Genomic DNA, 72089 nt, shown 5'->3' with positions numbered 1-72089 from the left:
GGCTGGGAGGTGAGAATGAATGGCCTGTGCAAGAAGCAGCAGGTCATCCTGGGAATTAGGAAAGAGGGGACATAGGAAGGGATGGGGATGGGAGGGAGCATGGCTACCCAGTACTTACTCTGCCTTGTATATCTCACCACCTCCTGGGCAAAGTGTTTTATACTGTCTTCTTTAACTGATATGACTGAGGCTCAGAGAAGTTGAGTAAACAGCAAACCATAAAGTGAAGTCCAGAACCCCTGATTTGAAATCACCAGTTCCTTCCACATGTCGTTGGTTCCCAGACTACCCACAAAACCAGTATTAGACTGGCTTCTCAGGATCACCTGGAGAACTTCTTTTAAGGTTTTTTTTTAAGAATTAAATTTATTTATTTTTAATGGAAGGATAATGGCTCTACAATATTGTATTGGTTTCTGCCAAACATCAACATGAATCAGCCATAGGTATACCTATGTCCCCTCCCTCTTGAAACTTCCTCCCACCTCCCTCCCCATCCCATCCCTCTAGGTTGTCACAGAGCCTCCATATGAGTTTCCTGAGTCATACAACAAATTCCCATTGGCTATCTGTTTTACATATGGTAATGCATATGTTTCCATGTTACTCTTTCCATACACTCCACCTTCTCCTTCCTCCCCTACCCCCACCCCATGTCCATAAATCTGTTCTCTATGTTTGTGTCTCCATTGCTGCCCAGCAAATAGGTTCATCAGTGCCATCTTTCTAGATTCCATATGTATGCGTTAATGTATGGTGTTTGTTTTCCTCTTCTGACTTACTTCACTCTGTATAATAGGCTCTAGGCTCATCCACCCATTAGAACTGACTCAAATGTGTTTATTTTTATGGTTATTAGTCCACTGTATATACATACCACAGCTTCTTTATCCATTCATCTGTCGATGGACATCTAGGTTGTTTCCATGTCCTCAGTTCAGTTCTGTTCAGTTCATTCACTCAGTCGTGTCCAACTCTTTGTGACCCCATGGATCACAGAATGCCAGGCCTCTCTGTCCATCACCAACTACCAGAGTTTACTCAGATTCATGTCCATCGAGTCAGTGATGCCATCCAGCCATCTCATCATCTGTTGTCCCCTTCTCCTCCTGCCCCTAATCGCTCCCGGCATCAGGGTCTTTTCCAATGAGTCAACTCTTCGCATGAGGTGGCCAAAGTATTTGAGTTTCAGCTTCAGCATCAGTCCTTCCAATGAACACCCAGGACTGATCTCCTTTAGGTTGGACTGGCTGGATCTCCTTGCAGTCCAAGGGACTCTCAATCTCAAGAGTCTTCTCCAACACTGTCCTAGCTACCGTAAATAGTGCTGCAATGAACTTTGGGGTACATGTGTCTTTTTCAGTTTTGGTTTCCTCAGGGTATATGCCTAGTAGTAGGATTGCTGAGTTATATGGTGATTTTATTTTTAAGGAATTTATTCATTTTTAAGGAATATTTATTTTTAAGGAATCTCCATACTGTCTTCCATAGTGACTGTATAAGATCGTTTTTTAATACATGTAACTCCATGGCTGATTCATGTCAATGTATGACAAAACCCACTGCAATGTTGTGAAGTAATTAGCCTCCAACTAATAAAAATAATTGAAAAAATAAATAAATAAATAAATAAAATCTATTTTGTGATATGAGTATAAAAAAAAAAAATTCTGTTTCTGGCCGCACCACACAACATGCGAGATCTGTTCCCCAATCAGGGACCGAACTTGTGGCCCCCACATTGGAAACATGGAATCTTTTTTTTTTTTTTTTTAGTTGGAGGCTAATTACTTCACAACATTTCAGTGGGTTTTGTCATACATTGACATGAATCAGCCATAGAGTTACACGTATTCCCCATCCCGATCCCCCCTCCCACCTCCCTCTCCACCCGATTCCTCTGGGTCTTCCCAGTGCACCAGGCCCGAGCACTTGTCTCATGCATCCCACCTGGGCTGGTGATCTGTTTCACCATAGATAATATACATGCTGTTCTTTCGAAACATCCCACCCTCACCTTCTCCCACAGAGTTCTGTATATCTGTGTCTCTTTTTCTGTTTTGCATATAGGGTTATCGTTACCATCTTTCTAAATTCCATATATATGGGAAACACGGAATCTTAACCACAGGGCTGCCAGGGAAGTCTCCTTTAGGATTTATAATCCATAATCCCTGGCTTCATCCCAGACCTACTGAGTCAGAATCTCTGGGAGGATCAGGAAATAGGATTTATACGTAAGTTCCTTAGGCAATCCTGTGGTACAGCCAAGTTTGGGGACTTAGATGTGTCACATGACCTCCAACACATCTGCAGGTTGGAGAGGAAATGAAGCTTTATTTTCTGAGCTTCTACCTCACGTTACTTTCTCAGGTGCATCTCCTGGGCACTAAGTATATCATCACCAAGTATATCATCGCATGTTGTCCTTCCTCGACATGCTTATGAGATTGACTATCTCCACACTAGTGAAGAAGCTGGCAACTGTCATGGGATGCTCTGATAGGGTTCTTGGCTTGTACGCAGCAGAGCTGGGATACGATCACAATCTCTAGGACCCCTAGTTCCTAGTCTTCGTACCTTACCACACTGCTAAGGGAGGGAAGACTTTATGAAGACGGGACAAGGTAGAAGAGATCAAGATGCTGCAGATGAACTGGATAATTATGGATCAATTAACAGAGAGTTCTGCAATAGCACCCAGGCTGTGAGAAACCTTGGCTGGGAAAGCAAGTGTGAGGGGGACCAAGGAACAGGTCCAGCCCCTGCTGGTGGATTCATTCAGCTTTTCTCCAGTCCCTGCCCAGCAAAGACCATGCGGCTTTAGAAGACTTTATTCCGAGAGGCTGGCTCCCTCTTGTGGCAGCTGTCACTCATTACTGAATGATCTGTGACCGGACAGCCTTGAAGAGCAGAGGTGAAAGCCTGGCTGCACACTGGAATCATTTGGGAGCTTTTAAAGCTCATGCCCCAGGTCAATGAAATAAGATTATCTGGGGAGATCTGGACTTGAGATGTCCACCACAAAGGCACAAGCCACATGCACACTTAAGTAAGTAAGTGTTAGTCGCTCAGTCGTGCCGGGCTCTGCAACCGCATGGACTACAGCCCACCAGGCTCCTCTGTCTGTGAGATTTTCCAGGCTAGGATACTGGAGTAGGTTGCCATTTCCTTCACCAGGGGATCTTCTCAACCCAGGGATCAAACCCAGGTCTCCTACGCTACAGGAAGATTCTTTACCAACAGAGCTACAAGGGAAGCCCTTGAAATGTTGCTAATTCAAAATGAGATTTAAGTGTAAAACACACACTGGATTTCAAAAACTTAACACAGAAAGAGAATGAGAAATAGCTTATTAATAATTTTATATTAATTATATGTTGAAATGGTATTTTGGATATATTGGTTAAATAAAGTATATTCTTAAATTAATTCACTTACCTCTTTAAAATGAAGCTCTAGAAAATTTAGTTACATATGTGATTCACATTTGTGACGCAGATCATACATAAGCTTGCCAGGCTTAGGAAATACAAATATTGGATGCCCAGTTTAATTTGAATTTGAGATAAACACAAAATAAATTTTTAGTATATTTAATAAAGATTTAGTATAAATATGTCCTATGTACTATTTAGGGCATTCATATACTAAAAAAAAAGTTCATTGTTTATCTGAAATTCAAATTAAACTGGAAGAAGAATGTGGTCTGAGAACAAGCAATGTAAGTCTTACCTGGATTCTTGTCAGAAATGCTGCATCTTAAGACTCCCCGGTGGCTCAATGGTAAAGAATCCACCTGCAATGCAGAAGATGCAGAAGACCTGGGTTCTATCCCTGGTTCTGGAAGATCCCCTGGAGGAAGGCATGGCAACCCACTTCAGTATTCTTGCCCAGAGAATCCCATGAACAAAAGAGCCTGGCAGGCTACAATCCATAGGGTTGCAAAGAGCAGAACATGACTGAAGCGACTGGGCAAGCAAGCTTCACCCATAGCTACTGAAACAGAATCTTTCATTTAACAAGATTCCCCAGGTGATTCATGCAAACATCAATGTTTGAGAAGCACTTGGCTTGAGAGCCACCAGCAGAGCAGAGGTGTATAGGAGAAGGAAGATGGGTCTGCCCAATGCCCTTGGCCAAAGCAGACAGTCCTGGATTCCAAACTGAACCAATCCACCTTTCTCCACTCTCCCTACAATGACCAAGATGTACAGATCAGTAAAGTAAATAAGTGTGAATGTGGGAGTAAATGAACAAATGAGTAAATAATAGAATGTGTGAATGAATGAATAGGTGAGTAAGTAGCTGAATGGGTGAATCAAGTATGTGCATATTTGAGATAGTAAGTAAATTCAAGAGCAACCAGAAGGAAGATTGAATGGAGAATTTCATAGTCAACCCTGGACTACACAAAGCCCAGCAGAAGGGGGCAGATGGCTCAGAAAGAAAAGAGACCCAAGGGGTTGTCCCTTCCTTTGCCCAGGAGCAGACCACAAAAGGAGGTTCACTCCTCCTGCAAGACCCCCCCACCTGCAGCCTAGAAAGGGTGAGGAGGAAGGTTTCCCTCTCCAGGCCAGCTGACTTGAAATTTCTGTGGGACCTGAACATGTAACCCTGTGCCCACCCAGGGGGCCCACTGATCTGACCTGTCACTAACTAGCTCCCCCTAAGAGCACAGCTGAAAGTGCAAGAGATGTTTTGATTTCCTTTAATTCTGTAAAGTGGGTCAGGTTTTAATTAATCATTTCTTTTCCAAAATAGTCATTTCTTTCTTAATTTTCTTTCACATTATAAATGTAATATGTGACCAGGTAGAAAGCAGAAACTGAAAGCCTTCTATAATCCCTTCCTCCATAGATAAGAACTATTAACATTTTGAGTATATCCTTCTAGACATTTTATGCTTTTATCTATGCAGATATATTTTAATAAATGAAACCATGCCAGACATAATATTTTATGGCCTTCTTTTTCACTGAAAATCTTTCATATCAATCAAAATATATACATCTATCTAATTCTTACGAGTGACTGTATGTTGTACCATCATATGGATGCCCCATGATTTGTTGACAAATCCCCGACTGTTGGACATTTAGATTGTTTCTAAAGTTCATTTCTCCTATAGGCAATGCTGTTCATTCCCAACCACCCACCCCTTGTTATCTAGTGAATTTCTACTCATCTTTCACATTTCAGCTCAATTTCCACTTCCTCAAGAGAAACTTTTCCTGAATTCCTCAGATAAGCCAATCTTCCTATTTAGTGCTATAGCAGCCCTGTGAGCTTCTTCTTCATGCCTCTTATCACTATGATAATTTTAGGTTTATATTAATATTTTCTGTGTGATTTTTTAAATGTCTGTCTTCCTATTATTCTACCAGCTCAATGAAAGCAGATTCTGAGTGTTTTATTCACCATTGTATCCCCTGCATGTAGCATGGTGTCTGGCTCAGAGCAAGTTCTCAATGTATACTGGAAGGAAGGAAGGGAGGGAGGGAGGAAAATAAGGAGGGAAGAAGGGAGGACTAAGTGAGTGGTAGAGTAGAGTAGAGAACGGATCAATTCAAGAGCAAATAGAAGAATGATTCAATGGAGAAGTGCATAATGACTCTTAACTACACAATACCCAGTTGAAGGAGGCAGTGGCTCAGAAAAAAAAAAAAGTGAATGAATGAATAAAAATGATTAAATAAATGTCCCTCTGTCTACCTGCCTAAATTCTGGCTTTACCAGTTCCATCTTCTTAGGAACCTCAATCTCTCAATTATCCCCTCCCTCTTCCGTTCCTTATTCCTCTTCTCTCCTGCTTATCAGCATTTATACATTCTAGCCAGGCTTTCTCACTCATGGGTATATGGCTCAGACAGTAAAGAATCTGCCGGCAAAGAAGGTACAATGGAAAAAAGACAACCTCTTTAACAAGTGGTGCTGGGAAAACTGGTCAACCACTTGTAAAAGAATGAAACTAAAACACTTTCTAACACCATACACAAAAATAAACTCAAAATGGATTAAAGATCTAAATGTAAGACCAGAAACTATAAAACTCCTAGAGGAGAACATAGGCAAAACACTCTCCGACATAAATCACAGCAAGATCCTCTATGACCCATCTCCCAGAATATTGGAAATAAAAGCAAAACTAAACAAATGGGATCTAATGAAACTTAAAAGCTTTTGCACTACAAAGGAAACTATAAGTAAGGTGAAAAGACAGCCCTCAGATTGGGAGAAAATAATAGCAAATGAAGAAACAGACAAAGGATTAATCTAAAAAATATACAAGCAACTCCTGAAGCTCAATTCCAGAAAAATAAATGACCCAATCAAAAAATGGGCCAAAGAACTAAACAGACATTTCTCCAAAGAAGACATACAGATGGCTAACAAACACATGAAAAGATGCTCAACATCACTCATTATCAGAGAAATGCAAATCAAAACCTCAATGAGGTACCATTACATGTCAGTCAGAATGGCTGCTATCCAAAAGTCTACAAGCAATAAATGCTGGAGAGGGTGTGGAGAAAAGGGAACCCCCTTACACTGTTGGTGGGAATGCAAACTAGTACAGCCACTATGGAGAACAGTGTGGAGATTCCTTAAAAAACTGGAAATAGAACTGCCCATATGACCCAGCAATCCCACTTCTGGGCATACACACTGAGGAAACCAGATCTGAAAGAGACATATGCACCCCAATGTTCATCGCAGCACTGTTTATAATAGCCAGGACATGGAAGCAACCTAGATGCCCATCAGCAGATGAATGGATAAGAAAGCTGTGGTACATATACACAATGGAATATTACTCAGCCATTAAAAAGAATACATTTGAATCAGTTCTAATGAGATGGATAAAACTGGAGCCCATTCTACAGAGTGAAGTAAGCCAGAAAGATAAAGACCAATACAGTATACTAATACATATATATGGAATTTAGAAAGATGGTAATGATAACCCTATATGCAAGACAGAAAAAGAGACACAGATGTATAGAACAGACTTTTGGACTCTATGGGAGAAGGTGAGAGTGGGATGATCTGAGAGAACAGCATCGAAACATGTATATTATCAAATGTGAAACAGATCGCCAGTCCAGGTTGGATGCATGAGACAAGTGCTCGGGCTGGTGCACTGGGAAGACCCAGAGGGATGGGATGGGGAGGGAGAAGGGAGGGGGGATCAGGATGGGGAACACATGTAAATCCATGGCTGATTCATGTCAATGTATGGCAAAAACCACTACAATATTGTAAAGTAATTAGCCTCCAACTAATAAAAATAAATGGGAAAAAAAAAAGAATCTCCCTGCAATGTGAGAGACCTGGTTTCAATCCCTGGATCAGGAAGATCCCCTGGAGAAGGGTTGCAACCCACTCCAGTATTGTTACCTAGAGAATTCCCATGGATAGAGGAGCCTGGTGGGTTACATTCCATGGGATAGCAAAGAGTCAGACAGGACTGAGCGACTATACTTTCCTTTTCTTGCCTTCTCACCCACACTCGTATTCCTTCAACCCCATCTCCCTTTCTCATCTCTTTTTATGGTCAAACTTATGGAAAGAGACATATACTGCCATTCTCTCCTCTTCCTCACATCCTATGCACTCCGCCACTCACTACATATGACTTTCTTCCCTCTCACTCAAATTACCCTCAGAAGAGGACAGAAGAGGACCAGTGGCCTCTTTGTCATTCAAACAACTTGACACCACTCGGCCCTCTAGTGGCATTTGCTTAACCTCTAGTGGCATTTGACACTGTCACGCTCTCTCTTCTCCAAATACTATTTTCTCTTACCTTCTATGACTCCATATTCCAACTTCCTTCCACCTCTCTGACCAACCCTTCCCAGTTTCTATGCTGATGCCTCTCACTCTGCCTGTCCTCGAGTACTGATCATGTTCCCAAGATTCTTGTCTTTGACCCTCCGAGCTACAGATTCTACACTTTATTTCTTGTGATCTCATTCCTCTAATGACTGTCTCATCTCTTTCATCAGGTGCCATCCTGTTCAGCGCAGTTCAGTTTCTCAGTCGAGTCCGACTCTGCAACCCCATGGACTGCAGCAAGCCAGGCCTCCCTGTCCATCACCAACTCCTGGAGCTTACTCATACTCATGTCCATCGAGTTGGTGATGCCATCCAACCATCTCATCCTCTGTTGTCCCCTTCTCCTACCGTCTTCAATCTTTCCCAGCATCAGGGTCTTTTCCAATGAGTCAGTTCTTTGCATCAGGTGGCCAAAATATTGGAGTTTCAGCTTCAGCATCAGTCCTTCCAATGAATATTCAGGACTGATCTCCTTTAGGATGGACTGATTGGATCTCCTTGCAGTCCAAGGGACTCTCAAGAGTCTTCTCCAACACCACAGTTCAAAAGCATCAGTTCTTCAGCACTCAGCTTTCTTTATAGTCCAACTCTCACATCCGTACAAGACTACTGGAGAAACCATAGCTTTGACTGGACGGACCTTTGTTGGGAAAGTAATGTCTCTGTTTTTTAATATGCTGTCTAGGTTGGTCATAGCTTTTCTTCCAAGAAGCAAGCATCTTTTGATTTCATGGCTGTAGTCACCATCTGCAGTGATTTTGGAGGACAGGAAAATAAAGTCTGTCACTGTTTCCATTGTTTCCCCATCTATTTGCCATGAAGTGACGGGACTGGATGCCATGATGTTAGTTTTCAGAATGTTGAGTTTTAAAGGTGCCATCCATATAGTGATAATTTCAGAAACCCATACCTCCAGGTCCCTACATCTAACTATTCAGGGGACACCTTTTTATATACGACCCACAGAAATCTCAAAATCAACTCCTACTCAAATGAACTTACATGTCTCCTTTCTCCAGCCTCCAAAGAGGTTCTCCTTCTGGCATGTTTTTAATTTTAATAAAATCTATCATGATACACTGAGCATTTAAACTAGAATAAGGGATCTTTCTTAACACCTTATTCTCTTACTCTCCTCAAAATCATTCACCAATAAAACAGTTTGAAACAGCTGTTTCAGCCCTGCCACCTTTGAAACAGCTACTGCATATTGACCCACTCAATGCCATCCCAGTTACTTTCTAGCATGACTTCTTGTACAGAGATTGTATATTTCTCTTGCTTCCTTGTCACTAGGGGGAACCTATGTAATTAAGGTACTCATTAGATGAAGTTGCATGATACTTTGTTCAGAATAGGGTTATGTAAACGAGTCAGGACATGGGGCATCCATGTTGCCAGTGTGGGTAGCAGCAGAGACACAGTAGTTCTGAATTTGGGTAATAACAGAAGCAGCTGTCTGGCCATAGCAAAGGGATTTCCCTATCATCTCCTCTAGAGGTTTCTCTGGAGTCTCAGCCTAGAGTCTGTTCCATGAGTCTTCCTATAAGTTCTGCAAGCTACCTAATACCTTATAACAAATTCCATCCTACTTAAATCACCTGGAATGTATTCTGTTTGAAGAAACTAAGAGCCCAGACTAATACAACCTTTTAAGTAGAACTCAAATCCATCTACTAGTCTCCACTGGCATTGCCACTCCTTCAATCCCGGACACCATAAGTTCTTCCCTGGCTCTCAAAGGCCTTCTGGATTGTCTGTGATTAGTCGTTGCCCATTAGTTGATCCCATTCTCTATATACAACCAAAGTAAGTAAGTAAGATGTAAATATGAGCATGTCCCGCTACTGTTAAACTCCTTATAAACTCCTCAAAGGCTTGCCATTACACTTGGGATGGAGTTCAAGATCCTTAACAACCCTATTAGACTCTCCATGTTTCCTCTGTGGCCTACAAGGCCTCCATGTCCTGGCTTCTGCCCAATTCCCCAAACACCCTGGCCCCTCTTTCCCATTTACCTCACTTTGTGCTGCAGCCATTCCCAACCTCCAGTACCTGGTCCTCTCATACTCACTCTTTTTAAAAATTATTTATTTGTTTGTTTATTTGGCTTCATCAGGTCTAGCTGCAGCAGGTGGGGTCTTTCACTGCAGTGTGCACTCTAGGTATAGCATGCAGTCTTAGTTGCTCTGAGGCATTTGAGATCTTATTTCCCTGACCAGGGATCGAACCCATGTCCCCTGCATTGCAAGGTGGGTTCTAACCACTGGACCACCAGGGAAATCCCCTCTCATACTTACTCTTCATTCCCAGCCTTTGTGCAAACTTCCCTGTACCAAAAAACACACTTTACCTAGCTCTTCACGCTTCCCTCTTTTATGGCTCACTTTCAACCATCCCACAGTCTCTATTAATTGCCATTTCACTCAGGAAGTTGCCATAAACACAAAGATTAGATGTAATTTTCTGGAGTGTCACTCTGTACTTCATCTATTTTGTGTTTTTGGTAATTTGATAATTGTGTAAATCCTGCCTCTAGACCACGAGCTATCTTCGAGCCAAGACCACATTTGCATGATTTACCAGTGAATCCCTAGCACCTTGCAAAATTATTAGGATGCTCACTAATTTTTAAAATAAGTTAACACTTTGGTAAACATCAAACATAGATTGTACTAATCTTGCAGTGTCTTGGTTTCTTCATCTGTAAAGTTGGAATATTTAAGTTTCTGTCTCATAGGGTTGTGGTGAAGAATAAACTAGGTAATACCTCTGAAGTTCTTATAATGGTGCCTGGTACAGTGTAAGTTCTCAGTAAATGTCAGTGGTCATTATTATTATTTCTCTACATAAAGAGGGTCTATGTGAGTTAGTATCATAGAAATTGAGGAAAAAGCTGAATTTGAGGTTTCAGTATACATGTTATGGGAGCGGAACAGCTGCAAGGGAGAAGGATCCCAGAGGCAAAATTGATATGAGAGCATAAGACTGTAGAGAAATTGCAGAAACTGCAGGTTGGGCTTTGGAGACGTATAAGCTGTAGAATGAGTGACAGAAGTAGTCTTATTTAGAATGCAAGAGGCTGAGTGCTCCAGGTAACCACAGCACACACACACAGGCATATCCATATCCTGGGGAACAACAAGCCTTCAGACAAAAGACAGTTTCATTTTAAAATAAGGAAAAAAGAAACTTTTTTTACTTCATTAACTTCTCCTTACCACAAACAAATTCCAGAAACATCATTCTTACTCAAGCATACACAAAAAAATGTACCTTACCCATCAAGATACTTGGATTCTTAGTCTATAAACACCTATTTTATGGTTGCTGGTGATACCATATCTTCCCCAAGAATAGTAAGTGAATAAGTAATTTAACTTTGTGTGATTATATTGTTAATTCCAGTGGTGCACAGAAAAAATACAGCCTGTCTTGAAGGAGTATTAGAGACTCTATCACTAGTGAAATAGAAAACTGCTTACCATTTAAATGTTAGTTATTTTTTAAGTTCTACCCATCAAAATTTCAAAACTCAGAGATTCTGGTTTTTCAAATATCATATTGCAGATAAAAAGTGAACACTATAAATAAACTAAATACTCAACAGTAGGGGAAAGGTTAAACAAACATGGTTCATCCACATGATAGAGCATTAAAATTCACACTTACTATAAATTTTTGATAAATTATTTTTGAAAGATATAAAGTTAAATTAAAAAGCTTGATTAAAAACTGTATGTGTAATATGATCCCAAAACATATACTCAAGGAAAGAAGACTAGGAGGAAATAAAGCCAAAATGTTAACAATCAAGGCTTCCCTGGTGGCTCAGTGGTAAAGAATTCTCCTGCCAATGCAGGAAACACAGATTTGATCTCTGATCCAGGAAGATCCAATATGCCATGGAGCAGCTAAGCCTTTGTGCCACAACTACTGAGCCTGTGCTCTAGAAGCCGGGAGCCACAACTACTGAGCCCATCTACTGCAACTACTGAAGCCCATGCAACAAGAGAAGCCACCGCAATGAAAAACCCATGCACTGCAATGAACAGTAGCTCCCACTAGCGGCAACTAGAGAAAAGCCCATGCATCAATGAAGATGCAGCATGGCCAAAAATATACAAATAAATGAAACTATTTTTTTAAAGGTTAACAATCATACATTTTAGAGATAGTCACAGTTTATTGTTTTATTCTGTCTGCTTTTCTTGGTTTTTTTTTGAGGGAGGATTTTTTTTTATATTTATTTAATTGGAGGATAACTACTTTACAATATTATGATGGTTTTTGCCATACATCAACATGAATCAACCATAGGTGTACATGCATCCCCTCCTTCCCTAACTCCTCCTCCCTACCCACCCCACCCTTCCAGGTCATTACAGAGCACCACTTTAGGTTCCCTGCATCATACATCGAACTCCCACTGGCTATCTTACATACGGTAATGCTTATGTTTCAAACCTATTCTCTCAAATCATCCCACCCTCATCCTTCTCCCACTGAGTCCAAAAGTCTGTTCTTTATGTCTGTGCTTCCTTTGTTGCCCTGCACATAGGATTGTCAATATCATCTTTCTAGATTCCATATATATGCAATAATAAATAATTGTCTTTCTCTTTCTGACTTACTTCACTCTATATAATAGGCTCTAGGTTCATCCACTTCATTTGAACTGACTCAAACGCATTCCTTTTCTATAGCTGAGTAATATTCCATTGTGTATATGTACCACAGCTTCCTCATCCATTCATCTGCTGGTGGACATCTAGGTTTCTTCCATGTCCTAGCTATTGTAATTAGTGCTGTAATGAACGTTGGGTACATATCTTTTTAAATTCTATTTTCCTCAGGGTACATGCCAGTAGTGGGATTGCTGGGTTGTTTGGTAGCTTTATTCATCATCAAAAAGTTTATTTTTTTATTTTTTCATTTTATTTTTGAAAAGGTTTTATTTTTTTAGAGCAGTCTTAGGTTCACAGAAAGATTGAGGGGAAGGTACAGAGATTCCCCATACAACCTCTTGCCCCCACACAGACAGTCTCCCCCATTATCAACATCCCCCTCAGAGTGTTACATTTGTTACAACTGATGAACCAACATTAACACGTCATTGGGGTTCACCCTTGGCATTTTATGTTCAATGGGTTTAGTCAAATATAAGCCAATACACAGGATCCTACAGATCAGTTTCACTGCCCTAAAAATCCTACGCTTCACCTATTCATCCCTCTTTGCATTTAAAAAAAATTATTCTTTAACATTTTCTACATTTTGCACTACTTTTATGATAAGAAAAAAATACTGTCATTTAAAGAAACTCTTTTGTGAAGGAAATTACAGGTTGGAGCTTTCGTTTTCATGACTCAGAAATATTATGAGAATATTTTCAGCTTCCCTGAATAAAAGCACCAAAAGGTGAACATGCAGTTTCTGTGTAGAGTATCAGGAGGAGTCAGGGAGTCTCTGAACCCAGGCTAATCAAACAGAAACCAGCCCTCCCACTTGTTTGCCCTCTTGCCTCATTCCCTTTCCAAGAGCAGGAAATAGTATCACTGCTTCCTGATTCTGAGTGTCGGATCAGATAAAGTGTGTGCCAGTGGAAATGAAAACTCTCATGACCATATCACTCCAACCACTTGCCATATAGGGCTTTTCTTCTCATCTTATTGCATACATTAACTAAAAGTGACTCACTTTATATTATTTTTTCATTAAAAATTTTCATTTAGATCAAAAGAGGGCGAAGAAATCTGCCTCAATTCATGTACACAACCCTTTTAGTTTGGAAAAGTGAAAGTTAATCAGCTGTGTCCAACTCTTTGAGACCTCGTGAATTACACAGCCCGTGGAATTCTCCAGGCCAGAATACTGAAGTGAAGTTTCCCTTCACCAGGGATCTTCCCAACCCAGGGATTTAATCCAGGTCTCCTGCATTGCAGGTGGATTCTTTACCAGCTGAACCACAAGGGAAGCCCAAGAATACTGGAGTGGGTAGCCTATCCCTTCTCCAGCAGATCTTCCCAATCCAGGAATCGAACCAAGTCTCCTGCATTTCAGGCAGATTCTTTACCAACTGAGCTATCAGGGAAGCCCATAGTATGGAAATCAGTCACTATATCCTTTAATAGGAGTGTTCTTTTTTGGCCATTTTTAGAATATAACATTTGTTGCTCACATAGTTTTATAAATTACAGCTCTTCTTCTCATTTTGAGTTTGGAAATACCATACAACTGAATACAAAGAGGAACCAAAAGTACCAAAACTAACCTTGTGATTCACTGTTCATGTGGCACAAACCAGTTTTGTACATAACATGTAGCAGCAGCTTTTAAATGCACATTTATTATTGTTTCCTACCTAATGCCCATGATGAAATTCCTAGGATCACCTTCCTTCTGGAGGAAACAGAGGAACAGAGGGTGGAAAGAACAGTGAAACTTTTTGAAACTGCCATCTGACTATCACACTTCAGTTCAGTTCAGTCACTCAGTCGTGTCCGATTCTTTGGAATCTCATGGACCACAGCATGTCAGGCCTCCCTGTCCATCACCAACTCCCAGAGTTTATTCAAACTCATGTCCATTGAGTCGGTGATGCCATCCAGCCATCTCATCCTCTCTCATCCCCTTCTCCTCCCGGCTTAATCTTTCCCAGCACCAGGATCATTTCAAATGAGTCAGCTCTTCACATAAGTATTGTGGCCAAAGTATTGGAGTTTCAGCTTCAGCATCAGTCCTTCCAATGAAAACTCAGGACTGATTTCCTTTAGGATGGACTGGTTGGATCTCCTTGCAGTCCAAAGGACTCTCAAGAGTCTTCTCCAATGCCACAGTTCAAAAGTGTCAGTTCTTCGGCACTCAACTTTCTTTATAGTCCGACTCTCATATTTATACATGACTACTGGAAAAACCATAGCCTTAACTAAATGGACCTTTGTTGGGAAAGTAATGTCTCTGCTTTTTAACATGCTGTCTTGGTCATAATTTTTCTTCCAAGGAGTAAGCGTCTTTTAATTTCATGACTGCAGTCACCATCTGCAGCGAATTTGGAGCCCCAAAAAATAAAGTCTGCCATTGTTTCCACTATTTCTCCATCTATTTGCCATGAAGTGGTGGGACCGGATGCCATGATCTTTGTTTTCTGAATGTTGAACTTTAAGCCAACTTTTTCACTCTCCCCTTTCACTTTCATCAAGAGGCTCTTTAGTTCTTCTTCACTTTCTGCCATAAGGGTGGTGTCACCTGCATATCTGAGGTTATTGATATTTCTCCCGGAAATCTTGATTCCAGCCTGAGCTTCATCTAGCCCAGCATTTCTCATGATGTACTATGTGTATAAGTTAAATAAGCATGGTGACAATATACAGCCTTGATGTACTCCTTTTCCTATTTGGAACCAGTCTGTTGTTCCATGTCCAGTTCTAACTGTTGCTTCCTGACCTGCATACAGATTTCTCAGGAGGCAGGTCAGGTGGTCTGGTATTCCCCATCTCTTTCAGAATTTTCCACAGCTTATTGTGATCCACACAGTCAAAGGGTTTGGCATAGTCAATAAAGCAGAAATAGATGTTTTTCTGGAACTCTCTTGCTTTTTTGATGATCCAGCAGATGTTGGCAATTTGATCTCTGGTTCCTCTGCCTTTTCTAAAACCAGCTTGAACATCTGGAAGTTCACGGTTCATGTATTGTTGAAGCCTGGCTTGAAGAATTTTGAGCATTACTTTACTAGCATGTGAGAGAGTGTAACAGTGTAGTAGTTTGAGCATTCTTTGGCATTGCCTTTATTTGGCATTGGAATGAAAACTGACCTTTTCCAGTCCTGTGGCCACTGCTGAGTTTTCCAGATTTGTTGGCATATCGAGTGCAGCACTTTCACAGCATCATCTTTCAGGATTTGAAATAACTCAACTGGAATTCCATCACCTCCACTAGCTTTGTTCATAGTGATGCTTTCTAAGGCCCACTTGACTTCACATTCCAGGATATCTGGCTCTAGGTGAGTGATCACACCATCGTGATTATCTGGGTCATGAAGATCTTTTCTGTACAGTTCTTCTGTGTATTCTTGTCACCTCTTCTTAATATCTTCTGCTTCTGTTAGGTCCATACCATTTCTGTCCTTTATTGAGCCCATCTTTGCATTAAGTGTCCCCTTGGTATCTCTAATTTTCTTGAAGAGATCTCTAGTCTTTCCCATTCTATTGTTTTCCTCTATCTCTTTGCCCTGATCACTGAGGAAGGCTTTCTTATCCCTCCTTGCTATTCTTTGGAACTCTACATTCAAATGGGTATATCTTTCCTTTTCTCCTTTGCTTTTCACTTCTCTTCCTTTCACAGCTGTTTATAATGCCTCCTCAGACAGCCATTTTGCTTTTTTGCACTTCTTTTTCTTGGGGATGGTCTTGCTTCCTGTCTCCTGTACAATGTCATGAACCTCTGTCCATAGTTCATCAGGTACTCTGTCTATCAGATCTAGTCCCTTAAATCTATTTCTCACTTCCACTGTGTAGCTTCCCTGGAGGTGTGGAAAAAACAGCCCTTTGGGTTTTTTAGTTTTGCTTTTTGTCCTTTGTTTTGTTTTTGTTTTCACAGCCAAGAGTTTCGTGTAGTGATTAAATCTCAGCATCATGTCCATAAATCAAAGAGAAAAAAATAAAGAGATAAACTTGCACTTCAGAAAACCTTTCAGAAGATCCGTGTGTGTGTGTGTGTGAGAGAGAGAGAGAGAGAGAGAGAGAGAGTTTGTAAAAGCAGTGAGATAAAGGAGAAAGAGAATCAAACAAAATATATACAAACAAATTAGCTAGACATGCAAACTAAGCTATGATTCACCCAGAGTATAAGCAAATCACAAATTTCACAGTTTAATATTGGAGGAGGGGACAGAACAACAAAGAAAAGAAACATCTCTCAACCTCACAAATAAAATGTGGCAAGACTTTATTGTCTACGAGGGTATAGATGAAAGCTAAGTAAACATCACTGAACTCTCTTCTACTAGAGCTCTCTCCTGGTAGGACTAACAGTATGCTTTGCTTTAGCATATCTCCATTCTTCCAAGTGAAAGATTGATTTCAAATTCTTAAATAAGATGATTTCCCATAGTACCACATTCCACAAGTTCATCTCACTTTCTTGATCATGCCCTTTGATGCACAAAAACTTTATATTTTGATAAAGTCCAATTTCTCTGTTTTCTTTTATTGTGTGTGCTTTTGGTGTCATATCTAAAAAACCATTGCTGACTCCAAGATCGCAAAGATTTATGTCCATGTTTTCTAACAGTGTTATAGCTTTCACACTTACACTAAGGTTTTTGGCCCATGCTGAGTTAATTTTTGTATATAGTGTGAGTAGGGGGTCCAACTTCATTCTTTTCCATCTGAATATCAAGTTGATCAGCATCATTTGTTGAAAAGACAATTCTTTTAAATTGAATTGTCTTGACACACTTGTCCAAAAAAGTTTTCTCACTTATGACATTATGGTGAGGGTTTATTTCTGGATTCTCAATTCCATTCTGTTATTCTGGTACTGTATTGTCTTGATTACTGTAGATTTGTAATAAGTTTTGAAAATGGGAAGTGTGAACTCTTCAATTTTGTCCTTCTCTTTCAAGATTCTTTTGGCTATACTGGATACTTTGAATTTCCGTATGAATTTTAGGATAAGCTTATTATTTTCACAAAGAAGTCAGCTAGGATTTTTTAGCTATTGCATTGAATTTGAAGATCAATTTGAGAAGTATTGTCACCTTTAAGAATATTAAATTTTCCTGTTCACAAACAGGAGATAGTTTTCCATTTATTTCAATCTTTTTAAAATTATTTCAATAATGTTATATAGTTTTTAGAATATAAGTTTTGTATTTCTTTCATTAAATTCATTTTAACCATTTTGGTTTTTTACTCTATTTTTAGATGAAACTGTTTTCTTAATATCTTTTTCAGATTTTTCATTGCAAGAATATAGAAATACAATTAATTATTATATATTGACTTTGTAGCCTGTAACCTGCTCAACTCATTATTAGCTCTATTAGTTCTTTAGTGGATTCCTAAGAATTTTCTGTATATGAGATCATGTCATCTGCAAATACAGTTTCACTTCTTCTTTTTCAATCTGACACCAGTTGAATAAAGTGATGGCAATAGACATGCTTGTCTTGTTCCTGATCTTAGAGGGAAAGAATTCAATCTTTCACCTTTAGATTAAATGTTAGTTTTTAAGAAATACTTCTTTATCAGATTTAGGATATTTGAAATCATTTTCTTTACTGTCTACAAAATTTCTTTACAATTTCCTTAGTTATAGATCTGCTGATGGAGAATTCACTCATTTTTTGTCTGTTTGAATGCTTTTTCTTTATCTTCAGTCCTGAAAGATGTGCTTGCCAAATATAAAATTGTAGGTTGGCAGCTATCTTCTTTCAGCACCTTGGAGGTATAATTCTACTGTCTTCTGTTTCTCCTTGTTGCTGACAGTCTAATTTCTGCTCCTTTTGAATCTCTTATTCACTGACTGCTGTTTAAAACTCTCCTTATTTTTTATTTACAGTGATGTCAAGACATGTTTAAGAATATATTTCTTTTGATTCATCCTTGCTTGAGATTTGGGGGCTTCTTGAATATGTCCACTGGTGTCTTTCATCAGCTCTGAAAAACTCTTAACAATTATCTCTTCACAAGAGATATTGTGCAAAGGAGAACTGGAGTTTGCTTTATGCCAGTTACCTGGGGCTATTTCCAGTCCAAAACCACCTTAAATCAAGTTATCTGGAATGCCTGGGAATTTTTTTAAAGCTTAAGTTCTAAATTTCTGGTTCACCCTTATCTTGAGGGTATAGATTTTTGAATTCCCAGTTAAATAGGGATAGTCCCTTGTCTCCTTACCTTTACCTTTCATGGAACTTTGATTTTTGTCCTCCATATACAACTCACTAGTTCGTCAAAACAAAGGTTCTAATTTTGAAGGGTCAGCAAATGCCTCAATTAAAAGTGACTTCCATGCTCATTTTCTTCCCAGGGTTCTGGTTCACCTTCACTTTTGGCTGGAGATTCCCTTATTTTCAAGTTTTTAAGAACCCTTTTTCCTAATATTTTACTTGACTTTTTAAATAGTTTCCAATAGGATTGATCAAATTCCAGTCCACTCTTTCTAGAAGCAAGAAACCTCTCCATCTAGCATTTCTACTGCCCACTCTGAGGATAGCAGGCCAGTTTTCATACTCCTTTTAAAGCATCCTTTCCTTTCCAGAAGACTCAGAAGTCCAATTTCTTCTCCTCCTCAGTATCTGACACCAGATTCTCTCCAGAGTTGGTTTAGGCTAACAAGGCAGCTGATAGTGGTGGCAGTCTGTATGAGATATTAAGCCATCACTGAATAAATGAGAAATATGATGTCAAGCAACTCATGTTTCCTCACACAACTTTTTACCTTGATGGTGTAAAGTTAAATTGTCCCACTACCTACAAAGTAGAAAATGCCCTTCAGTAAAAGTTTTAAAAGCACATCTCTCCAGCGCCTATATTTTTCTCTTAACTGTTCCAACCCAAAACCAGGCTGCTGATTGCCTCCAAAGATCTCTGTCACAGAGAATTAAAATTATACAACTGAGTCATGCATAGCATGGTGCCATTTACTAAGATTTATTTTTTTAATTTTTAACTTTTTAATAAGCCTACCAAGGAGAGGTCTGCTTTAGTAGATCATAAAATGATAGGGAAGAATGAGAACTACAAAAACATTTTAAAGACTATTTTTAAGACAACCTTAATTAATGGAAAAAATTATTAATAAAAATAAGTTTTTCTTGCCACTTCTAAATAAATGTTAAACAAATACTTACAGATGTCTGGTTGGACAGAGAGTTCTAAATTATTAGTCTGCCTTGATGTTCCTTGATTTCTTCCCCTAGCTTAGCTGCTCCCCAAAAGATGCTTACAAGCTAATTTTTAATATATTTGTTGTATATTTTACTGTTAGTCACTCTGGGCAGGGGAATAAATAAAAATAAATATAATGACATTACAAAAATCTAGAATTTTCTGAATTTATTATGACATTGATCCTGCATTTCTACTCCTGACTATTTTCTGAAATAATAACCAAGTTCCATTAGACATCAGTTCTCCACTTTTATTCCTGTTAAACTCCACACAACTACTGATTATCTCTTTTACTTTAGAGGAAAGCTAATCGCTCTTTGTACCCTTTTCCCAAAGCATCAGGTCGCAGAATGAAAGAGGTCTTCTAGATAGAACAATTTTGTTGTTCAGTCACTCAGTCGCGTCTGGCTCTTTGTAACCCCATGGACTGCAGCACGCCATGCCTCCCTGTCCATCACCACGTCCCAGAGCTTGCTTAAACTCATGTCCATTGAGTCAGTGATGCCCTCCAGCCATCTCATCCTCCATTCTCCCCTTCTTCTCCTGCCTTCAGTCTTTCCCAGCATCAGGGTCTTTTTCAATGAGTCAGTTCTTCGCATCAGGAGGCCAAAGTATTGGAGCTTCAGCTTCAGCATCAGTCCTTCCAATGAATATTCAGGATTGATTTCCTTGAGGCTTGACTGGTTTGATCTCCTTGCAGTCCAAGGGACTCTCAAGAGTCTTCTCCAGCACCACAGTTTGAAAGCATCATTTCTTCAGCACTCAGCCCTCTTTATGATCCAACTCTCAAAGCCATACATGACTACTGGAAAAGCCATAGTTTTGACTAGACAGACCTTTGTTGGCAGAGTAATGTCTCTGCTTTTTACCATGCTAAGTTGGTCATAGCTTTTCTTCCAAGGAGCAAGTGACTTCTAATTTCATGGCTGCAGTCATCATCTGCAGTGATTTTGGAGCCCCCCAAAATAAAGTCTCTCACTGTTTCCATTGTTTCTCCATCTATTTGCCATGAAGTGATGGGACCAGATGCAATGATCTTAGTTTTTGGAATGTTGCATTTTAAGGCAGCTTTCTCACTCTCCTCTTTCACTTTCATCAAGAGGCTCTTTAGCTCCTCTTCACTTTCTGCCCTAAGGGTGGTGTCATCTGCATACTTGAGGTTATTGAAATTTCTCCCAGCAATTTTGAATCCAGCTTGGGCTTCATTTAGCATGATGTACTCTGCATATAAGTTAAATAAGCAGGTTGACAATATACAGCCTTGATGTACTCCTTTCCCAATTTTGAACCAGTCCATTGTTCCATAGAACAATATGCATTTCTTTATCTCTATCTGATCACCACAAGCTGTATTTGTGAAGACTCTCTCAGTTAAAAGTTAGAAAAACCTAATTCAAATTGGCTTAATTGTCAGCCCACAGAGGGTGGGCTGACATGGTGGGGGTAGAGAGATTTATTGGCTTATGTAACTGAAAACTTTAAGTGTAAACTCTCTTTAGACAAGATCTGGTAGAGGGGCTCAGACATAGTCCCGTAGTTCATAGTATCATAGTTCATAGACATAGTTCATCAGTATCTCTCACTACCTCTACTTTTGACTTTTCTCTAAAGTTATGTGTTCAATAATTTATTCAATAATTGGTTCTAGCATCTTCAAGTGTTCATCAGACTCAATGCCAATGGACCCAAGTGAAAACAATCCCTTTGGCCCAACAAAATGCCCCAAATCGAATCTCTGACCTGGTTTGTATTTTATGCCCATCCATGATACAATCATTGCAGTCAAGGAGGTGAAAATTACTGACTGACCAGCTTCAGTCACATGTCCACTTCTAGAGAGGAAACTACTCCACTGGAACCTAATGGATTGAAAGGCGTAAGAAGTTATTCCCCAAAAGTGTGAGCAAGATGCTCTGACTTAGGGAGAACAGCTGTGCCAGTTTACCCAAAACTGTGGGGTTTCCCAAGACCTGGGACTTTCAGTAATACAACTGGACCAGTCCCAAGCAAAATAGGATGACTGGTGACTCCAGTGCTGGTATCAGATGATTCTAAAAGCTAATGTTGAGCCACAGTGCCTTGCAACCCATATAACAGAAGCAGTGCAAGGTCCTCCCTGGAGATTTCTGGATTTTCCCTCTTTCAGGTCTCATGGGAGAACTTCCTGCCCCATCATTTTTGGTTGAACTCAACCATCATCATCACTGTATTACAGTGTGAGTCTGGATGGGTAAATCACACACCCAACCTCACGCTGCTCACTTAGCTGGGTGAGCAGTCAAATAAGCCTGATCAACTCCGTCTAGAATTTCAAGTTCCTTTTCTGTTGATAGGCTCTGTCTCAAAGGTCATTCAACAAATTTCTTGATCACTCTACTTTCCCCCCAGTTCCAAGCTACATTCTCTCTTCTTTTTGCTTCATTTCATTTTTATTCACTCTTTCCCCCTTTTATTTCTTTAATCCTAAAGAACTTGGACTACTCTCTTTTAGCCTTGTGTCTGTTCCTCAGACTTGTAGAAATACTCCTCTCTGCAAAACCATCGTTGCTCTGATCCAACAGTCTCTCTCTCAACTTGCTCACAGCTGATTTGGTCACTAATTTCAAAATAGGAAGACATACAGTGCGGGGACAGACAAAACATTACACTGAGATATAGGAATAGATTATTTCAGATCTTCTGTTTACAATCACTTTGTATTATCCTCCTTTCATTATGTGAGGTTATGTTTTGCAACATAATAAGTAAATATTGTAGCACATATATAATTTATAAGTAATTTTGCACATCTGGGAACAAGAACTGATTCTAATTTATTTCCAGATTCTCAGTGCTTAGTGTACTACCTGATTCAGCAATTGCTTTTTAAGCAAATGTGTCCATGAATGAATCAAATATGTCACATAAAATCAATCAATGTATCAATGATGTTCCTTACTCTTTGTCCATAGAACATTCTAAATAAGTCCTTGTAAGGTCATAGGCACTGTCCTTATAGACTTTTTTCATTGCTTTTCTCTTTTCCACACCTGATGATAATGACTTTTTTTATCAGACACACTGTAGACCTCAGTCCCTGCACCCTCAATCAAATAATCCTGAGACCTCAAGATCTCCCATCTTTGCCCATCTGTATCTCCTCCAAAGCTGGCACCTCCCTTCAGGACCACCAAAACTCCCACTCAAGAATCATGCTTCTGGTCCTTATATTCTGGCATTTCCCACCTCCAACAAGCCTTAACAGTGCACATCTCCCTGGCTATAAGTCAACACCCAGTCCTCTGGCTCTAGGCTTCTACGGCCATGCTGGTCCCTGATGATGGTTTCCCATCTAAAAAGAAACAAAGGGAAAAGTAAGGACAATGTAAAACATATATGCAAATTATATATATATTTTTTTCTAGTTGTCCTTTATTGTCCTTTATATTACTGTCCTTTACTCTGAGATTGTGTTTTTCTGTATTTTTTATATCAAAATATTCTTCTCTTACAAATGTTGATAATCATAATAATTAGTTATTGTCCTTACTGGGAAAAATAAAAATTTGGTGATTTCCTTTGTGTCCTGGTATCCTTTACATGAAAATTTACTCATTCATACAACCCAAAGTCTGGATATCACCAAACTACTAGCAAACACGCAATGTTTTATTTGTTTTTCAGGTGGAGAGAAGTTGATTCATGGGGCAAAATACAGAGAGTCCAGACAAGGTTACAAACTAAGCTTTGCCATTCAATCATCATGTCTTCATACATCTCTTTCCTAACAGCAAATTTTAGAGCCAGGAGTGAGCTTGAGGAACCTGGGGCACTGAGCATCAATGAGAAAGTGAGATGGGTGAGGGCAGGGGGCTCTGAGGATCATCTATGATGTCATCACACTGGCACCAAGGGCTAATTCTGTCCTAGAATCTTGCCTAAAATTGTTTCCTATATTTCAGGAGACTTCTTGATATCAGTGTGTTGCTGCCAACAGGAAAAATATGGTCCTTATGGACATATCCATGTTCCTGCTGCATTTTACTTTATCATCAAAGGAAGCAAGATTTGCGTTTCCCAACTAAAACGCTGCTTGGCAAACTAATAAGGACCTAATTCTTTTTTTTTTTTTTTAATTGGAGGCTAATTACTTTACAATATTGTAGTGGTTTTTGCCATACATCTATGTGAATCAGCCACAGGCATACGTGTGTTCCCCATCCAGAAACCCCCTCCTACCTCCCTCCCCATCCCATTCCCCAGGGTCATCCCAGTGCACCAGACCTGAGCACCCTGTCTCATGCATTGAACCTGAACTGGTGATCCACTTCATATATGATAATATATACATTTCAACGCTACCCTCTCAAATCATCCCACCCTTGCCATCTCCCACAGAATCCAAAAGACTGTTCTTTACATTTGTAACTCTTTTGCTGTCTTGCATATTGTAATATGCTGTCTCGAACATGGTAATCATCATTACCATCTTTCTAAATTCCATATATACACATTAATATACTGTATTGGTGTTTTTCTTTCTGACTTACTTCACTCTGTATAATAGGCTCCAGTTTCATCCACCTCTTTAGAACTGCTTCAAATGCATTCTTTTTAATGGCTTAGTAATATTCCATTGTGTATATGTACCATAGTTTTCTTATCCATTCATCTGCCGATGGACATTTAGGTTGCTTCCATGTCCTGGCTATTGTAAACAGGGCTGTGATGAACATTGGGGTACATGTGTCTCTTTCAATTCTGGTTTCCTCAGTGTGTATGCCCAGCAGTGGGATTGCTGGGTTGTATGGCAGTTCTATTTCCAGTTTTTAAGTAATCTCCACACTGTTCTCCATAGTGGCTGTATTAGTTTTCATTACCACCAACAGTGTAAGAGGGTCCCTTTTTCTCACACCCTCTCCAGCATTTATTGCTTGTAGACTTTTTGATAGCAGCCATTCTGACTGGCAAGAGATGGTACCTCATTGAGGTTTTGATTTGCATTTCTCTGATAATGAGTGATGTTGAGCATCTTTTCATGTGTTTGTTAACCATCTGTATGTCTTCTTTGGAGAAATGTCTGTTTAGTTCTTTGGCCCATTTTTTGATTGGGTCATTTATTTTTCTGGAATTGAGCTGCATGAGTTGCTTGTATATTTTTGAGATTAATTCTTTGTCAGTTGCTTCATTTGCTATCATATTCTCCCATGCTGAAAGCTGTCTTTTCACCTTGCTTATAGCTTCCTTCATTGTGCAAAAGCTTTTAAGTTTAATTAGGTCCCATTTGTTTATTTTTGCTTTTATTTCCATTACTCTGGGAGGTGGGTCATAGAGGATCCTGCTGTGATTTATGTCGGAGAGTGTTTTGCCTATGTTCTCCTCTAGGAGTTTTATAGTTTCTGGTCTTACATTTAGATCTTTAATCCATTTTGAGTTCCTTTTTGTGTATGGTGTTAGAAAGTGTTCTAGTTTCATTGTTTTACAAGTGGTTGACCAGTTTTCTCAGCACCACTTGTTAAAGAGATTGCCTTTTCTCCATTGTATATTCTTGCCTCCTTTGTCAAAGACAAGGTGTCCATAGCTATGTGGATTTATCTCTGGGCTTTCTATTTTGTTCTGTTGATCCATATGTCTGTCATTGTGCCAGTACCATACTGTCTCGATGACTGTTGTTTTGTAGTATAGCTTGAAGTCAGGCAGGTTGATTCCTCCAGTTCCATTCTTCTTTCTCAAGATTGCTTTGGCTATTTGAGGTTTTTTGGTATTTCCAAACAAATTGTGAAATTATTTTTTCTAGTTCTCTGAAGAATACCGTTGGTAGCTTGATAGGGATTGCATTGAATCTATAGATTGCTTTGGGTAGTATACTCATTTTCACTATATTGATTCTTCTGATTCATGAACATGGTATATTTCTCCATCTATTTGTGTCATCTTTGATTTCTTTCTTCAGTGTTTTATAGCTTTCTATATATAGGTCTTTTATTTCTTTAGGTAGCTTTATTCCTAAGTATTTTCTTCCTTTCATTGCAATGGTGAATGGAATTGTTTCCTTAATTTCTCTTCCTGTTTTCTCATTGTTAGTGTATAGGAATGCAAGGGATTTCTGTGTGTTAATTTTATATCCTGAAACTTTACTGTGTTCATTAATTAGCTTTAGTAATTTTCTGGTGGAGTCTTAGTGTTTTCTATGTAGAGGATCATGTCATCTGCAAACAGTGAGAGTTTTACTTCTTCTTTTCCTATCTGGATTCCTTTTATTTCTTTTTCTGCTCTGACTGCTGTGGCTAAAACTTCCAAAACTATGTTGAATAGTAGTGGTGAGAGTAGGCACCCTTGTCTTTTTGCTGACTTTAGGGGAAATGTTTTCAATTTTTCACCATTGAGGATAATGTTTGCTGTGGGTTTATCATATATGGCTTTTATTATGTTGAGGTATGTTCCTTCTATTCCTGCTTTCTGGAGGGTTTTTTTTTTTTATCATAAATGGATGTTGAATTTTGTCAAAGGCTTTCTCTGCATCTATTGAGATAATCATATGATTTTTATTTTTCAATCTGTTAATGTGGTGTATCACATTGAGTGATTTGCGAATATTCAAGATTCCTTGCATCCCTGGGATAAAGCCCACTTGATCATGATGTATGATCTTTTTAATATGTTGTTGGATTCTGTCTGCTAGAATTTTGTTAAGTATTTTTGCATCTATGTTCATCAGTGATATTGGCCTGTAATTTTCTTTTTTTGTGGCATCTCTGTCTGGTTTTGGTATTAGGGTGATGGTGGCCTCATAGAATGCGGTTGGAAGTTTACCTTCCTCTGCAATTTTCTGGAAGCATATGAATAGGATAGGTGTTAGCTCTTCTCTAAATTTTTGGTAGAATTCAGCTGTGAAGCTTTCTGGTCCTGGACTTCTGTTTGCTGGAAGATTTCTGTTTACAGTTTTGATTTCCGTGCTTGTGATGGGTCTGCTAAGATTTTCTATTTCTTCCTGGTTCAGTTTTGGAAAGTTATAATTTTCTAAGAATTTGTCCATTTCTTTTAAGTTGTCCATTTCATTGGCATATGGTTGCTGATAGTAGTCTCTTATGATCCTTTGTATTTCTGTGTTGTCTGTTGTGATTTCTCCATTTTCATTTCTAATTCTGTTGATTTGATTCTTCTCCCCTTTTTTCTTGATGAGTCTGGCTAATGGTTTGTCTATTTTATTTATCTTCCAAAGACCAGCTTTTAGCTTTGTTGATTTTTGCTATGATCTCCTTTGTTTCTTTTTCATTTATTTCTGCTCTAATTTTTATGATTTCTTTCCTTCTACTAACCCTGGGGTTCTTCATTTCTTCCTTTTCTAGTTGCTTTAGGTGTAGAGTTAGGTTATTTGTTTGACTTTTCTCTTGTTTCTTGAGGTAGGCTTGTATTGCTATGAACCTTCCCCTTAGCACCGCTTTTACTGTGTCCCATAGGTTTTGGGTTGTTGTGTTTTCTTATCTAGCCTGAAATGATGCATCCTGTTCAAATTATTTTCCAGATATATGAGATATATTTTTTATTAAAAATCTATATACAATTAGTCACTCCAACTGGGACTCAAAAACATAGCCAGGTCTAGAAAACTGATGAATTCTGGGCAGTATATTGATCAGCCTTGCTTATTGGTTTTAGAATTGACTCTTGAAACTCAAATGGGGTGACGTACTTGAGTTGCTTATTCTGCCTCCTGCCCCCCGCCACAGTCAAGGGAGTATTATCTTGTTACTCCCACAAGCCAAACCAAATGGAAATGAGTCACTGCGTGGCTGAGTCCTGTCCTTTGAACATCCACATGAGGCTGAAACTCAGGCTTCAGTGGTCATTCTGAGTCATAACTAACTCAGGGGCATAAGCTTATGACAAGGAAATGCTAAGTTTCTCCTACAGAATCTGTGGTAGACCTTTCATGTGGAAAGAGCAGGTTGGCTCTCTCACTTTGGAAAATTTGAATTTGTTTTTTCAGAGCTCACATTCAGTGACAAAGATCTCTGGATGTTGTTGTAGTCAGCCTGCTATTTTTCAAAGCATTCCTCTAGTGTGGATAAGAAATGTTCCTCATTTCTCTGGGGAACAGAGGCTCAATTTTGGTAAAATGGTGTAAGCAAAATCCCACAATGTTAAAGTTAGGACATGAGCTTCTTCATACGTTAGCATATATACTGAGATTGCTTTGCTTGCAATTCCTAGATTTGGTGGGGAAAAAAATCCCAGAAGTTTTTTGTTTTTATTTATTTTTTGTTTGAGCTGGTCTTCATTGCTTTGTACAGGCTTTCTCTAGTTACAGAGAGCAGGGACTACTCTTGGTTGCAGTGCACTGGTTTCTCATTGCAGTGGCTTCTCTCGTTGCAGAGCATGGGCTCTAGGCACACGGGCTTCAGTATTTGTGGCACAGGGGCTTAGTTGCTCTGAGGCATGTGGGATCTTCTCTGACCAGGGATCGAACCCATGTACCCTGCATTGGCAGGCGGATTCTTATCCACTGCACTACCAGGGACGTCTCCTACAAATTTTTTAAAAATCCTTGACCACTGACCCCATGGACAGAAATTTGGATATAAGAAGTGTTCTCTTGGTCATAGGGCTTAAGATGTGTATCTGGCAGCCAGAGGGTCAGAGCTAAAAGGAACCAGCCTCGCAGTCACTGATGGACATTTTGAGTCAGAATTCTCTCTGCCCAATTCAAGCCTCACAATCACTCCATTACCAAGAGTTTGAGTGTGTTCTGACTTCTTTCCCCCTCCCTGACTGAGCACATCACTAGGATATGGTCCCTGCTCCTTCTGCTTGTCATGCAAATGAGATCTCCCCTAGGGTCTCCCCTGTCCCTGAAGACCTGCATGAGATTGTTTGGGCTCTTATTCTACACCTTGAGAAAGTCTACTGCTCACTCCAGAATTTTTCAGAATTCCCAGGAATTTTACATTTTCATGGGCGTCTCTCATTCCAGCTCCCTGCCCCTATTGAAGTCTTGTTCTCTGCTCCACCCTTCCAAAGCTGTTCTTTCTCCAGTCAGATATCAACCCAAAGATGGAGCTCAGCCCTTTTATTAAAAATAGATTTTATGTTTTAGAGCAGTTCTAGGCTCACAGCAAGATTGAGAGAGTTCCCATGTAAGCCCTGCCCCACACATGCACAGCCTCCCCAACTGCCAACATTCGGCACTAGAATGGTATATCTTATTATAATCAATGAATCTACACTGACACATCGTTCTCACCCAAAGTCTGTAGTTTACATAGAGTACACTCTTGATGTTGTACATTCTTCACTCTCTGAGCTACCAAGGAAGCACCAAAGTGTCTTCCAAAAATGGCTGTACTACTCTGCATTATCACCAGCAGTAAATGAGAGTACTGTTGCTCCACACCCACATCCTCACTAGAATTTGGTGTTAGGGTTTTGAATTTTAGACAATCTAGCAAGTAGATAGTAGGATCTCACTGTTTTTGATGCTTAAATTTGAGATTGATTTTATTGCCTCGTACATGATCATTATTAGAAATGTTGCAAGATGTGTCATCTCATCACAGTATGTGTAGTTCTACTCATATATTTTTCCTTGTTGTTGTTTTAATTTGTAATTCCCTAATGACATAAGATGTTGAGCATCTTTTCAAATGCTTAATTTCCATTGGTATAATTTCTTTGATGAAGAGCTCTTTGATCTTTTGCTCATTTTTATATCAGGTTTTTCATTTCCTTAATGCCAACTGTCAAAGAGTTCTCTATATATTTGGGATGAGTCTTTGACCCAAAAGTTTTTTGGATAAAATGTAGTTTGGAAGGTATTTTTCTTTGGCAAATACTTTCTCTCCATTTGTGGTCTATCTTCTCATTGTCTTGAGGTTGATAGCTATTTTTATTCTCAACTTTTAAAGATATAATTCTGTTACCTCTGGTTTCTACTGGTGCAGTTGATACAATGGCTGTAATTCTTTTCTTTCAGGTTTTTTAAATGTTTTCCTCTTTTTCTTTGGTGTTTTTTGCAATATACAATACATTCAGATATTGCAGAAAATTCTTAGCCAATAACCTATCTAATAATGTCCTTCTTTCATTCTCTTGATTCTCTTCCTTCAGTACTCCAATTGTATGTTGGAACTTCTCATTCTATCCTCTATGCCTCTTACTGCCATTTCATGCTTTCCATCTCTTTATTTGTGTCTGTATTTTGTGTACTTTTCTCAGGTCTATCTTTTTGTTTATGGATGCTGACTTTAGCTGTATTTAATCTCCTACTTACCCATCATTAGCTTTCTATTTCTGCAATGTTCCAAATCTTTTACTTTATTTTTTTCCTGGTACACAACATATTGATTCAATGTTTCTATACATTACAAACCCTTTACTTTAATAATGGGGGACCTGAGGCAAAGAGGTGTTAGCCAACAATGTATAATATAGTCCTGTGAGTTGGAGAAAGAGTTGAGAATTGAATCCAAGTTCAAAGTATGTGGAAATGATTGTTGGACCAAAAAAAATTTAAACTTCTCTAGAGATACTTTGTGTGGATGACTAGGGTCTAGTTTCTCATCAATGTGAAGAAACACAATGTGAAAGTGACTAGTCAATCACTAAAGCTTTTAATTATGTTGCCATCAGTCTGCCGTACTACTATTTGCTGTTTTCTGAGTTTAGGGTTCCACATTTAAGCTACAATCAACCCAGGGAGATAATCATTATTATTATGTGATTTTACAGATGAACACAATGAGGCTAGGAGAAGTGAAGTGATGTAGCTGTTGCCTCTAACAGCTAGTCAGCAGTGCCATGAGGATGAACCCAGGCTATTGGCTCCAGAGCCCAGTGCCTTCCTGAAACTTTCCTCTGCCATCTTCCCTCCCCTGTGGTCTTTGGGCTGAAGGCAGGGTCAGTGCCACAAAAGCTACAAATAGCTTGACCCCATTCACTACCCAGTTCTATCAAATAACTATATTTGATTCTTTGCAGATTCATACTTGCCCATTCACCTGCTTCCTAAAATGGATTTTAATCAGTGTTCAAGGTGCTTCCTCAGTCATCACTGGACATGTATGTAAGCATAGGGCAGAAAATGTGGGTGGTAGGATGTGTATGCTCCTAGGTGAGGTGGAACAAGACAATGTTTTGCCTTTCTGTTTCAGCTCCTCCCATAAACAAATGCCCTTCTTGCAATATTTTTAGTGCCATTTTATTCATATCTTTGTGCTTTTTATTGGTGATTTCTTTATTTAAAATGGATCTTTGTGCTTTTTGTTGGTGATTTCTTTATTTAAAATGGCCCAAGCATAGTACTGAAGTGCTGGCTAGGGCTCCCAAGCACAAGAAGACTGGGATGTGCTTTACAGAGAAAAGGATATATTAGATGAACTTTGTTTAGGCACGAGTTCTAGTGCTATTGGTCATGAGTTCAATGTTAATGAATCAACAATGTACATTAAATAAGGTGTCTTTAAGCAGAAACCCCCATAAAACAAAGTTATGTATTGACCGATTGATAAAATATGACCTGAGGCTCACAGGAACTGAACTCTGTATTCCTTCAGGGGGCAATGATTCCGTATTCGCTAATTCAGTGTTCCTGGTAACTGTATAGACTGCAATAACAGTGGTTAAGAAGAATCAGCTGTATTTCATGCTGCCCCATAACCTGCCTTACCTAGGTTTTTAAGTAAAGCAGCAGCAGTACCTTGGGAGAGCCACACGGATAAAGCCCTTTCATCTCCAATCACTGTTTTATTTGATGTAGAGCTGATTTACAATGTTGTTAATTATGCTGTGCAGAAAAGTGATTCAGATATAAATCCATTCCTTTGGCATCTCCAAGTATTGTGTGGCTTAGCCACCGGGAGCCCTCCTCAGCCAACCTGCTGGGTCCTAAAGGCAGTGCCCTCTGCTCCTGCTTTATCCTCCACAGAGGGGAGCCTGGCTAATCAGGAAAGAAACTCCCTCAAAAGGTAAACAGTGAGTAGAGTGTACATATGGTGGAAAACAAATGGCTCTTGGTACCATGTTGTGGAAATTATCTCACTTGGGAAGATAAAGGCGCGGGGCGGGCCCAGGTGGCACTGTTGAGTCCCCACCTCCTTACATGGTCCACGGTGACGTGTGCGCCAGCCTCTCTAAGAAAGCTCCATCCTGACACTCAGCACTCTCATAACTTGACTGTCCCCCTGTCGAGTGGTACTCCGTGTCAGCTCTGCACCCCACCATGTCCGTGACCGCCTGCCAGGGCTTGGGGTTTGTGGTTTCACTGCTCGGGATTGCAGGCGTCATCACCGCCACCTGCATGGACCAGTGGAGCACCCAGGATCTGTACAACAACCCAGTGACAGCTGTGTTCAACTACCAAGGGCTGTGGCGCTCCTGCGTCCGAGAGAGCTCTGGCTTCACCGAGTGCCGGGGGTACTTCACCCTGCTGGGGCTGCCAGGTAAGGACTGGTACCTGACAAGATGTGGGGGCAGACAGAGCTGAACAGGATACAGCCACCTCTGCCTGGGTCACCGCCAAGGGACCACTGGGGAGGGAGGAGCAACAATCCCCACCACGGAGGTGGAAACAGGAAGTGCAGCAAACAGGGACAGGGAGCTTCTTGGAGCTGGTAGGGCTCCTGTATCCCTAACTAGGTGGTACCCAACCGGCACATTTTTTAAATAACTCCACTGCACACAAGTCTCAATCACCCACAGGCTCAGGACTCAGAAGGCCCAGGTCATAGCCACTTCCTTCCTTTAGTCCCAGATCCTGTCTCCCTGAGTTGGGGATGGTGAATCTCCTGAATGGAGTTCCATCTCCAGCCCTCTGTGCCTGGTCCCAGGTTCCAGGGCACCTATGCACAGAGCAGCAACAGAAAGTGGACAGAGGAAAAGAACTGGGTGCTATGTTTCTCTGGGGGACACCAGATGGGCCCGCCCCTTGTCTGCGTCTCCTGACCTCCAAAATGTATTGATCACATGGAACCAGCTTCTGGGTTCTCTCTGCACAAAGCAACCTTGTAGAAAGTGCGCTCAGCCATGCAGGACAAAGGAATGACAGCTGTGAAGTGCAGGCTGGCCTATTAGCAGAATAAGGATTTGTTTGCTTCACAGATGGGTCATGTTAACAAAGAAAACTTCAAACCTCAAGAGCAGAGATTGTCAAAAGTGTCTTTCACTCAGGTATCAGAGTAAGACAAAAAATACACTTATTTTTATTTCTTAGTTCTTTTTTCCTTTCATAAATATTCATCAAAGTCTGGAGAGAGACAATGATGTAAGGTGGGCACAGTAAGGAGGATCAGAAATAGATACTAGGATTTCACTCCAGGAATTTCCCACTGGGTTGCAGAGCCAAGACTTAGGCCTGCACAGAAGTTACAAGGTGAAGACTCTGTCTCACAGTGATTCGGTCTTTCATATATTCCACACTTGGGGATGGAGAGCTCAGAACAGCCTCAGGATTCTGTGGGCCTGGCATTCCCAAAATGTGAAAGTGCACACCAGGGTGGTATGATAAGGAGACAAGTAAGGAAAATAGAGGGCTAGTGCTGCAGGAGATGAGAGAAAGATGACTTGCTCAGGAAGAGACCCAGTGGGAAGGAAATCCTACAGGTGACCCTTGAAAGGTAGTTATGAATTAGAGGTGCAGCATCACAGTAGGAAAAACAACATGGGCAAAGGCATGAAGGTACTTCCACCTGAGGCTTACTCAGGAGAAAATGAAGGAATGACCTTGGTAGGAAGAGAGGATTTATATGGAGACGATGGTGGAGAGCACTGAATGCCAGGCTAGGAGAGGAATGGCCTATATACAAATAAGAACATAAGCCAGATCCCTGGGTGACCAGTGACTGATTCAGTGGGATCTCCCTCCTCCAGGGACTGGAGAAAGGTGAGCCACTCCCATGTCTCTATGTCCTGCTGACCCCTCCTGAGCTCCAGGTCTAACCATCTGCCCTTGGAATTCACCCTCAACTCAAATGCAAAATGCCCCTGCTCTCTCAGAGACCTCGGTTCATGGGCCTGGGTCCACACAGAGCTAGAGGCCCTGAAGGAGAGAGTCAGACTGAGGCAGAGCACCCAAGTGACACCTGAGGGGTCCTACAGCTTCATAAATCGCAAACAACAATGGCAGACCAGGCACTAGCACTTGAGCCAACAATTGCCTTGAAGTACTTTGTGTAATCTCTACAAGCCACCCCGTCCATGAACTTGATGCTATCATTACCACACTTTTAGAAACAAGGAAACTGAACTGGGGTAACTTGCCCAAGGTCACATGCAGATAGAGCTAGGGCTCAGACTATGTCCTACCTGAACCCAAGTCCCAGCTCACAGCCCTCACAGGGAGCCCCATGGCTCTCAGACACAAAGCAGAAATCCCCAGTGCAAAAGCACCTTCCTAGCCTCACCTCTTAGCTAAGACTTAGGCTGCAGTCTTGGGGGCGTCCTAGAGTAACAACAGCTGTCAACAACCACCCCCCCACCGCCCCATGTTTATTTTGCAAGTAAAGACATGGAGACTCAGAGAGTCAAAGTGACTTGCCCACATTAACAGAGCTTAACTGGGGCCGTACTGAAACTGTTTTAGGGCCTTCTCTTAGAACCTTTGTGTGTGTACATATGTGAAGATTCTACCACTAGATAGTTCAGAGAAGTATTCTTCAAAAAGAATTTTGTAGAAATCTGTTTTAAAAGAAAAAAATTCTTGCAGCCCTTCAATATTGATTTCAATTATACTCATTTTACATCACTTTAACATGGACATGTATAACAACAGATTTAAATTCCTAATGCACATAAATTTTATACAAGGAACCAAAACTACATTTGCAATTGTAATGTAAATACCACTAAATAAACCCAAATGTCAACATTCATTTGGTGTTAGGGATATTATTGGTTTTCACTTGGAGTTTAATAGGACAAAGATACAGTTCAATTTTGTATTTTACCTCTCTCAAAGCTTTGACTTTAGTATTATTAATGCAGATTCTCTATTCACATGAGTTTGTTTTACAAAGTGGTATTAATAAATTCATGGTACTCCTATCTCTCACCCTTAGCCACCACTTCATCAGGGAATTGTCCTCTCTTATCCGCAGTGATGAGGCATCTGTGATGTGATGCTTTTTGCAATGGTTTTGTTCATTTGAGGTGAGGTTGGGATGCGGTGCTTCTGAAATGTGGCTCTAAGACTATTGACCTGATTATTTCTGGGATCTGGGGAGGAAAAGTTCTCCGCTGTGTATTTGCAACTGTGGGGACTCAGTCATGTCTGACTCTGTGTCCCCACGGATTGTAGCAAGTCAGGCTCCTCTGTCCGTGGAATTTCCCAGGCAAGAATACTGGAGTGGGTTGCCATTCCCTTCTCCAGGGGATTTTCCCGACCCGGGGATCGAACCCAGGTGTCCTGCTTTGAAGGCAGATTTTTTACCATCCGAGCCACCAGGGAGTGGGTTGCTATTTCATACTCCAGGGGATCTTCCCGACCCAGGGGGTCAAACCCAAATCTCCTATGTCTCCTGCATTGGCAGGAGATTCTTTACCACTGTGCCACCCACCACTAATTGTTGCAATCAGGTTTGTGCAAAATAGGACGTGCAGTACTTGTTGGTGAAGTTCCTGCAGAATTGACCACTGGGGCACAGGTGTCTGAGTCATAGCACCAGTGCCACAAGGTGGGGGAAATTCCCCTGACTCCATTTCTATTTGAGCTAGAATGAACCCTTTGTTCATGGATCAGTTAAGGCTTTCACTTCACTGACTCGTGGTATAAACATGATCATACATACCAACATAAACCTAGACCATAAGTGGCCAGCCTGAGGGTCTGGAACATACTTGCTTTAACTTTTTTCCATTGTCATTGAAATGAAAGCACAGAATTTTTTAATTTCCATGGAGAAGCTACACACTCCCAAGAATGCAAACACAGATACTTAGGCTCAGAGGGAAGAAGTCAAGCACAACTGAACCCTCCAGAGAAACGTGAGGTTCTGGACTGACAGTCAACCTTCCTAGACAAAGTCATCTCACTAAAACCAAAACTGGCAGCCACCCTCTCCTGGACTGACCGAGTTTAGACAAGGTCCCCTCTGGGCAGGGATAGGAAGGAAGAGTAAAGCCTTTGGTCTTCCCATATACACAGAAGTAATAAGGAAATAACTGTAACACACACAAAAAAATAAAAGTAAAAAATTTTAAAACTCAGTAACACAGAAATCATGACACTAGAAAGAACATTTATGTATTCAACAAGCATTTGTTGAGTACCTACTATGTCCCAAGCTGTCTGCACACGGGGAAAGGCTCACAAATCTAAAAGAGAGACAGAGGATAAACACACCATTGCATTGCAAAGTTTCTCAACCTAGGCAGTATTGATACTTTAAGCCATATAATTCCTTTTGTAGGGTGCTATTCTCCACATTACAGAATATTTAGCAGGATCCCTGGCCTCCACCCACTAGATGGGAGTAGCAGCACCTTTCCCTCCCTAGTTGAGACAGCAAAAATGTCTTCAGACTTGTCACATATCCCCTGGAGGCAAAAGAGGCCCCAGTTAAGAACCACTGTTATAAAGCATAGTCAGTGCCTCATATGGTACAGGATGTAGACATGAGGGAAGGGAAGACTTCCCAAAGGAAACGACAGCTGAGCTGAGTTACTTAGTTATGACATGTATGAGTTACCCAGAAAGACAAAGAGGTAAAAAGTTTTTCAGAAAGAGGGAAATATTATTGGAAAAGACACAGTGGCATGAGAGAGTGTAGTGTATTAAGAGAATTAAAATAACTTAAATTTCTTTGTGAGGCAACACACTACAGTGTTATGTGTTAAACACTTGGAATAATATCTTTAAATGTTAGGCAAGAATAAAATGAAAAAGGAAGTTTACTAAGGAAAATTTAAACATCAATTAAAAAGGAATATATACTACAGGATCCTAGATAGGGATATTATAAAAATGTGAATTTCTTTCTAATTAATGTATAATAAATACTATATTTAACTAATTGTATTATAATAATAATAAAACACATTGAGACCTTGCTGTGCCCTAGGCATTGGTTTGAGAAATTAGCATATGTTAATTTATATTTTAAATCTAATTTGGTGATTATATAAATTTACATAAATTACCTTATACTTACTTTAATTTTCACAACTCTATGAGGTAAGTGGTGATATTATCTCCATTTTATAGATGAGGAAACTGAAGCACAAAAGGGCTATAGAATTTTCCCATTGACATTGTGATAATAAGTGGCAGTTGAGAATTCCAACCCAGGCAGATGTTTTGCAGAGCCTAAGCCTGTAAGAATAATATTACAAGAATTCTAATCAAAATGCTAGTGACAGTTTTCCCTTGGGAGCATGGCAAAGTAGTTATCTATAAGAAGAAGCAGATGAAATTAATTTTTAAATGTTTTTTTAAGGATAATATTAATAGAAAAGTAGAGAGTTAACTCTGCCAGATATTTAACCAAATTCTAAAGCTGTGATAATTAAAAGTGTACTTTGTCCCAAAGATAGACACAGGTCAATGGAGCAAAGTTTAAAATTAGGAAGACATATATGTGAATTTAATATAGGTAGAGGAGGTTTTACAAAGCATGAGGAAAGGGAAAGTTATTTAATAAATGCTGTAAAAATTATTGATTAGCTTTTTTGAGGGAAAAAAATGAATCATAAACTACAAACCAAAATAGTTTCCAGATTAATTAAATATAAAGATACACAAAACACTTTTAAATTTTCTAAAATTCTAAAATAATTCTAGTATCATTTCTAAGTGGAAAATAAATTCCTAAGCATAGAAAAGAGCACTCATTTTACTACATCATTTAACAGATTTTTATTAAGCACCTATTATGTGCCAGGTACTGTGAACATATAAATGGAAAACACAGTATTTTTCTAAAACCACAAAAAAAATTAACAAGCAAATATTCAATGTGAAAAGATCTTTTTAGTAATCATAACACTATATTAAGATCCTTAACAAATAATTCATGTAAGTTGATAGAAAAAATGCCGAATTCCAGTAAATGTATGAGGAAGAAGTACAAACTGATAATTCATGAAAAAGAAAAACAAACACTCCACAAATATGTGTTTAAAAAATAGTTTCAAGCTCATTAATAATCAAAGTAATGCAAATTTAAACGTGCAATCATGTATAACAACAAATTCACAAAGCAGGTAAGGGTTTCAGTGAGACAAGATCTTTCAAATGCTGTTAATGCTTCAAATGCTGTTTACTAGGAATAAAATTCATAGAAAAAAAGTCTGCCTCTACATAAAAAAGATTTTTTTTTAAACAGATTTTTTTAAAGCCTCATACCCTTTGACATCTTAATGCCTCTCTTAGGAATCTGCCCTAAAAGGGTAATCAGAAATGCTGGCAAAAGAGTCATGTGAAAAACGTTCATCATTAACATTGTTTTTCATACAAACAAAAAACTGGGGGAGGGGTAAAGTTTAATTATCTAAGAATAGATGCTGTTTTGGTGAATAGTTGCACTTCTGTATGAAAGTGAAAGGGTTAGCCGCTCAGTGGTGTCCGACTCTTCTGACTCTTTGTGATCCCATGGACTGTAGCCCATCAGGCTACTCAGTCAATGTAATTCTCCAGGCAAGAATATTGGAAGTGAGTAGCCATTCACTTCTCCAGGTGATCTTCCCGACCCAGGGATCAAACCAGGATTTCCTGCATTGAAGGCAGATTCTTTACTGTCTGAGCCACCAGGGAAGTCCAGCATTTCTATATAATGAAATACTAACATACTCATAGATTAAATATTTAAGATTAAATATATTAAACAATGTTTAAAGTACTTTAATTGTATATGTATGCAATTAAGTGAAAAGAGAAAAACATTAAATTGTATGATCTCTTAATTATGTAAAAAATATATACAGAGAATAGATTAAAAAGAAAGTATGCCATATATTTTGTCTAGGGTTTAAAATTATGAGTAAGATTTGTTAACATTTTCCCGCTTCTAAGTTTTCTATTATGAGCACCAAAAGGTGGAGTCAGAAGTTAAGACTATAAAGTGTGTTAATATTTTAAAAGAAAAGAATCAATGGATATATCAATCATTTGTCTTGCTAATAACACTAATTTAACTCCTCCCATATTCATAGCTATAATATTTTATATTGATATTTGACTGCCATTTTGCCTAGTTAGCATAGATATTATTAATATTCCTATAACAAGGTAAAGAAAAGTTAGGGGAAATGTTTTCTCCAATATCAGTAAAATAACATAAGCTCCTGAAAATGTACAACCTGAAATGGCAACACCAGAACCATATTTAAAGTTGAATATAGGGAGGATTCCCCTCAAGAAATCAGCAAAATTTTTTGCTCCATTGTAAAAGTGATTAAACAAAGTTGAAACAGACCCATTATTGTTAAACACAAGGAGATCATGTTAATTGATTGTTATCATTATTGTTAATAATGATTGTTATCATTATTATTATATACTATCATAATCAGACCATAAACTGTCATTATCATTAGAGATGCATTTAATATATTTTAACAAAGCCCATTGCCATAAACAAGGAAGCCAGATGTTCCTCTGTGGACCCCCAATTACTCTTTAGCAGTGACTGCTAAAGCAGCAGTCCATTCATTCTAGAGCACAGAAAACTCACCAGGAAGTGAAAAATCCCATTTTCCACATGTTTTAAAGCATGTTAATACTTGGCAACCCACTCCAGAATTCTGGGCTGGAAAATTATATGGACAAAGGAGCCAAGGAGTCACAAAGAGATGGACACGACTGAGCTTGCACGCACGTAAACGTATACTTATTTCATACTTTTTAAAGTGTGTACACTTAGAATCCCTCTCTACTCATTCAGTAGTTTGCCTAAGTAGAGGGAGATTTACTTTATCCTTTAAAACTAACTTTTCTTTCCTCCAAAAATATAAAGTCACTGTCACCATTTCAAACAAGAAAGAAAGCTTAATTCATTGTTACCTGAATATCTTTTTATTCTGTCTTGAAATTTTGCATAAAAACATTTTCATAGGGAAGTGAGAGGAGAAACTGTCATGAATGATACTAGATAACTATAATAACCTTTTCTTTTTAATTTTGCCATTTTCAATCTACATTTGGGTGGTCAATGATGGAGGTGAGGGTGTAAACAAATGTCATAAAATGAACAACTGGAAACCAAACTCTCATAAATCTCTTTGTGAATAAAAAGCCTTTTAATTGAAATGAGAGTGAAATGAGCTCTGTCCACAGAAACAGTGGCAGAATCTTTCCTGAATTATTCCAACACTTTCCAATCTAACTGGTCAATCCCTGTCCATCAGCAGAGACCAGAGTCACTTCTTCTAGCTGCCCCCTCCCCACCTTTTAGACTTGGCCTTGTAGCTCAGTTCAGGAGTTACAGAGCCACCAACAGGACTTCACCTAAGTCATATAACTCTTGCCTACTCTCTTCTTTGGGGGTTTTCTGGCTCATTCTTCTTACCGCGCAAACCCTGATCACAGAACCTAAAGCAAGGTGTGCGGTTGAGGGGAGTGTTGCCTCCATTCAAATCAGAGGGGAGACTTTGCATATCTGCTTTCTGTGTTTGCTGGGAATAAAGCCATGGGAGTGGTGACTGGGTGCACCCAAGATAACATTGAAATGTCCAGATGCACAGGCTTGTTTCCTGGAGAATGTATATAGGCTAGAGATTGGGGTATAGGTGTGTGTGGGTGTGTACCAGGGCCTTGACATCCAGATTCGAGGAACATCTCGCTAAAATGTGTCTGACTTCAGACACCAGACACACACCACCCACAGGAAGTAGCAGGTCCATCAATTCTCTAATGTAATTCTGAAATCAAATTATGAAGACAAAACACACCAGCTGATCTCTGGCCAAGTCTCTGTTTTGGTGATTCTATAATTCCTGACATTTTGACCAACTGTAGTAAAGATTCTTTTGCAAAATGTAGAAGAGAACAGGATATGACACCTGAAAGGGTTCTGAAGTGTTTCGGCTTACCCTGTCCATGTTACAGATGAAAACACCATGACCCACATAAGTGGAGCCATTTGCCCCAATCACCCAGCACGCAGCATGTTAGGGACAGGGTCAGGAGCAGATGCTAGGCCTCTCAGTAACCAGGTCAGGGTCTCTGGTCCAGCCTGCCTGTTTCCTCCTCATGGCCTTCTGTGGAACTTCTGTGTCTGCGTGCCACATGGTCTTCATATGGTTCCTGCAGCAAGAATGAAAGGGTGAGATGTCTGTCACCACAACGCCCTGCTTCTTCCCATCCTAGATCCAATTCCTGCAGACCCAGAGTATAGCTGTAGGATCTGGCCACCTGTTCTCAAGAGTGGGGACAACTCTGCCTGCCCCAGTCACTCCATATGGAAACAGAGAAAGAGTCCCAGACTAGAAGTTGAGATAGGACTTCCACCTTTGCCATCTTTTAAATTAAGCAGCTGTGGTGCAAGGCACGGGGGCAAGTACCTTAACTTCTTTGTACCTTGCTAGACTCACCACCCCCTCCTCCCCAAAACTATGGGTGGGAATAATTAATACCTGCTCTACCCATTTCTGTAAGATCAAAATGGAAAGATGTCAGTGTAACGGTGGTTTACGAGTTGTGAAGAGAAAATGTCTGGTGTGAGACGGAGATTTCTGGGGCCATGTTTTTTAAGTGAGGTCAGTCGAACTGGTTTCCCATGATGAACAGGGCCTCAAGGAAGGCTTGTGTGTGTGGATGGGGGTGGAGGAACGTGAGTCTTAGCCGCGCTTCTTCCCTGGGGGCAGACCCCGAGCCGGGGTGGGGCGGGGGTCCACTCAGACTGCCGCGCCCTCAAACCAACCCAGCCTCTGCCGCTCCCCAGACAAGTGCCTCTTGGGGCTGCTTCCCTAACAAATGAAAAAATAATGTCCTTGAACCAAGAGTGAAACTGAACTATCTAAGGAAAACACTGTGAACAAACACAGAGGGCCGAGGAAAAGCATCTGATCAGAGCAGCTCCCCGGGAGCACGGCAGGACGCAGGCGGCAGCCGGGCGGGAGGACGGGGAGCCGGGCCATGTCCACCACCAGATGCCAAATGGTGGGCTTCCTGCTGTCCATCCTGGGCCTGGCCGGCTGCATCGTTGCCACGGAGATGGACATGTGGAGCACCCAGGACCTATACGACAACCCGGTCACCGCCGTGTTCCAGTACGAAGGGCTCTGGCGCAGCTGCGTGCAGCAGAGCTCGGGCTTCACCGAGTGCCGGCCCTACCTCACCATCCTGGGCCTGCCAGGTAGGCGTGGGCGCAGGTGAGGCCGGGAGCCGGCTGCTGCTTTCACCGCGGCCAGGAGGGACCTCGGAGTTGGGCGCGGGGCAGGACCCTCGCAGAACTGGCTGCCATCAGAGGTGTAAGAGGAGAAGCTGGCCCCGTGTCAAAGAGGGCTATGTAGATCTAGGGGAGAACATCCAAGATTTTACACTCTGGTCAAAGGAATCGCCAGTGAGGAAGCGGGTCATGAGAACAAAGGGGCTGTGGCTCGTGGTACTAGAGGAGACAATATTTCTCAAGCAGGAAAGTAATCGTGTGCAGGTATGTGCGTGTGACTTGCTCTTGCCTGCACATACCTGGGGCTAGGTAGGATGGTGAATATTTTCTTACCATCGAAAAAGTTTATCAGGAGTTACTATAATTTCATTATCAACTTGGTTAATTTTTCCTTTGAGAAGTCAGAGTCTCAGTCAGCGCCGTAACGTATATATTGCCTTTAAATTACAAATATCCTTTCTCTGCATTTGTGTTGAGAGGTTCTGGGGTGCACTCTTAAAAAACAATGCATGTCAAAATATAATTACAGAACTATAATAATTATAATAATCTCAGAATATAAATATAATTATAAATGACATCCTTTCACCCCTGAAGATGATATCAGCTAAATCCTTGTTTCTAATAGATAATTGGTTCAAATAGGAATTATAGAAATTTTGCATTCTAGATATTATGGGACCTCTACTTGATTTAAAAAAAAAAAAAGGCAAAGAAAGAAATAAAAGGTTAGACTAATCAGTGGCCCCAAGGAGTGGCCCTGATGTGAGTTTGTTGAAGAAAGGAAACCAGGGTTTTGCATCTCTGAAACAAATACCTCATGGACAGGGAGATGGGGATAAATTTGCAGGAAACTGCAAGGCCTGTGAAGACCTTGAAATTGAATTGTGAAAAGCAATTCAATTAATTATCTCCATTTGCAGAAAGAAATAGAAAGTGGGTGTCAGAGTAGAACTGGGGTGTTTATTCCATCTTTAGAAGCCACTTGTATTGTGAAACAGACAGATCACTGACAGATAAAGCAGTAAGGGAGGCTGGCTGGAGGGAAGGAAGCTCCAGAGAGGGGCTGATACTACAAGGCAAAGGTCAGAAGGGAGGAGATGCAAGACCATGGATTGTTGAGTTGCTAGCTACACCCAGTTTTAACTATTAAATAAATAAGTAAGAATGAACTTGTATTCAAAATTAAGGCATGACATTCCATGACTTCAGCTCAATTACCTCTTCCCAGGACCCCATCACACATTATCAATCTCTGGCTCATTCTGTATCTTTCCACATACGAGGATCCCAAATAGCCCCACTCTCCAACATGGTCAAAACTCACTCTCATTGTTTTTCCTGTTCTACTGAGGGATCCCATCATCCCTAAGCCCTCTCAGAATCTCTCCTCAGCCCATCAACAGTCTACTCTCTGCAGAACAAGATTCCCTCCCTCTCACCTGTCCAAGACCAGCCTCTCTACCAGGGCTCTGAGGACCCTGCCCCCTCTTGTCTGGCCACCCCTGCTGATCAGCCCCTCCCCTTCTTGCCTGTTTCATCTTTCCTCCTCACTCATGCTTATATCATCTTTTCCTGGAAAACCTTCCTGATTCAGAGCGTTGTCAAGTTCTCTCTCTCCCTAGCTCACTGACGATCAAACTGAAAGACAAAGTTTTTCTCCCATCCCCCCCTCCTCACTCTTAACCTCTCGCATTCTGGTTTCTATCCTTTATTCCTTAGAATGTTTGCTCTTTTGACTATGGCAGAAGGTCAGGCAGAATCTTTCAGTCACCAGCTTCCAGTTCTCTGCTCTCCTCTCCCTGGAAACACCTTCCATGGTCCCTCACTCTCAGCTGAACTAGGTGCAGATGCGACAGCCTGACACACACCTCCAGCGTCACTCACCTTCCTTCCGTGACCCATCTCTTACCAGCCTGCTGCCCCCAGCCCATACTTCTCCCTTCAGAGAGGAAACCCCTGCCCTGCCTGACTGCATCAGAAATGCATCCCACCAAAAGTGAGGAAAGCCATTTTCCTGGGACTGAGTTTGTGGAAAAAGAGATACTTTAAATCACTAATCATGTGTGGCCAAGGAGAAGAGTGTGGATTTAAGAGTAGCCAGTCCTCAATGCAGCAGGAGTGACTACAGTGCAAATTGGCATCCTGAAGTACAAATATTTGTTTGATGACTTAAGATGTGGCTGACTGACTGAGGTAAGGGAAGGGCGGGAGGATTACTAAGAGGAAAAGACTAGGAAAAAAAAAACTCAAAAGCTGCAGGCAGGATCATAAGGCAATGAAGAAGCCAGAGAGGAGGCCAGAGGATGGCTTGTGGATACTTATGGTGCTCCCAAGGGAGTTGAAAGGATTAACATGAACCAGCCAGGACCCAGTGCCTGGAGGGGATGTGGCCACCAGAAACAGTTGCTGAAAGCATATTCTTGAGCATGACAAAGGGCCTTGGGAAGAGACACCTGAAGCAGAGGAGCTGGGAAGAATACCTGAAGGTAAAAATGGAAGGTTGCAGAGAGTTTAATTCTGACCTAGAACTCAGGGAGGAATATTATCCTCCTGCAGACAAGTAAGGCTTTAAGTGTTATAAAGGCATGAGGTAGATACCATTCTAATGCTTTAATCATCATAATCACAACTACCAATTATTCAATTCTTCTTTGCTCTTTACTTGCAAAAATCTCACTTTTCATTCATCTGATAAAAGTGTATCACATTTTGTTGGAACTGACAGCCATAGAGTAACTTAATTCCATTCATCTAGCTGTACTATACCTACAGAGAGATGAATGAGGTAAATGGTGGTGGTACCAGGACTGTTTACCTGTATATTACCAGCATTGTATAATTTATAGCCCAGGATTCTCTGCACTGGATTCCAAACAGCCAGTGTAGCATGCAATTCTCCAAAGACAGTGCCCGGAAGTGAAAACAGCTATGGTTTATTGGACTGCACGTAAACTCTCCAGTTTAATCTTCACAATAATACATGGGAATATGTATTAGCTTTATTTTTACAGAAGTGAAAACTGAGGCTCAGAGAGAGTGGCAAGGTAACATGCCCAAGTTCCCATGGATATAGGATGGCAGAAGTAGGCTATGAACACAGACTGAAAGACTTTCAAGTTGTGTCTTTTCCTGCCCACACTAGTTCCAGCTAGAAGGGGCTTCCTTATGGTTGAAAGGATTGGTCTAGGCTTGAGCACATAAAAGTAGAGGGTGCATTGGCACTCTGACCCATTGATAGTAATGTCATTAACAATGCACAATCAAGAATATTAAGTATAAAGATACTTATAAAAATACTAATTCCCATTTCCCCTCCCTGGAGATTGGAGACTGTGGGAGGAAACGGCAAAGGGCTGTCAATGGACAGGATGGAGAGGAGGCAAAAGCCTGGCAAACTCATGTTTCTGGCCTCCATGATGGTATCAGAGTCAAGTGATGTTTTCTATAACATGTTTGCAAATTTAGGACTCAATTTGCTGCTGTAGCAGGATCCTGTGTTTAGAAGCAGATGAGTTGGGATCCAGGGCATAGCTTGGCCACCTACATCTCTTGACCTGGCTTTCTCTAGGTCTGCAGTGCCTCACAGGAAGGCATTTGTGTAAAGGTGCTCTGTGACCCGTTTACAAGATGTGGCTCTTTTTATCTTTTGGCCTTACCTTGCGGCATCCAAAGATCTTAGCTGCCCAACCAGAGATTTAACTCTCCCTGCTTTCATTCAAAGTGCTGAATTTTAACCACTGGATCTTCTGAAAAGTCTCTACAAGATCTGGCTCTTGGCATCATTAAATCATTACTGTCATGTCTACACCACCCAAAGCTCTCAGTTAGGATGTTTGATCTTCCAGGTTTTTTTTCTTCTCCAAAGTCAGATGCCTTTTATGAATCTAAATATCTAAAGTAAAGATTTATTTAAGGTCCTTTTTATCTCCTTTCCACCACCCATCCCCCTGTGTTCTGGGCTCTTTACTGATTCTCAGCCATGTCGCAGGCATTGAAGGTCTTGATTTTTTTCACACAACTGACTGCATTTCCCCTTTACTACTTCAATGTGCAAAAACAACAGCCACTGGAGAGCTAGGGAGTTTCCCACCAACCTGTCAATCATATTGACACACACAGCAATGGGGGTGTTTAAGGAAACCATATTTAACCCAGGGAACAGTTTCACAAAATCTGAAATCCATAAGCAAAAAAAATCTGAAACTGCTCTTTTATGTATCCTTTCGAAAGGAGCTATCTTGTTCATTTCTTCTTACTACTAGCTAGTGTTTCACATAAAGTCTAGCACTCCTGATGCTGTGGAACCAGCATGTCTTTCCTCAATGTCCAGTGGAAGAAATTGGCCCTGAAAGGTAGAGCTAGTATAAGTTAGTTGTAAAATTGAAATGAGATCTGGAGGAACCTCTTGGATTTGGGTTAAGCTGCTTTCCCTTTCTTCAAAAAAGAGACATGTTTTAGCACAAACATGATTTTTAAAGTATGTGGACAAACATCTGATGTATACACATTATGGCACATCTGAAGGAGATTCCACAGAGAACTGAGAACACATCTACAAAGCCCAAGAGAACCTGTACCTTGAGTGTAAAAGGAGGCTGTTGCTCTGACTCCTTGTTTCTCAAAACTATGTAGACCCAGGAATCAGGATGCCTCCTCAGCTTGTGGTTGTAGAGGTTGTTACTATAGGTTTTTTTTTCTAATGTTTATTTATTTACTTGGCTGCACTGGGTCTTAGCTGCAGTACTTGGAATCTTCAGTCTTCACTGCAGCTTGCAGGATCTTTAGTTGCAGCATGCAAACTCTTAGTTGCAACATGTATGCCAGAGAAACGTGTGCTAAGTCACTTCAGTTATGTCCAACTCTTTGGAACCCCATGGACTGTAACCCCCCAGGTTCCTCTGTCCATAGGATTCTCCAGGCAAGAATATTGGAGTGGGTTGCCATTCCCTTCTCCAGGGGGTCTTCTGGACCCAGGATTGAACCCACGTCTCTTATGTCTCCTGCATTGACAGGCAAGTTCTTTACCACTTGTACCACCTGGGAAGCCCCTGAGTTCTTCAATCTTCATTGAAAATTAGTATCTAATTCCAAATGTAGAACATACAATATCTAATTAGAATATATCATATCTAATTCCTGACCAGGGATTGAACCTGGGCCCCTGCATTGGGAGCATGGAGTCTTAGCCACTGGACCACCAAAGAAGTCCCAAGGTTGTTAATTTGATAGCAGGGGCATCACACCCTAGCATGAATTGGTCAGCGGTGGGGCATCATTTCTTTGTGGGAACATACATGGTCAGAGTTATGTAGTTGGAGCCCACCTTAGAGGTGAAAAGGCAATAGGGACAGAATACACCTACACTGCATCAGCCTGCTCATTGCCCACCAGATCCTAAGCCCACTTTTCCTGATCTCCTCCTTACGTTGGTCCAGGCCTTTCTCTTCCTCCTCTTCTCAAATCTTCCACTCCTGCCCTTCACACTCTCTCACACATGGCTTTTTCAAACCCTCAACTGTATTTTATCAAATGAAAGGATTCAAGTTTGTACACGGTTACTACAAGCCAAAGCCATGTAGAGTTGGAGAGAGATAACTACTTTTTTAAATTGTCTTATTTTTAATTAATTTTTATTCAATTTTTAAAGATTATTTTCCATTTACAGCTGTTACTGAGTGTTGGCTACATTCCTTGTGTTGTACCCTACATCCTTGTAGCCTATTTACGTCCTCCACTCCTCTACCCCTAAATTACCCCTCGTCAATCCCCACTGGTAACTACTACTTTGTTCTCTATGGAAAAATAGCTTCTTTTTAGGGAAGGGGAAGAAACCGAATCTTATAGATCCTGACTTAGTTCTATGCTGGGACCAAGCAGCATCTGATCTTCACAACACTTCTTTGCAAGAAATCTCTCTATCCCACTCCAGAGTTGAGGAGACTTGGCTTCTGTGAGGTTAAAAGACTTGTCTAATGACACTCACTAGGTATCATGAAGTCTGTGGGATCTCATGAGATGCCTAAGACCTCCACATGGGTTCCCCAGGATCTCTGGAGAATCGAGGCCCTCCCACCTTGCTCTGAAGGCCTTTCCTCTAAGGTCTGGCCTCAGACTGCCCTCTTCTGGGATCCCCCTCTTTGGACTCCTCCACCAGACCTACCTGCCTCCAATCTGAGGCCAAGCTGTGCCTGAAGATATGGGTCATCTCCCCTCCCCATCCCAACGAAGACTCCATGTCCAGGCTTTGGCACTTGGTGACTTGCTGTCTCACCAGCCCCACCCCCACCCTCCAGCCAGCTCAGCGATATCAGCTACTAGAAACTTTCCCCTCAGCTCCCCATTCTGAGTACCTCTTCCTATGCCCTCTTGAGGGCTTTTTGCTCAGATTATTCCTTGCAGTTTTATGTCACTGAACAATTAAATGAAAGTTCTTAGGGATCAGGGCAAAGCATAAATATTTATCTAAAAGTTTCCCCAGGAGATGCTAAGGTACAGCCAGGATTGGCAACCATGTCCAAAGACACCTTGCCTGTCAGTTCATAGCTACTTTGGGAGAATAAGACATATAGCAACAGGGAAGGAACATTCAGTTCCCATTTTTCTGTTTGCTTCTGTCAACTCTGAATCCTGCCCACCCTTCAGCTCTGATAATATGTCTTTGTACATTGAAAAGAATGCTGTAGTCACACCTTTAGTGCAGGGAATCAGTCTATAGAGCCCGTTGACTCACCTGTTATCAGCTGATAAGCCTATGCCTCTTGCTCAGAATATCAAATAAGACACAGAGTAGCTAAAAGAGAAATGTACCTCCTTCGGGAGCCATTTCTCTGGATGGTAGAGTCTTCCAGATGGAAAGGAATTTCCAGTCACCACCATGCACCTCCATGGTCATTACTAAACATAGGGAATCTAGCAGTGAATAGTAAAGAACATAGTCCCTCACTCTGGCAACTGCCCCCGTCACAGCCCCCACCCTCAGAAGAACCCCTCCCCAAGGGGTCTCCAAAGCAAGGAAGAGCTTAATTCATCCGTCCAGGTTCAGAGTTTTGGCTCTGACAGTGGTTCCTCAGAATATAAAACTGGGTTGTCTTTGTCCAACTACAGGCTAAAAGAAAGTGGTGGGAGTAAGCTAATCCTATCCATAGAAGGAGATTCTAAATAAAAAGGAGCTCAAAGTCACAGTGGACCTGATTCAAAGCAGGTACCAGTGTTGATCAGAAATCCAGAAATCAAGAGCAAGCAGAAAAGAAATAAGGTCTTATTTCTGACCTTAACCTGACCCAGCAGAGGCAAGAGGGCATCTGAGAGCCCAACGCAAAGGCTGGCCAAAACAGACTGACTGGGGCTCCAGTACCCAAGGGCTCCTGTGGCATACACAGCAGCAGCTGCTGTCCACACCAGGCAAGACCAGAGCTTTTATTAACACCTCCCACCAGTGGGCATCACCATCCCTTCTAGTCCAACAAGGCCAGGGTAGACCACATATCTCAGCCACAGCCACAGTCACAGCACATATATGATATATTTTCCAGACTAAATACTAGAACCACTCAATTGAAAGAGATTCGGTGACCCCATCCCTGCTCAGGATAAATATGATGTTCATAGAATGAGGAAGGGACATTCCTTATTCTACTTTGTTAATATTGTTTGGTTCGTTGGTTGGTTGGTTAGTTGGCTGATCGAGTTTTTGGTTGTTTTAACCAGACGCCTTGCCAGGTGCTTCCCAAAATGGAAAAAAGATTTTGTTCTCTGAATGGCTTAAGGTTTAAGATATCAGAACAAGAGCAGTTATTACAACTTCAAATAGGCTTCTGAGTATATTTGAAGTTCATAAAAGGCCCATGGGGACAAGATAGAAGGAAAGTCAATGTCTCTTCCTCCTCTTATATGTCCGGTTTTCTGGTAGCAACATTCAAAAACAGAAGAGCCCTAAGGATATTTCCTGAAGTCTGGGGATTCCCCACAAATGTCCTCTTCTGAACTAACCTTCTTGAACCACAGTTTTGAAGCTTGATTGTGTGTGTGTGTGTGTGTGTGTGTGTGTGTGTGAAAGAGAACTAGAACCACACAATAAGTGACGTCAGAAAGTGGTTCTATTATGATTTCTTAGCCAAGGTACTTCCAAGGTGAAAAGACATTTAAGGTTCAGTATTTCCAACGGAAATATAATCTTCCCAGGTTGTAAACTGCTTGAAGACAGTGATTATTTCTTATGAAACTTTATTCCTCATACAGCACCTGGGAAAGAGCTTGGCAGAGAATTTGAGCTTAAAAATATTTTGATGAATAAATGAACGAATTCATGGATGAGTGAATGAATATGTTAACATATGACTATGAGAGTATACCAACATGCTGAGTGAATGAATACACAAAGGTGTAAATGAATACATGAACAGATGACACATGCTTGCATTTGCCAGTGAGGGAATGGATGGGGTGTTTGTTCCCAGTATGTGTGAGGCCAACAAAGCCATTGGGCAAGGCATTGGAAAATGGAGGTAACATGCTAGAGCCCTCTTAAGGAGTAGATCCAAAGGCCATTCTTAAACCCTTATGAGTTCTTTTCAGCTTCCTGGGGTCACCATGACACTAGCATCAGAAAGCTGAAAGCCCAAGATGCCAATGTTCATCAGTTCTCCCAGGAGTGAATGGTCAGATCCTAGAAGATTGATCCACACTGTAAACCAACACATTTACCCTGGGAATATAGTTGTTAACAGGACCAAGATTGTTGATGGATGCCTATAGAAATCTCTTCCCAGCAAGGAAGCAAAGTTAAAATCAGAAGTTTCTTAGGGAGAAGAATCAAGGAAATAGGGGTCAATGGCATAGAACTAGAGTATCTGGTTTCCATCATCTCCCTACCTGGTGAGAAAGTTCCCAGGGCTCCATTCCTCAGACACAGCAGGAGGCTCTTTAATGAATTCTGCATGATCTACCTCTCTTTTCAGTATCTTTCATTGATTGCCAGTTCTCCCATCATGACAAATTGCTTTACGATACACATCTTAGAGTGAATAAGCAGGCAGTTCCATGGATATTGGCCGTATTTGACATGGAAATCTTTGCAAAGAGATTGGAAAGAATTTCTCCCAGGGCTTCCTTGTCTTGAGAGTCACATTTATAAATACTCTCCTGGGGCAGGTAATTCCCTGAGATGACTTTTGGAGAATATTCCTTTATACACTCTTAGCATCCATTTCAGAGGATGACATTTTATGGCCGAGTCTCCAAGTTTGAAGGATACATTCTATTAGGAGTTTACAGAACCCTGTACCTTGCTGGCAGCCAGAACTCTGCCTCTTTTTCCAGGATAAAGTACCTCAGAGCAATGTACTGTGATGGGAAAATAACTATTTTGAGATAGCTCCAGGTTTGCCCCCCAGCTCTGCTTTTCCTTTGATATGTGTGTCTGGGCAGGTTATTTAACCTCTGAGTTTTTATTTCTTTAAATAATTTTACCTACATTGTAGGGTTTTTAAAATATGGATTCAGTTTTTTAATGTCTGGAAATTCTCTAATAGCTTTCAATTAAAAGTAGCAATTGGCTATGACAACTTGGATAGGACAGAGCTTTCTGCTTTGCTTCATGTGGTTCTTCAGTTCTGTTCCACCAGAATTAGCCAACCTAGTGGCCTCTCCCTCTAGAAGACACAAGAACTCATTTGTCTTCCTTTTGTAAAGTTCATTATGCTTGTAGTAGACATGTTTGAAGACCATCTTTCCCCACTTTGGTATAAGCTCCATGAGGGCAGAGATCTATTAATTATTGTCATCCCTATGTCTAGTCATGGGAGGGCACGGTTCACTCAGTAAAAACCTGTTGCTAACACTCACTGCACTTTAAGGAGGAACTAGAAACCACTTTAGAAGTATCTGGAGGGGAGGTCACTGCAAGAGAGTCCCCAGAGGACAAAGAACTTCCATTGATTCCTAGAAAGGGAACTGCTGATAAACTGTGGTTGTGCTGAAAGACCTGAGATTGATATAATCATCTTTTTATATAGGCCCCAAATACAGCTCACCATGACCTTAATAGTCCCTTTGGGAAGAGGCAATGATACAGTGCCCTTTGTATATCATCTAGTGACTTCGCTCCATTATAGGCTATAAATTAAATTGAGTTTTCTGGAAGTGGACACAACTCTATGAATCACTGAGCCCCTGTGAAAAGACTAGAGAAGAAAGATGTTTGAATTGGAAGATAAAGCAACCCAGTTTTACTATAAACTCTATCAATAATTTTTTCTATCAATAATCTTTAATGTCACCTTACTCAAGCCATTTCCCCTTCTTGGAACACAGATTATCAGGTTTTAAAATGAGGAGATGAAATATTAATAATTAATATTCTTAATAGCTAAATTCCCTTGACACTCTCAGCTCCAACAGTCCATAGTTTTCTCATTCTATAGACATCTGCGTGCATGTTTTTCATCCATGAGGGGAGTGTAAGTGATGGTTTTGCACTTTCCACAATTTCGTGTCTCCTAACAAGGCCAAGGTTCACAGTTTCTGGGCTTTCTGCCTCTCTGAAGTTTGGTATTGGTTGGTTGTGGTTTCTCTGTTGTATTAAACCAGAGCCTACTCAATCTGGCTGAGGTGGTCTTATCTGTCTGCTTGTGCCCTGCCCCTTGTCCCACAGCCATGCTGCAGGCGGTGCGAGCCCTGATGATCGTGGGCATCATCCTGAGTGTCATTGGCCTCCTGGTGGCCATCTTTGCCCTAAAGTGCATCCGTATTGGCAACATGGATGACTCTGCCAAAGCCAAAATGACACTCACCTCTGGGATCATGTTCATCATCGCAGGTAAACAAGGAGCCTGGGGATCCCTCTTTCAGAATCACATCCGGGAATGTCAAAGCAAAATCATTCTGGCAGAGAAAACACAGCTTCTCTCTACTGAGCATAGTCTGAACATGGGTAAGAGCTTTACACACTGGGCTTCAAGATCTGAGATTAAGCCTCGATTACACTCTACAGAATTACCATGAGTGCTAAGGTCCCTCTTAGCTGCCAGCCTCACCTCATTATAGGAGATTCTCAACTCTAAGATAGTCACATGACTCTATCCTTAAAGGCATTATTTTGTTGAGACTTTACAAAATGATTTTAAGGGAAGAGCCCTTGACATTGTCAAAGGATCAGGCCCCAAATATTAATATTTGTACTATTGATCCCTTGTCCTGAGATGGAAAATCTCTTTCTGCACACATACCTATCCTTCCACAAGTAGAAATAAGAGACAGCCCAACTCAAAGTGAGAATTCAGTAATCAGTGCTTGAATTGACCATTCTGTTATAGGAATGGAGTATTCCGCAACCTGCTCATCTAAACTCATGTAAGCATACACTGCCTCACAAACAATGTAATCCCTTTAAAGCTGACTCCAGAGTCTTCTTGTTCTTTGCTTGCAGGTCTCTGTGCGATTGCTGGAGTGTCTGTGTTTGCCAACATGCTGGTTACTAACTTCTGGATGTCCACAGCTAGCATGTACACCAGCATGGGGGGGATGGTGCAGACCGTTCAGACCAGGTAACCTCCTAATCTAGACTCAGTATTTCTCAGTGAACATTGTTGTAAAAATCCGATTAAGCACATATGCCTAATGTGACTGTCAGCGCCTGAAATAGCAAAAATTTATCAGAGGCAACCATGCCATATCATAAATCAACAATGATCTGTAAATTCATAAACTTCATTTCAGTGAAATATCCTTGGTGATATGACTTGAGGCTGATCTGACATTTCCATTGAAATACAGCGACAGTTCACAGTATTTATCTAACACTCTTACACAGGCCCCATTGTGGTAGCAATGAAACAGGCACTGTTAACCCAAGCATGTAAATGAGCATCACCCCACATCTCCAGTCAGTGACAGGAACCCAGCTAGGGACAGGGGAAAGCTAGAATAGAAATGAGTGAGGTGCAGTATAGGTGAAAAAGTGATGCTTCTTCCTTGTATGGCTGCTCTTTCTCTCATTCATTAACTCATTCATTCTACAAATGTATTGAACACCTGCTGTGTGCCAGGAATCACTCTGAGTTCTTGGAATAACAACAAAGTCCTCGTTCTCATGGGGGTCACAGCCTAGCAGAGGGAGATGAAACCTCACTGAAATTTGGTGTCGCAAGCAGAGTAGAACTTTACAAAGATGCAAGAGGAATTCCAACACCTGTTTTCATTTAGCCACTTCAAAGGAATGTATTTCATAGCAAGAAGCAGCAGCAAATTCCTGAAGGAGAAAGATCTTTTTCTAGGAGAGCCATGTAAATATTATACCTAAGTGACCCATCATCTTTGGAGTGGATATGCTTGGTATTTCTCCAGCAACACCATCATGGAAGACAGATGAGTGTGAGCATCCATTACTCTCTGGCTCCCTGGAACTCCATTCACCATGTGTGTTCCTGTGTTGTTTTAAGAATGGGAAAGATATGATCCCCATAATATGCCCTCATCCTCCTGTACAGTCCTCCCATGGTCTCTTAACTACAAGGACAACTAAGAAGCATGCTGATCAACTCATCCTGGTTTCCCTGTGTGGTGGTGGTTGTTCAGTCACTAAGTCATATCTGACTCTCTGTGACCCCATGGGCTGCAGCACGCCAGGCTTCCCTGTCCTTCACCATCTCCCAGAGCTTGCTCAAACTCATGTCCATTGAGTCGGTGACGCCATCCAACCACCTCATCCTCTGTCACCCGCTTCTCCTCCTGCCTTCAATCTTTCCCAGCATCAGGATCTTTTCCAATCAATCAGCTCCTTGCATCATGTGGCCAAAGTATGTATTGGAACATCAGCTTCAGCATCAGTCCTTCCAATGAATATTCAGGGTTGATTTCCTTTAGGATGGACTGGTTTGATCTCCTTGCTTCCCAAAGGACCCTCAAGAGTCTTCTCCAGCACCACAATTCAAAAGCATCAATTCTTAGGCACTCAGCCTTCTTTATGGTCCAACTCTCACATCCATACATGACTAGTGGAAAAACTGTAGCTTTGACTATATGGGCCTTTGTCAGCGAGGTGATGTCTCTGCTTTTTATACATTGTCTAGGTTTGTCATAGCTTTTCTTCCAAGGAGAAAGCATCTTTTAATTTCATGGCTGCAGTCACTGTCCACAGTGATTTTGGAGCCCAAGAAAATAAAGTCTGTCACTGTTTTCCAGGGACTTACCTACTTTTAGCACTGATAGGCCCAGATCCTAGGAAACTTCTCTGTCACGGGCAAATTAAGATGGTTGGTCACCCTACCTAGAAGAGCCCACCTTGTCTGCAGTATCTGGATGCCTAGTGTCACTGCCCCTGCCTGGAAATGTCACCTACTACCGGGGATCCAGGGCTAATGCCCACCATTGCTCTCTTATATCATCTCCTTAGAACCTGCCCATGTCTCTTGGACAGGCAACTTCAGAGATTTTTGTTCTCAGATAATCCTGTTTGGATATAATTCACAAGGAGAAGGTCACCAGTTTTAGAGTCAGACTTCCACAGGTTAGAATTCAGTGTGGGCTGGAAACAGAAGCACCATGAGGGTATGGTCTGTGTCTGTCTTGTTCACCCCTCTGTCCCAGTGCCAGGCAGTAGGAGGCACATAGTAGGAGATCAATAAATACTTGTTGACCAAGTAAGTAAAGAAATGAATGAAGAAATAATGGTCTCTTCACATTAGGTCTTTCAAAAAACAACATCCATGCTCCTACTGGCATGGATGGTTACCAGGGTTACTTGAGTCAGAGATGATGAAAGCTTCTTGGTCCACAGTAAGAACTCAAGAGACCAAAATTCCTTCTGAAATAATAACTTGAGACTGATCCCATATCACTTGAACTTCTCTTGCCAAACCTTCAAGACACTTCCCTTTGCCAACAGGGAAGAAGTGGAATTTTCCTAAGGTGTTTCTCTGAAATTAGAGACTCACAATGAATTCTATGCCTGAGTGATGTTAAGGGCATAAGAATCTCACAACTGTTTTGCTGAGTAGCTTCATTTCCAATTATGATCTCAGAGCACCTGATTCAGTTGACTGTGACCCAAAGGACTGTGTGTTCAGGGGCGGGCTGGAGTAGGTGTGGAATCCGAAAGTGGGGACCAAGAGGATGAGCATGACCAGATTCACAGGGTAGAGCCCGGGCAGAGTCAGCCACATTCATAGCCACTGTCTCCCCACCCAGGTACACCTTTGGTGCGGCTCTGTTCGTGGGATGGGTCGCTGGAGGCCTCACGCTGATTGGGGGTGTGCTGTTGTGCATCGCTTGCCGGGGTCTGGCCCCCGAGGAAACCAAGTGAGTCTCCCCATCCCAATATAATCAGACATTTGATCCAAGTCCATTTGAACATATGATTTGCAGCCAGAACAATCAGCGTATGTATACAGAAGAATGCTATTTACAGAAGGATCATGAACCTTATCTTTTATGGGGAAGCCTAAAGAACAGGAATATGTCAGCCTGAGCAGATTTAGAAGTGATGCTATTGAAGGGAAAATGAAACAGCCCTCTAGGCTATCCCCCAACTCCAGTATTCTGTAACTCCATGATTCTCAGCTGGGAGCAGTTGTACCCACCTCTCCACCTCTCCCCACCCCCTACCCTGCCCTGGTCCCCAGGAGATATTTGGCAACATCTAAAGACTCTCGATTGTTATTGCTCTGGAGTGGAGGGTTGGGTGAAACTGAAATCTGGTGGGTGGAGGCCAGGGATACTGCTAAACATCCTGCAAAGCATAGGACAGGCCCCTACAACAAAGATTTTCAGTTTCAAAATGTTAGTAGCACTGCTGCTGAGAACAGCTATTGGACTTCTCTCACTGGGACTGGGACTGGGAGCCCTGGCTCTGTATGGTTCTCCTGCTCACCAGTCCTGTGACCTCTAGCCACTCATCTGCCTTCTCTGAGCCTCTGTTACCTCATCCACATACTGAGCAGATTAGCAGAGATGGGTTGCTCATACGTACTGAGCAGCTTACAAATTCTATGATTCTTTGGCATAACCATGTTCCCCTGAACATTGTTTCTGGTTCAGCCTCATCTGAATTGATGAACAGATGGAACTCACTGGTCACTAACCCCCAGCTCTAATACAAAGCAAGAAATTCTGCTCCACTACAGAGGCTAAAAAGCCAGTGTTCCAAAGCCCAAAACAGTAGCAGTCTCAGTTTACCCAGGACTAAGGGTTTCCTGGGACACTGGACTTTCAGTGCTAAAAGTCAGACATCCTGAAGAAAATGGGTAATTTGTCCTGCTACCAAATATATCTCTAGTTGGTCATAGAGTGTTTCTTTTTCTTTCAGCTACAAAGCCGTCTCTTACCACGCCTCAGGTCACAACGTTGCCTACAGGCCTGGAGGCTTCAAAGCCAGCACTGGCTTTGAGTCCAGCACCAGAAACAAGAAGATATATGACGGGGGTGCCCGCACAGAGGATGAGGGACAGTCTCACCCTTCCAAGTATGACTACGTGTAGCCCTCCCCCCAAGTCACCCAGGCAGGGGCAGAAGAAACCCCTCAACAAGATCTCACTCCAAAACAAGGAATTTTACCTTGATTTCCCATACCTTTTGACTCACAGTTGGAAGTTAGAAAGCCTTGGTTTCCCCTGTGGTGAGGCCAGATGGTCTTGGCTACATGTCTCTGTCTCTAAATGTTCCATCACAAAACGGCTGAGTTATCATATGGCAATAGAGGCTACAGCCCACATCTTCCAGTCCTCTTATTTCTTTTTTTTTTTTTTTTTTGACATAACCTTTTTAATCTGATGATAGAATGTGGTTTGAATTCCTATCAATCACTTAGATCACTTAGGCAAAATGTCCGTCCTCCTTCTAGCCGCCAGCCCATTGATGATCTATTTCCCAACTCATCCCCCAGAACAATTCTGAAAGGAAAAAATGACATCATTTTCTGATATTTGATTTTTGCCTACCCTCCCACCCCCAGCCCTCACTTGGCTACTAATAAACACTGATTGAAGAAGAAATAGGGAAAGGGGATATTTATCATATCTGCAGTTCATTATCTGAGTTTTCTTACACTGCGATCTTTAACATTACTTGAGCCAAAGGGATTTCACTTGGCAGAAACCAACATTTCCACCTCTGCTAACATCTGCTGGACTCCCCACTGCATGTCCTCTTTCTGTCACAGGCCAGAAAGAGTCTCTGAAGGAACAAGAAAAGGATTTTTTCTTTTTCCTTTTTATTTTTTTTTTTTGTAATCTAAATATATTTGGTATTCTAAATATAGTTAGAATAAATAATGTATTAGTGAAATGATACACTGTCTCTGTGAATTAGCCTCACCCCTGCACATGAATAGAAGAAAACGAAAAAATAATTGCTTTGATGTTGTCTGTATTGTACTTGGTAAAATCACATTGAAGTCTGAATTTCATGAAATGCTCACTGATCCTATTTCTTTCCCTTTGAGGTCTCCTGGACTCTGGTTATGGATGATAGAATCAGTGTAATCCATGTAAAAACCAAATAATGGGACACAGCAGGTCCTAGAAAGTGAGTTGAAACTAGTTCTTTTTTGAAAAGTGATGAGCCTGAATGTAATGCTTCCCAGTGACATGCGGCCACACTCACAAGCCTACAGGCCGCTGAGAGTTGAGGGTAGCACTGCTTGCTGTTCCCTTCATCGAATTCACCTCCACTGGTTGGACCATTAGATGTTCAAGAACCCTCTGCAGTGACCCACCTTCCCTGCATTTGTGTTACTGCTGCCAAAAGCCTAACCTCCTTCCTCCAGGCCACCAGCATCCTATCCCAGCACCAGAGGCCACCCCCCACCCCCCCAGGGAACTGTGGTCAGGGTAATCTCTCAAAACCACCTAGTCAGGCAGCGGTACTGCCACTGAGGGAATCTGACCAGTGGGTTATTATTTGAGGTGGTGGGGGAGGAAGTCCTCATGCATATGAAAGTGGCTTCCAAGGAAACAAGGAATATTCATAGGGATCTTCAGGATCGAAAGACTATGTTCAGGGGAACTCCAGACCATGGCCCGTTAAACAGAGAGGAATCATGTTCACCAAGAACCCAAATAGCCAACCCAGAGACCCTACTCACTGAGACATGCATGCATGCGTGCTCAGGTGCTTCAGTCATGTCTGACTCTGCAATCCCATGGACTGTAGCCTCCCCAGACTCCTCTGTCCATGGGATTCTCCAGGCAAGAATACTAGAGTGGGTTGCCATTCCTTCTTCCAGGGATTCTTCCCAACCCAGGGATCAAACCCGAGTCTCCTGCATTGCAGGCAGATTCTTTACCACTGAGCCACTGGAGAAGCCCTCTCACTGAGACAGCAGTGTTTAAAGACCAAATCAGTACTCATGAAACTCTAAGATGGGATAAAGAATGGACAAATAAAATCAGGATCAACCTAGAGATGATCATACTAAGTGAAGTAAGTCAGAGAAAGACAAATATCATATGATACCACTTATGTGTGAAATCTTAAAAAATGATACAAATGAGCTCATTTACAAAACAAAAACAGACTCATAGGCTTAGAGAAAAAATTCATGGTTACCAGAGGGGCAGAGTTGAGGGAGGGATAGATTGGGAGTTTGGGATTGACTTGTACACACTGCTATATTTAAAATAAATAACCAAAAAGACCTTCTGTAAAAAAAAATTAAAAATTAAAAAAAATAATAAAGTCAGCAGATGCATGCACACCAAAAAAGTAGGGGTTGAGAGAGAGAAAGCTGAGCAATGTAAGACATGGAGATTGTTCAGAGTCCTCAGGGTTTGAATTGAAGGCCGTGGGCACAATCAATTCTCCCTCCCACCAGTGCAAAGTCCTGGTCAGTTCTGAGGCCCTGAGGTGTGGCTCAATCAAGTCTTTAATTAGCATGTTCTCTATCAACACTGAATTGTTTGAAAGCCTCCATGTAGTTACAGTGTGGTTTGTAATTTTTTTTGTTGCTCCGTCTTATTGTATATGCATTGAGTATTGACCTGCATGTTTTGTTACTTAAATATTAAAGATACTGTTATCTCACTTTTGAACAGCTTCTGCTCTGTTTTCCTAAGCTTCAGAAAGTGGAGTTAGGAGCCTCAGCACCTCAAAGCTGAGTGCCTCTCCCTGGGGTGTTCTGTTTGCAGAATCCATGTCTTCTCAGCAGTAGCCATGCTGCCTGGAAGTCGGCCAGGTCTGCTCCAGTCCAGTTAGTAGTTTCTGCAGGTTGGGAAGCCTGAATAAAAAGGGATTCCCAGAGCTGCCAGGCATGCAGCATGGGGTCCAAAAACCAAGATTAGCTTGTCTGACGCTGAGTGCACCAGCTTGGATGTCTAATGTCATCGGTCAGCCCAGGCGCTAGTAAAACAAGACAGCCAGTGCCTGTGCTCCTGACGACATCAAGGGCTGGCTTGACCAGCTCAGTCAGCTGTACTCACTGAGGCTGCAGCAGTCTTTGGGAACAGCATGAACTACAGAGTCAGAACATCCCAACCCCTAATCCAGGTCGCATCACTTCCCAGCTGTGTTAGCTTGAGCAAAGCACTTAACCCTTCAGAGTCTCAGTTTCCTTATCTATAGAATAGAAATAATAAGGCTAATGGAATAATGTAAGTAAAGGATCTCTTTAAGTGAAAACATCTGACTTGAACAACTTTAAGACAAACAGGGCCTTGGCTTGTGTAGCTAGGATATGAGGCCAGGGTAGGTTTCAGGCTGGATCAAGGGATAGGATCAAACTCTGCCTTTTCCTGCCCACATCTCACATCTGCTTTCCCGTCAGTTGGTGTCCTTCTCAGGCAGCCTGCCCCCATAGGATAGCAGGGATGGCTCTTATTTCCAGGCATAGGCCATCTTTCAGCTAGGGAAACTTGCCAAACTTTCCTGATATCTGTAGGAGGAAAAAGTCCTGATAAAACTCATTGGACTATTTGAGTCATGCATCCATCCCTAAACTTCTTCCTATAACCAGAGCAATGGTATTTAGCTTAAATAAGCCTGGGTCCCCCAGTCAAAACATAGAGATTCATCAGATTCATCACTTGCCTCAGGATCCGCCTGCAATGCAGGAGATGCAAGAGACACAGGTTTGACCCCTGGATTAGGAAGATCCCCTAAAGGAGGAAATGGCAACCCATTCCAGTATTCACGCCTGGAGCATCCCATGGAGGGATTGTGGGAGCCTGGTGGACTACAGTTCACAGGGTCGCAAAGAGTCAGACGTGACTGAAGCGACTGAGCCCACATGCACAAAGACTGTATTCTAGGAACCCAGAGTCCTTAGCACTCAGGCACTTACTGCTTTGCCTCATTGTTTAGCCCCTTTGGTTGAACCTGAACTCCCAAGAAAAGCCTCAGAGGCACAACCTCTGAACCTCTCTGACCATTTACCAAACAGCACAGAATTTATAGTACAGAGGGAAGGTCTGGGGGACTGGTTTTATTCTCATGGGAAACTGATAATTATAACCTAAAAATGACAAAAAAAAAAAAAAAAAACCCTTCACATTCAATTTTTAAACAAGTGGGATTTCCAAACTGGATAGTAGAAAACTAAGATTAGGGACATTTTGAAGACTCTGTGCAAAAACAGAGTGTGCAAGTCACAATGTACATGCTCAATATATGCCTCATCACTGTTACCCATAAAAATCCCTGGGAAATCCTGAGGAGTAGGCTAGTGTTTTGCTGTCATTCATATTGAGGTAGAAAAGAAAGGCAGTTAATCAATGTTTCCATAGGATGTCCAATTCTTTTTCCTTTCTCTTAGATAATAGCCTCATCCTGCCTCCACAGACATTATACAGGGTCACCCACTGCAACAACCACACCTTTTGCCAAAGTGCCTGGCATCTCAGAGTTGGAGCATCTCACTGGAGACAGCACTGGCCTTGGAATCCAGTCTTTGAGGAAACCTGAACTCCTGGTCCTGACTCCATGGCCAACCTGTTGTGTGACCTTGAAAGGATCCATCACAAAGATTGCCCAACATGTTTTCATTATTTTGTTTCTTTATCGTTGAGATTATCAATACTGCATTCAGGGCTGTACATACTTTAAGCTTCCAATACCCCTGATTTCTCCCCACCAACCTTCATCCTGTGATTAGATACTCAGAGAACACACAGTTGCAAACATGCACTCATAAATACTCACACAGACTCAAACGTTCAGCTATATCTCTGGGTGCTGAGAAGAGTCCACAGTTTTCTTGATTTTTCACTTCTCAGGCATTTGCAGACACCTCAGAACCTCTTTTAAACTATTTCATTTGTCCAGCTGAAACCAGGCTGATTTATCATCCCTCCCAATCCACGCTGAAGAAGGAAAGGGAGTATTTTCTTCAGAATACCCCAAATTAACATGAAATGAGTACAAGACATATTAGGAGTTGAGGATAAACAGAGTTTCCTTTTGGTTTAGTGTTAAATGCAAGATACTATATCGTGGAGACAAAATGTCACTAAAATTCTTCAAAAGTATTCCAGTTCTACTCTTGAGAAAAAGTATTTAATTTAGATACAGAAAAAGGATCTAACAGTAATGGTTTTCAGTATGTATACCACCGCAATATTCAATAGTAAAGGAAACTACTACCTAATGATCAAATAAGATGAAAACCTAGCCACCTCTACTATAGGATTGCTAAGAGAAATCAGAGATTTCTTCCTGGAGAAGGAGGAGTTGGAACCTGCTTGGAGATGAGGAACATGCAAGTCCCTTCTGTAGACAATATCATATTTTGTCTTATCTTTTACCTTAGATTTTGGGGGGAAATGTGAAGATAATAGAATACCTAATATGAAAAAGGCTAAAAATATTTGTTCTTTAATCCAGCAGTTCCTTTTTCATATTCCCTAAGGAAATAATCATAAATATTTATACCCAAAGATATACATCAATTGTTTGGAAGAGTGAAACTGGATCAACTTAAAATCCAACTAGAAGACTTAAATAAATAATCATTTATTTATTAATCATAAATTAATACACAACCATTAAATTCGTAAGATATTTTAAATATTAATTCTTTTAAGTAGCGCATTGAAAATGCTGTGGAAAGAAATATATTCTAAAATATTTTAAAGTAGTTGCTCTTATAGTGATATAATGATTCTTTTCCTTTATACTTCTCAAGATTTTCCAAATTTTCTTCAATGAGAATATCTGCATTTCATATCCAAAGGAAAAAAACAAAACTAAAAATTTGTGGAGAAACAAAAACTTGAAAATGAGATCCAGACATGGTACAACAATATGAATATACTTAAATATACACTTCAGAAGAGTTAACATGGTAAATTTTATGATATGTGCCTTTTTAACTACAATTTTCTAAAATAACATCTAAGCTGGAAGTCCACAAGGGCAGGTGCAGCCTGTTACCTGGAGACCTGACCATCTCAGGCAGCTTGTTGGGAAGAAGATAAGTCCTGGCTGAACAGAGCTCTGTGTTTATTCTGAACTAATAAAATGAAAAGCTCATGTGCCCAGAAACTGAACCTCTATTGAATTGTTCGTTTTTCTTCCCCTCTGGAGATCCTGTGGCATTCATTTCTCCATTTCATCACCTTTACTTGTCCTTGAAGATGGGAGACAGAGGTCCACACCCCACAGAGGATGAGAGAAGAGGGTTAGGGGAGCCAGGGACAAAAGTCCACACCTGTGTTTAATCTCTTACTTTCTCCCCAAGACCACACACTCCCACTCCATTGGTCTCCCCAGTTCCCAACTCCTTTTTCTGGGAGAAGGACCAACCCAAAAGAGCAAGGACAAACTTGTTGTGGGGCGGATGATCAGCAGGTGATCTAGACCTCCACTCCCCTGTGTAGGGAAATATCCTGAGCAGACCCTCAGCTCCTAAGCCTTCAACACCTGGAACACGTCAAACCTGCATCTGAGAAAAAAGGAGATTTGTTTAAGCTGTGTGTCTTGTATGTGAAGAGGAAGACTTTACGGGCCTCAGTGAGTTTTTCAGGCTTTCTTTAGGTGTAGAGCTAGATTATTTATTTAACTTTTTTTTGTTTCTTGAGGTAAGCCTGTAATGCTATGAATCTTCCTCTTAGCACTGCTTTTACAGTGTCCCATAGATTTTGGGTTGTTGTGTTTTCATTTTCATTTGTTTCTATGCATATTTTGATTTCTTTTTTGATTTCTTCTGTGATTTGTTGGTTATTCAGAAGCGTGTTATTTAGCCTCCATATGTTTGAATTTTTGATAGTTTTTTTTCCCTGTAATTGAGATCTAGTCTTATTGCATTGTGTGTTATTTAGCCTCCATATGTTTGAATTTTTGATAGTTTTTTTTCCTGTAATTGAGATCTAGTCTTATTGCATTGTGGTCAGAAAAGATGACTGGAATGATTTCAATTTTTTTGAATTTACCAAGGCTAGATTTATGGCCCAGGATGTCATCTATTCTAGAGAAGGTTCTGTGCGCACTTGAGAAAAAGGTGAAATTGATTGTTTTGGGGTGAAATGTCCTATAGACATCAATTAGGTCTAGCTGATCCATTGTGTCATTTAAAGTTTGTGTTTCCTTGTTAATTTTCTGTTTAGTTGATCTATCCATAGGTATGAGTGGGGGTATTAAAGTCTCCCACTATTATTGTGTTATTGTTAATTTCCCCTTTCATGCTCGTTAGCATTTGCCTTACATATTGCAGTGCTCCTATGTTGGGTGCATATATATTTATAATTGTTATATCCTCTTCTTGGTTTGATCCTTTGATCATTATGTACTGTCCTTCTTTGTCTCTTTTCACAGCCTTTATTTTAAAGTCTATTTTATCTGATATGAGTATTGCAACTCCTGCTTTCTTTTGGTCTCCATTTGCGTGAAATATTTTTTTCCAGCCCTTCACTTTCAGTCTGTATGTGTCCCTTGTTTTGAGGTGGGTCTCTTGTAGACAGCATATATGGGGGTCTTTTTTTTTTATCCATTCAGCCAGTCTTTGTCTTTTGGTTGGGGCATTCAACCCATTTATATTTAAGGTAATTATTGATAGGTATGGTCCCGTTGCCATTTACTTTGTTGTTTTGGGTTCACATTTATACCTTTCTGTGTTTCCTGTCTAGAGAAGATCCTTTAGCATTTGTTGAAGAGCTGGTTTGGTGGTGCTGAATTCTCTCAGCATTTGCTTGTCTGTAAAGCTTTTGAATTCTCCTTCATATCTGAATGAGATCCTTACTGGGTACAGTAATCTGGGTTGTGGGTTATTCTCTTTCGTTATTTTAAGTATGTCCTGCCATTCCCTTCTTGCCTGAAGAGTTTCTATTGATAGATCAGCTGTTATCCTTACGGGAATCTCTGTGTGTGCTATTTATTGTTTCTCCCTTGCTACTTTTAATATTTGTTCTTTGTGTTTGATCTTTGTTAATTTGATTAAGATGTGTCTTGGAGTGTTTCGTCTTGGATTCTCAGGGTTTCTAAAAGATAATCTGAATCTCAGTTGGTGTGTCACCATTAGACTCCACTCAGAGATGTTAGGAATCAGGCAAAATTTAGTAGTTTTCTTTTTAATTGGGGAAAGTAAAGTTTCAGAAACCTAGGACTTACATAAAAATGAAAAAGAAACAAGGACTTCCCTGGTAGTCAAGTAGCTAAGACTCCTGGTTCCCAGTGGAGGGGCCCCAGGTTCCATCCCTGTTCAGAGAACTAGATCCCACATGTCACGACCAAGACCCAGAGCAGCCAAATAAATAAATATAAATATCTTTTAAAATATATTTTTAAATGAAGGAACCAAAATAAACTCCCCTTTTCTGAACAGACGGTAGAAGTTAAGAGAAAAGCTTTGATGGCAGAAATGAATAATGATGAATGATCACTTTGAGGCTTAAAAAAATACAGAAAATTACTAATATTAATATTGCTATCATTATCATCTATTGAGATCTAGTAGATTTCAGATACAGCTTCAGGCCTTTTTTTTGTACAGTAGCCCCAATCCTTAAAATAATTCATGGGATAGATATTACTATCCCACTAAGTCACAGCAGAGTAGAAGGACATGTACTCATCTTCTTTGGTGAGAATACCAAAACAGCAACTAGTTGCTGAACAACCATCAACAGGAGAATGTTGGATCCCACCAAAAAAAGATACTCTGCATTCAAGGGCAAAAGACAAGCCCCAACAAGACAGTAGGAGGGGTGCAATCATATATAAAATCAAATCTCAGACCCATTAGAGATGCTCAGAGGGTGCAAACAAAACCTCATGTACACCAGGACCCAGGGAATGGAGCAGTGACCTCCACAAGAGACTGAGCCAGACCTGCCTTTGAGTGTTTGAGTGTTTCCTGCAGAGGCATGGGTCAGCAGTGACCTGCCTTGGGGATGGGGGCTCTGGCTGTAGCAGACCTGGGAGGCGTGGTATGTGGCATAGGTCCTTTTGGAGGAGGTTGCCATTGGCTCCACTGAGCCTCTGAGCAGAGGACCCACAAACTGGAGTACAATTGTATCAAAGAAGTTCTCCCACTGTTTCAAAAGTTCTAGGGCTGACAGCAGATTTCCCAACCTGGGGATCTGGCAAAGGGAATGAGAAAACCCAGGGAATTTTACTTTGAAGGCCAGAGTGATTTGATTGCAGAACTTCACAGGACAGACTCTTGGAGGGCACAAACAAAACCTTGCACACACCAGGACCCAGAAGAACAGAGCAGTGACCCCACAAGATACTAAGCCAGACTTGCCTGTGAATGTCCAGGAACCTCTGGCAGAGGCGGGGGTCAACAGTGGCCTGCTGCAGGGTCAGGGGCATTGACTGCAACAGTTCTGGGAGCTGCAGCATGCTGGCATTAGTCCTTTTGAAGGAGGTCACCATTACCACCATTACCCCACCACAGTTTGGCTCCAGGCCAAACTACAGGGAGGGAACACAGCCCCACCTATCAGCAGAAAATTGGATTAAAGATTTACTGAGCTTTTGAACTGTGGTGTTGGAGAAGACTCTTGAGAGTCTCTTGGACTGCAAGGACATCCAACCAGTCCATCCTAAAGGAGATCAGTCCTGGGTGTTCATTGGAGGGACTGATGCTAAAGCTGAAACTTCAATACTTTAGCCACCTCAGGCGAAGAGTTGACTCATTGGAAAAGACCCTGATGCTGGGAGGGATTGGGGGCAGGAGGAGAAGGGGACCACAGAGGATGAGATGGCTGGATGGCATCACCGACTCGATGGGCATGAGTTTGGGTAATCTCCAGGAGTTGGTGATGGACAGGGAGGCCTGGCGTGCTGCAATTCATGGGGTCGCAGAGAGTGGGACATGACTGAGCAACTGAACTGAAATGAACTGAACTGAGCATGGCCTTGCTCACCAGAGCAAAACACAGTTTTCCCCACAGCCAGTCCCTCCCATCAGGTAGCTTCCACAAGCCTCTCATCCTCATCCATCAAAGGGCAGACAGTATGAAAACCACAATTACAGGAAGTTAACCAACTAACATAGGGCTTCCCTGGTGACTCAGGTGGTAAAGAATCTGCCTGCAATGCAGGAGATCTAGGTTTGATCTCTGGGTTGGGAAGATCCCCTGGAGAAGGGAACGGCTACTCACTCCAGTATTCTGGCCTGGAGAATTCCATGGACTGTATAGTCCAAGGGGTCACAAAAAGTCGGACATAACTGAGTGACTTTCACTTTCTAACCAAACTGATCACATATATCACAGCCTTGTCTAACTCAATGAAACTATGAGCATGTTGTGTAGCGCCACATGAGATGGATGGGTCATGGTGGAGAGTTCTGACAAAACATGGTCCACTAGAGAAGACAATGGCAAACCACTTCACCATTCCTGCCTCAAGAACCCCATGAACAGTATGAAAAGGCAAAAAGATAAGACTCTGAAAGACAAACTCCCCAGGTCAGTAGGTGCCTAATATGCTACTGGAGAAGAGTGGAGAAATAGCTCCAGAATGAAGAGGCTGAGCCAAAGTGGAAACAACGCCTAGTTTTGGATGTGTTTGGTGGTGAAAGTAAAGTCTGAATATTGAGCTGTAAATCAGCTTTTTCAATCTCCTCTTTTACCTTCATCAAGAGGCTCTTTAGTTCCTCTTGCTTTCTGCCATAAATGTGGTGTCAGAAATATTGTGACATAACGTGGTGAAAGAAATATTGTAAAGAACAATATTTCATAGGAACCTAGAATGTTAGGTCCATGAACCAAGGTAAGTTGGAAGTGGTCAAACAGGAGATGGCAAGAGTGAACATCAACATTTTAGGAATCAGTGAACTAAGATGGATGTGAATGGGTGAATTTAATTCACATGACCATTATATCTACTATTATGGGCAAGAATGCCTTAGAAGAAATGGAGTACCCCTCATTGTCAACAAGAGTCCAAAATTCAGTACTTGGGTGCAGTCTCAAAAATGACAGAATGATTTCTGTTCATTTCCAAGGCAAACCATTCAATATCATAGTAATCCAAGTCTGTGCCCCAAACACTAAAGCCAAAGAAGCTGAAGCTGAATGGTTCTTTGGAGACCTATAAGACCTTCTAGAACTAACACCAAAAAAAAAGATGTCCTTTTCATCATAGGGGGCTGGAATGCAGAAGTGGGAAGTTAAGAGATACTTGGAGTGACAGGCAAGTTTGGTCTTGGAGTACAAAATGAAGCAGGGCAAAGGCTAACAGAGTTGTGCCAAGAGAATGCACTGGTCACAGCAAACACCCTTTTCCAACAACACAAAAGAAGACTCTACACATGGACATCACCAGATGGTGGTTACCAAAATCAGATTGATTATATTCTTTGCAGCTGAAGATGGAGAAGCTCTATACAGTCAGGAAAAACAAGACAAGGAGCTGACTGTTGCTCAGATCATGAACTCCTAACTGCAAAATTCAGACTTAAATTGAAGAAAGAAGGGAGAACTGCTAGACCATTCAAGTATGACCTAAATCAAATCCCTTACAATTATACAGTGGACGTGACAAATAGACTCATGAGATTCTGATAGAAAGACCGCCTGCAGAACTATGGATGGAGGTCCATAACATTGTACAGGAGTAGTCAAAACCATTCCCAAGAAAAAGAAAGACAAAATGGTTGTCTGAGGAGGCCTTACAAGTAGCTGAGGAAAGAAGAGAAATGAAAGGCAAAGGAGAAAAGGAAACATATACCCATCTGAATGCAGAGTTCCAAAGAACAGCAAAGAGAGATGAGAAAGCCTCCCTAAGTGAACACTGCAAAGAAATAGAGGAAAATAATAGAATCAGAAAGGCTAGAGATCTCTTCAAGAAAATTAGAGATACCAAGAGAACATTTTATGCAAAGATGGGCACAATAAAGGACAGAAACAGTATGAACCTAACAGAAGCAGAAGATATTAAGAAGATGTGTAAAGAACACACAGAAGAACTATACAAAAAAAGATCTTAATGACCCGGATAACCGTGATGGTGTGATCACTCACCTAAAGCCAGACATCTTGGAGTGCAAAGTCAAGCGGGCCATAGGAAGCATTAGTATGAACAAAGCTAGTGGAGGTGATGGAACTCCAGCTGAGCTGTTTCAAATCCTAAAAGATGATGCTGTTAAAGTGCTTCACTCAATATGCCAGCAAATTTGGAAAACTCAGCAGTGGCCACAGGACTGAAAAAGGTCAGTTTTCATTCCAATCCCAAAGAAAGACAATGCCAAGGAATGTTCAAACTACCACACAATTGCATTTATTTCACATGCTATTAAATTAATGCTCAAAATTCTCCCAGCTAGACTTCAACAGTATGTGAACTGAGAACTCCCAGATGTTAAGGTTGTATTTAGAAAAGGCAGAGGAAACAAGAGATCAAATTGCCAGCATCTATTGGATCATAGAAAAAGCAAGAGAATTCCAGAAAAACATCTACTTCGGCTTCATTGACTAAGCTAAAGCCTTTGACTGTGTAGATCACAATGAACTGCGGGAAATTCTTCAGGAGATGGGAATACCAGACCACCTTATCTGCCTCCTGAGAAACCTGTATGCAGATCAAGAAACAACAGTTAAAACTGGACATGGAACAATGGACTGGTTCCAAATCGGGAAAGGAGTATGTCAAGGCTGTATGTTGTCACCCTGCTTATTTAACTTATATGCAGAGTACATCATAGGAAATGCCAGGCTGGGTGAAGCACAAGCTGGAATCAAGATTGTCAGGAGAAATATCAATAACCTCAGATATGCAGATGACACCACATTTATGGCAGAAAGCAAGAGGAACTAAAGAGCCTCTTGATGAAGGTAAAAGAGGAGATTGAAAAAGCTGATTTACACACTGGGAAGACCCAGAGGAATCGGGTGGAGAGGGAGGTGGGAGGGGGGATCGGGATGGGGAATACGTGTAACTCTATGGCTGATTCATATCAATGTATGACAAAACCCACTGAAATGTTGTGAAGTAATTAGCCTCCAACTAATAAAAAAAAAAAAAGAAAGAAAGAAAGAAAAAAAAAAGCTGATTTACAGCTCAATATTCAAAAAATGAAGATCATGGCATCCAGTCCCATCACTTCATGGCAAATAAATGGGGAAACAATGGAAACAGTGACAGACTTTGTTTTGGGGGGCTCCAAAATCACTACAGATGGTGACTGCAGCCATGAAATTAAAAGATGCTTGCTCCTTGGAAGAAAAGCTATGACCAACCTAAACAGCCTATTAAAAAGCAGAGACATTATTTTGCTGACACAAGATCCATCTAGTCAAAGCTATGGTATTTCCAGTAGTCAAGAATGGAGGTGAGAGTTGGACCTTAAAGAAGGCTGAGCACTGAAGAATTGATGCTTTTGAGCTGTGGTATTGGAGAAAACTCTTGAGAGTCCCTTGGACTGCAAGGAGATCCAACCAGTCAATCCTCAAGGAAATCAGTCCTGAATATTCATTGGAAGGACTGATGCTGAAGCTGAAACTCCAACACTTTGGCCACCTGATGCAAACAGCCAACTCATTAGCAAAGACCCTGGTGCTGGGAAATATTGAAGACAGGAGACGAAGGGGGTGACAGAGGATGAGATGGTTGGATGGCATCACTGACTCAATGGACATGAGCTTGAGCAAGCTCTGGGAGATGGTGATGGACAGGGAAACCTTGTGTGCTGCAGTCCATGGGGTTGCAGAGAGTCGGACATGACTGAGCAACTGAACAACAACATTTCACAAATGAATAAACCAAAGCTCTGAGAGGTTAAGTGTCTTGTCTAAGTGAGGTGATCAACTGTCCTGATTTGTTCAGTACTGTCCTGGGTTTAGCACTGAATGTCCTGCCTTCTAGGAAAACTGTTAGCCCTCAGCAAATTAGGACATCTGGTCACCCTATGCCAAAGCTACATAGTTAATAGGAAAACATGAACTTCAATGAAGGTTTGTCTGGCTTCATACCTCACTCTCTTTCCACTATGCCAGAGTGAATCCCACTAAGGGGAAAATACATTTGTAAACGCACACACAGAAGAGGGAAGGAAGGGAGATGGGAAGGAGAGGAGGAGGGAGGAAGAAAGAGACAGAGAGGAGGAAAGGAGGAATAAATCTACTTTAAAGGGAAAAGTATTTGCCTATGAAGCCAAGAAACATAATACTTAAAACAACATACTGTAAAATTTCAACCTTTAATTCTCAAATTTTAAAAAGCATCAAAAAAGGCCAAATCTATTGTAAATGGTGGACAAGCAGATGGTAGGGATGGAGGAAGACATCGGGTTAGCTGATTCCTCTGAGCTAACACATTCAGCCTCTGCAAAACTCTCAGTGTGCTGTGTGATGCGGGTATACTTTTTAAGGGTTTCCAGGCTAAGGAAGTCTGAGGTGTGATGCCACCCAGAGGGTCAAGGACAGCCCATGGCCCTCTGTCTGCAGGTGAAATCACTGATTCCTCAGGTGGTGGCAGCCAAAAGCCACCCAAAGTTCACTGGGATTGGGTTTGGGCTGAGGTTCATTTCATCTCAGTGCTAATCTCAGATTAGAGCTCTCTAGCAATCTGAGGTCTCAGTCAGTCTCCACCAATCAAGAGTTTTTCCATTCCTTTCTTGTCTCGAGTGGAGTTGGATGTGACCTGCTCACTCTGGTCTCAGTTTTGTAACCAGTCCAGCCTTTCC

General features: G+C 41.2%; 1 protein-coding gene across 2 annotated transcripts; it reads left to right on the top strand.

The window, feature by feature from the left end:
- The first annotated feature begins 31870 nt into the window (after positions 1 to 31870).
- Positions 31871 to 60049, top strand: CLDN18 (claudin 18). Of its 2 annotated transcripts, none has more exons than XM_043474321.1 (5): positions 31871 to 32152; positions 52686 to 52850; positions 53460 to 53577; positions 56219 to 56329; positions 57336 to 60049. In XM_043474321.1, exons 1-5 carry the CDS (start codon positions 31933 to 31935, stop codon positions 57505 to 57507), a joined length of 786 nt encoding a protein of 261 aa, XP_043330256.1. In that variant the 5' UTR covers positions 31871 to 31932; the 3' UTR covers positions 57508 to 60049. The 2 variants fall into 2 exon arrangements, with proteins under 2 accessions (XP_043330256.1, XP_043330255.1); XM_043474320.1 differs by lacking the exon at positions 31871 to 32152 and adding an exon at positions 41652 to 41998.
- The last annotated feature ends 12040 nt before the right edge of the window (positions 60050 to 72089 follow it).

This window comes from Cervus canadensis, chromosome 7 (assembly GCF_019320065.1).
Source record: "Cervus canadensis isolate Bull #8, Minnesota chromosome 7, ASM1932006v1, whole genome shotgun sequence".
Classification (NCBI taxonomy): domain Eukaryota; kingdom Metazoa; phylum Chordata; class Mammalia; order Artiodactyla; family Cervidae; genus Cervus; species Cervus canadensis.
Note: the sequence above shows the minus strand (reverse complement) of the source record. Positions and strands in the feature narration are given on the sequence as shown.

Coding starts and splice junctions, on each gene's coding strand:
- CLDN18 (XM_043474321.1), top strand. CDS start 31,933: ATGTCCGTGACCGCCTGCCAGGGCTTGGGGTTTGTGGTTTCACTGCTC. Junction 52,851..53,459: donor GATCATGTTCATCATCGCAG/GTAAACAAGGAG, acceptor CTTTGCTTGCAG/GTCTCTGTGCGATTGCTGGA. Junction 56,330..57,335: donor CTGGCCCCCGAGGAAACCAA/GTGAGTCTCCCC, acceptor TTTTTCTTTCAG/CTACAAAGCCGTCTCTTACC.